The 71,122-nt window shown below is 50.0% G+C and overlaps 1 protein-coding gene across 3 annotated transcripts; it reads left to right on the plus strand.

The window, feature by feature from the left end:
• Positions 1 to 6,002: 6,002 nt before the first annotated feature.
• Positions 6,003 to 54,745, plus strand: Kcnj12 (potassium inwardly-rectifying channel, subfamily J, member 12). 3 transcript variants are annotated; one of them, NM_053981.2, is given in 2 exon segments: positions 6,003 to 6,278; positions 50,648 to 52,632. In NM_053981.2, a coding segment is annotated over 1 exon segment (1,284 nt). In that variant the 5' UTR covers positions 6,003 to 6,278; positions 50,648 to 50,703; the 3' UTR covers positions 51,988 to 52,632.
• Positions 54,746 to 71,122: the final 16,377 nt, after the last annotated feature.

The raw sequence follows: 71,122 nt of genomic DNA on the forward strand, positions 1-71,122 counted from the left end.
GAAGTGAATGTAGGAGTCAAGATTCCCTCCCAGGACATAATCACCAACGATGTGTCCATGAATTCCTAGATTTTCAGTTCACTGATGCAGATGTGCTTGTCACTTTTCTTACCATAAACAGGACCCACAGCAGCCACAAATTAGCTTCCAGTCTCCTTTCTCAAGGAGGCAGAGTCATGTCAGGATGAACACAGAGCTCTCTGTCGGTCAGGCCCCTATAGACTTCCAACCTCCTTGAACCCCGCTGAGGAAGGAGGACCAGGGTCCAGCTGCAGGGTGGGGGGCTAGGGGCACATTGGGGCTGAGGCCTATGTCCTTGGAATGATGGCCCCATGTGGGGACCACCTGGAGAATAGCAAGAAGGAGGCAGTGCCCATGGGGTGCAGAGGGGCTGGATAATTGGCCAGATTAACCCGCAGGAGGCCTCCTCGGGAAGCTATTTTTAACTCTGAGAGACTGAAGCCACTTTCCTCCCTCCCTCCCTCCCTTTATTGCTCTTTATTTCTGTCCTCCTGGGGCCTGAAGGCCTGGAAGCTTGTCCCTTTAGGGGAAGAGAGAAAGGGAGAGAGGAGTCTCTATACTGTACCACTGTGACTTCTCTGGATCGGCAGGCAGGCAGACCTCTCACCACTCATTATGTGAGGCAGAGTAGGGGAAGGGAGGAGGGAGCGGGAGGGGCCCTTTGGAAGCCTCTACGCTCTTTTCAAATCCATGGCTTCCACAGTCTCTTGAGAATACGGAAACATTTCCTAAATTAAAGCAGGGTTTTGGCTCACAATCAAAAGTCCAAGGGTAGATCTGTGGGGCTCAAAAGACCTGTCTGGCGTCCAGTTCCTCTCAGTATCTCAACTCCTCTTTCCTCAAGGTGTACTTCAGGTGGTGCAAGGTCCACACAGCTCTCTGCTACCAGTGAGCACCCTGGGAAACACACATGCATATGCACACGCTAACACACGCGCGGGCACACACACACACACACACACACACACACACACACACACACACACACACGCACCTCACAAGCACCTCACATGCACATGAACCTTCTCTACCTATATAACAAAAGCCCTGGGGAAGGTTCTCTTTTGTTGGCTTTGATCACAAGCCCATCCCTCGGCCAACCACTGTAGTGCTCACTGCTGGCTTGGATCACTTCTTATCCATTGTCCCTGAGTGACTGAACCCCACAGGAAGCAGGTGGTGGGGTTATGAGATTATAAAGGGTCTTAGAGGAGGGTCTTAAATCAAGGCTGTACTTAGATGGTGATGTGTCTTACGAGTTTCTATAAGAGCCTTGGCACCCCTGCTTCTCAATGCCTATGAGTTTGGCTAGAGTGTGGTAGAAAGTCCTGGCCTTCAGCCTGGTCCCTAACTGCTGTGTCCTGGACATTACCAGCTGCTCCTCACAGCCACAGCTCTAGAGGAGCAGGACTAGGGCCTAGCTCTGCATAGGGAAGCAGTCAGCTGCTGGCTCTGCCAGCTGATCGATGTTTGCTTCCGGACAGGTGGGAGGGACCTCGAACACGCTGTCCTATTCTCAGCATGGTAATGGTTCCTGAAGTTTGTGCCTCAAATCAATGCCTTTGGCTCAGCCAGAAGTCCACGGTTACCTGGGCAGGGGAAGGGCATGTGTGTATGGGATGACATGTAAGATTCTCCCACAGCTCTCCTGGTGACAAAGTCCCTATCCTTCCTTGGCTTTTACCTGTCTAATTGGGGTGGGATCTACCTGCCTCTCACCTAGAGTAAAGGATGGTGGGCATTTAACTCTACCTGGCAGACACACAGCTGGCACTGGCCATTATGACCATGACCACTATATTTGTCAGCAGTGTATATCTTGGGACAAACAGCGCTGAAGAAAGAGGCCAGTTTAAGGTCACAGCTCTTGGGCCTGGGCTCTACTCTGTGGCTCATAGCCTGAGTGATAGGCCTCTTTCCTCTTGACTGATTGCCTAGGCTGTGGACAGGGCTCAGGCAGAATGCCCCCTGTGCCTCTTGACTTCCTGCCCATGGTTTCTACCACAAATGCTTATCCTGATGCCCATGGGCACAGTTCTTTCTGACTCCTTAGATGGGGTATTGATCAGAGTCAGGACGAGCATTGGAGTAGGAGGCTAGAATTGTTTCCCAGATGGTTACACACATGCACATGCACGCACACACACACATGGTCCCATGACCATGCAGATTATTTAAATGTGTCCATGAGCACTGGGCTGAATAGGAGAATGATGGAATTCTCCACCGTTCTCCTCATGCTTGCTCTGAAGACATGCCCTCATGCCCAGGTGCCTGCCCTGGTCTGCACACAAGGACCTGTCTCTGGTCTCATGGAACCGGTGACAATCATGGAGATGAACAAGAAGCCAGACTCCTGGGGGAAAGGCAAAGCAAGAAAGGGAAAGTAGGATGGCTTAGGGGTGGTCTTTCCCAGGGGAGTCTTGAGATGCACTGAAGGAAAAGCAATGAGAGAAACAACACTCCTGCCTGAAAGGGGAGTGGGTGGCTAGGGAAGGATTGAGTTGGTGGCAGGCCAGTATGTCTGGAAAGGAGACTGGAGCATGTGGAGGGCAGAGGCTAGGCCAAAATCTAGGAGAGGCAGAAGAAATCCTATCCTTGGAGAAGGTGTTCTTGAGGAGCACCAGGTGCTGCCAGGCCAACAAAGACTCCGAGGAAGGACCTTTTGGTTTTCACAGGAGCTGGTTGTCAGAACTGCTGCCAGCTGCTAGGCAGAGAGGCCGGCATTTCAGACTGCTACCTACGGAGACAGGATACTGAAGCCTTTAGGGAGTTTCTCTGAATGCCTTTGCTGTTCTTGCTGTCCTCATGACAAGGAAGGGTTTCCAAATAAGCTGATGGCTTCCTCTGGGTGCCCCAGTCTGGGACTGTATGGGTACACAGGCTTTTGGCTGAGAGAATGGACGGGGCCCCAGTTATAGCCTTGTCTAGGAGGATTCTCTCAGATGGAGGGACAGCCACACAGGTCCTATGGGAATGTATGCGTGTGGCAGGACAACTCATCTCTATGCCGTGCAAGGCAGGAATTGATTTTCTGTGGTTGTGGCCACCCCATACTTTACAGAGAAGAAAGTGGGACTTTAGTGAGAAATGTGTCCTTGGGCGCTGTGCTGGAAACAATTGTGCTGAGACTGGGCACGTCCTAAAACACCCCCCCTCAGCTCTGGAGAGAGGCAGGATGTCTTAATCCACCATGTCCTGTCCATACCTGGAGCCCTGCTTAGAGGGAGTACTCCTGTGTGGCTGTCCTCTGTCCTCTGTCACTGAAACTTGACCATGGGTGTGCTCTCCATGAGGAGGCCAAGACGATGAGCCTGGTAGAAGACTCATGATATCCTAGAAAGAGATGTGAGTTTTGATTAGGAAATGAAGTTGGTTCCTGCTTGTAAGCTGGAGGGCGGGATGGGAAGTCTAGAGTGCAGTGCTTGTGGGGGATTGGGCCATTTCTCTGGTGGTTTTGTTAGATGACCTTGGACAAGACAATTGTCCTATCTGTGAAGTGTGGCTGATAACAGGGTGGGGGAAGTCCCCCACCCCAGCTTTATACAGTCCTCTGAGGCCCTTGCCCAGATAAACAGCTGAGGGGGGCTGTATACTCGCCCATATGTAAATGTGCACGTGTATATATGTGCATGTGTGTATATGTGCCTATATGTAAATGTGCATGTGTGTATATGTATGTATATGTGCATGTGTGTATATGTACACGCATGTATATGTGCATGTGTGTATATGTGCATATGTGTATATGTGCCTATATGTAAATGTGCATGTGTGTATATGTATGCATATGTGTGTGTATGCTCCACCCTAAGACCCCCTTGAACTCATTACTGGAGATGTTTAAGATCCTAGACCCAATGGAGATCTATAGTGTTCTGTCCATTTTCTTGTCTACCAGCATGCTGTGAGCTCTTTGGAGTTTCTGGTGTAGCCCCTCAAGTGCAACTTGGATTTGCTCTTCCTGAGAGAATAAAGAAGCTTGTAGGCAGGGGAAATTTTCCCTTACTTCTGCCTTTGGCTTCTCTTCTCCGGACACCAGGACTGGGTAGGGTGGACCAGGGGTATCCCCGGTATTTTCCTCCTTGTTCATTCAGAAGATAGTAATCAGGACATCATGTGCCTGTCCAAGGCAGACCTGGGGAATGGGGACCTGGGAATGGAGTCCCTGGGGATACCCATTTTCTCTGTATTGTGGTCTTCAACAGTAACTAGACAGGAAGGCATGGCCAACTGAAGGACACACTTGGTTCTGAGACACCCCCTCTTCTACCATCGTGCGACTAGATAAGCAACTATCTCGATGGACCTCCATGTCTTTATCTGTAAAGTGGGTCCATGGATCATATGACCTCCCAGAGGATCATAATGGCAGTAGAGTAACTCTAGCTAAGTCCTTAGCACAGAGGACGGCATAGATCGCTCAAGCACCCAAGACCCACCAGCTACTCAGCTACTGTACATATACTCATCTCATTCAACCTTCACCATTCCCATAACTCACTGAGCCCCATAATGTCCCACAGGGAATCCAGAGACTGAGTGCTGATGTGGCTTGCACGGAGGGTTACTTGGTGGTAGAGGTCAGATAAGCATAACCCGAGGCAAGCGAGCTTTTTGGAGACTCTGGGGCCTGGATGAGGAGTTGGCTCCCTGGAGTTGGGCTGGTGGGTTCTGCAGTGCTCTGAAGAAGCTTCCAGAGCCTGGGCATCTGGGTGGCCAGAAAGCCATGCTTCTTGGCTAGGAGCCTGTATCTAGTGTCTCTGCTATTCAAATGCCTAATTATATTTCACATTATGGAGGAGCTGGAGACCAGGGCGCTGGGCAGTTTTATGAAGCTTGTGTTCTGCCTGTAGACCTGCCTTCTCAGCCAGATTCTTCAGTGTTAGGGTTGAGCTGGGGGTCAGCCCTATGATAAAATGGGATTTCCCTGAGGCCAGCTAGGCTAATCGGCTGCCAGGCTGAAAGGTCTAGGCTCTGCAGGAGGCAGAGACTCGAGGTCCAGACAATAGGCTCCAGGAGACTGGGAGAGGAGAGTACCAAGGGTGCCTTCCAGACAAGAGTGGGCAAGGGGAGGGGAGTCACATGGAATTAAATCAGCAGAGAAGCCAGAAGGAGGAGCACAGAAAAAGCAAGAGATAAAAGCTAAATGCAACACAAGATGGGAAGAAGCGATATGATATTAAAGAGGGTGGAGTGTGCCTGTGACCCCGTGCTTGGTGTGTAAGGGGAATGAATATGTGAGCTCAGAAGCAAGCCTGTGTGGATGTGTTGACTGATCCCATCCCGTATGTGCCTGTGTGACTGTGACTGCACCTGTGCACCTTAGCCACCGCGCTCCTCATCTCATGCATTTTGTGCAGGTGTTGCCTGAGCTTGCTCGGTATCCTGCCGTGTGCAGCCTGTCCAGATTCCCTCGTCTGCCTGTAGTCTGAGTATATATATGCTCGCCATGCACCTGTGTGTGCGCGTGTCCCCGGGAAGATGTGTGTGTGTGTGTGTGTGTGTGTGTGTGTGCCACGCGCGTGCGCGCGTATGTGTTCGCGCGCGCGCGCTCCAGTGCGCAAGTGGCTGGTGCGTGTGGGGGGCAGCTGGGGCCAAGAGGGGCCACCGGGCCAGGCCAGGGCGGTGGTGGGCGGGATCAGCGGCGCCGCGGCGCAGGGCGGGCGTGCTTTTGGCGGAGAGTTGGAGGAGTTACCGAGCTGGGCTACTGTGGCAGCGGGGCGCGGAGCTGGGTGCGCGCAGAAGCTTCTGCCTCCCGCCGCCTCCTCGCCCTCCATTCCTCGTTCCCTGTCTTCCCTGGGCCACGCCGCGACTGCGCTGCCACCGCCTCCCTGGGAACGGTCGCCGGGGGAGGGTGCCCTGTACGATCGAAGCCCGCTGGGAGGTGCAGGACACCCACACCCGGCTCTGGGGAGCGCGCCCGGCCCTGCCCGGGATCAGATAACTGCGGCGGGGGAGGGGGTGGGTCGGCGGTTCTTGTCGCGGGACTGAGCGACAGAAGCCAGCGGCAAGCCCGGAGCGAGAGCCGAGTGGCTGGGGGCGCCGTCTGGGCGTGCGCCCCCGACCCATGGCTGGCTGGTGGCACCCAGCGCCCGGGAGCGACGCGCCCCTCGGCGTGGAGCGCTCCCAGGGGCTGCGCTGAGGCGGCGGCGGCAACGGTGGCAATGCAGCCAGCGCAGCGGCGGCCGGGACCCGGAACGGCCGCGCGGAGCTTGGAGGACGCGGGACGCGCCGCGCCCCGGCCACTGACCGAGGTAAGAGCGCGGCCGCGGGCGCACGGCCCACCCGCCCGGCCCCTGTTCCCATCAGACAGCTTCCCGCCCCGGGTGAGCGAGGGGTGGTGCAGCAACAGGGAAGGTGAGGCAGAAAGGCTCCTTCCGTTCCTTTTTCTCCTTTCCCGTGGTGAACCACCAGATGAAATGCTGACAGAGAGCTTTTCTTCCCCTGCCATATTTCAGGCTACAGCCACCAGGGAAGTTTGCTCCGGGCTAACCTCTTTCCCAGTGTGTATGTGTGTGTTGCGAGGGCGGGGGGCGGCTCTTGGAAACTTTGAGGAGCTCTTGATCCCCCTCAGCCGGCTGGATTGAGGGGGCTCGTAAGGCAGCGGGCGGAGCCACTTTTGCGCGCAGCATTGGTCCTAGGCGTGACCTTACCCGAGAGACCTGTGATGAAGATGAGGTACAGAGTGAGTGCACAGGTTCAGCTAGCGACCTGAGAATGCTCCCTGCTAAGACCTGGGATCTTTGGAGTCATTTCTTTCCCACCGCCTGTGCTGTAATGGAGTAAAAATATTCTGGAGGTGGTTCTTAACCATCCATCTAGCCTGCAAGTCCAGGACACCTTTTGCTTCTTAGATTTGGTCTTGAGAAACCCAAAGGGGCTCAGGGCAGAGGGTCTCTCCTAGGCGCACAAGTCTATTCTGGTGTCCTGTGAGGAACCGTGAGACGGCTGGGACGGAGAGCTTCTGAAGAGCCTTTGGGGAAAGCGGGAGAGCCGAGGCCGTAGACTCGTAGACTCGGCCCCTGCCTTAATTTGTGCACATGTCCTGTGAATACCTTAGAGCTCACAGGAAAGTGTCACTTCGGTGAAGGCCTCCAGTTCTAGGAGGTTCTGCCACCCTACTGCATAGACCTAGTGGGATTGGGGCGGCCCTTCTGGCCATCCCCAGAGTGTGACGTTGTCTTTGGCCCTTTCTAGTTTCTTCCTTACTACCTGTACCCAAGCCTGAAGCTGGCAGTAAAGATCTAGGGACTTTCTGGCCTTGGCATCCACCTCCTGAGCACTGGTTAGAGGCTTCAGCTCTCTGGATGGCCTCGGTGCCCACTTGCCGCTGAGATCAGTTGCCTCCTCCTCCAAGGTGGGAACCCACAAGGCTTAGGCTTCCAGCCTTCAAACGCTCTGAGAGATAAGCGAAATCCCGCCCTGGCTGCTGTCCCACCTCACTAGACTCCAGCCTGGCACTACACCGGGTGGCTGATTTGGGACCCCTCACCAAAATCTACCCATGAACAGGAGAAGTGCAGGGAGGGGAGGCAGATTGGAATACCAGGCTCCTCCTTGAAAATTCCTTCCTCTGTATTCCCAGGAGAGCCCCTTCAGGGCCTGTAGGGGAACCCCAAAGAGACTTCTCAGCGAAATCATCCGCTGTGCTCAAGGGGTCCCTCCAATTAGTCAGGAGACACAAGGGTCTCTATCATAATAGGTGACCTGGATAGGTTGAGCCACTTGTGAGAATAAATGTACAGTTGTGGGCATGTGGCCCACCAGACCGGCCTCAGCTGGGAACAGGGAGAGGCTTAGGCAACCTTAGGGACAAGGTAGGTAGTTCTGGTGTGCTAGACAACAGAGCAGGACCTTCTTCTCCATTGAGCTACTGCTATATGCGTAAATGCAGTGTTGATACGGGACTGGCATTTGTGTACTTCAAGCCTTAACTGTTCTCTTTTGTCCTGGGCTGGGTGGGCACCATGGGGTAATGGATGAGTACTCTGTCACTGGGTTCTCCAGGTAAGGTCCTCTGTCGATGTGTGACTAGTGGAGGTAGGATTAGGAGTCTGTGCTGTGTTGGGAGAGGTATCTGCGGCAGGTGCTTCCAGAGCCATGCAACATGTTAGGTCAAAACAGAAGGCCTCCCCACTTTCCCCAAATCAGAAGCTTTCATACCAGGACTCCTGTGTTTCTCTCTGCTCTGCTCTAGGCAGGACCAGGCAGTACTGAATGGCCTTTTAGCTGTGAACTAACATGGCAGCAATAATGGTGACAACCCTGGCCACAGTGGCAACTCTAGGCTCTGCGACACTGGGGCCAGTACAGCCTGCAGACAGTTTCCTCTGGCTCAGCCAGGCCTCCGGTGCCTGGGGCCATAGTCGATATGACCAGTCATGGCACCCAAAGGCCTTGGCACAAAGCTATTGTGGAAGTGACTGCGTCATCACTGTCAGCAATCCCTGTGGTCCTTGCCAGCCCCCAGGCGGGGTCTGCTAGTATACTGTGAGGTTTGCTCAACACTCCCTGCTCCTGATTCCCACTCTGGACAAGACCCTTCCTGCAACAGATGTAGCTGGGCCTTGTGGCTGGGCCTTGTCCAGGGCTTTGCTGTGAGTGAAACATGGGCAAAGCTACCCCTCCCGTGTGGACTGTCTTTGGAGCCTTGCCAGGGACTGACACTGAAAAGAGGCAGACAAGGGGCAGCTCATGGGCAGCAGGAGTGGGGAGGCTGAGCCGATGTCTCGGGAGGGTTGCTGGGAAGCAGAGGGTAAGGGGCAGACAGCAGGGAAAATAGTAGATAAAGCAAGAATGAGGGAGCTGTCTGGGACTGGGCTTCAGGCTTCAGAGGAGCTGTGGTGACGAAGGGGCTTTTCCAGAGGAACTGGCCCCAGGAAGGAGTTGAGGGCCCAGAGCTGGGCCAGCTAATTTAATTTGTTAATGGCTTGCCAGTGCAGAAGCTTGAATTGTCTCCTTTATATGGATGGGAATGGAGGCCAGGAGGTGTTGGAACTTCTGTGTAGCCTGTGTGCTTCTGACTGAGAGCCTAGGGCCCGCCCAGGGACAGGCTGCACCTTTCTGCCACTCACAGATACATTTACTGAGGGCAGTCTCTATCCCCAGGCAGTTCCCACTAAGCCCTAGGGCCTGCCTGCCTACCTCCCTATCTCCCAGGAAGTTGCTTCCTTGGGACCTGATGAAGACCTGGCATGGAGGTAGTGTTCCACAAATGCTCCCTGAGGCTTCAGTGGCAGCCGTCTTGTGATGTGGCCAGAGCTGTAGTGGGTGTGAGCTCCAGAGTGTCCAGCATACAGAAACAGTAAAAGACTGTTCAGAAAGTCCCCGTGTAGGGAAGATTTGGTTTGAGGGCAAATGGGGGATGTTGGTGGAGCAAGAAACGCACAGGTGCTTCTCCTGGCCTCAGTTTCTGGGACTGAAACCTGGAAGCTCTGGGATACCCAGAATGGAGAAGGGAAAGAGAGCCTTTAAACAGGCCTATAAGGGTATTGTAGGCTCAGCAAAACTGGGAGTCTTCAGAGGGGACCCCATGAAGGAGAACTGTGGACTTTTGGTGCCAAGCCTTGGGAATCACAGTGCAGTCCAGTCTTCCTTTGGCTGCAAGGCAAACTGTTTAGAGAGAAGTGGGTTTCCATGGAGGTGGCCTCAGATGCTGACCTCCTACTCTGGGCTGTCCTGGGTGCCCATTCTCACCCACAGAGATGTCCTAAAGCTCACCTTTTCCTACTTGACTGCTGAGGTGACAACTATAGAGGTGGTATGGGGCTGTGGGGACCTCAGAGATCCTGGCCCTGCACCCTCCGTAGCCTTCAGGCCTAGTGTATCAAACACGGCTCCACGAGCCAGCCAGCAGGCACAGGGATGCCTTTCTCAGCTGCCCCAGGGGCAGCTTTGTTCTTGCTGGGTATCAACTGCTTCTTGATGGTGGATGTGGCCTTGTGGGTCTGGCTTGGAAGCTCCCTAATATCCCCTCCAAGCTGAAGGGTCCCCTCTATTCCTCACCTGTGGCCCAGTCTCTTGGAAGAACTCGGCCTTGGGGATGGCTAGAGGACAAACAGTAAAAGGTATGGAGTGACAGGCCATTGCTGCTCAGGCACCTACTGTGTGCTTGACCTGCTCTGGGTGGCAGCGCTCCCGTGGTTTCAGTCTGGCCTTCCTCACTGTGTGTTCTTGCTTCTGCTTCTCTCCCTGACCTCCTTGTTCTGCTTTCAACATGGCGGGCCTGTGCTCCAGCAGGACCTATGCCTGTATCATTCCCTTATCTGGACCACTTCTTCCCAGGTCTGTCTATGACCCTTTCCTTTCCACCTTCCTGTGCTGCCCAAATGCCACTTCTTCCCTGTAGCCCCTCCCCACAACCCCTCACACCATACCCCTTGCCCTCCATATCACGGCTTTCTTGACGTAGAACCTAGTGCCATCTGCTCCTGCTTCGATTTTCTTCATTGTCTTGGGCTATAAACCCATAGCTGTGCCCCTTGGGCCTGTGACAATAGGCGTCAGACAGCGGGTGCTCTGTACGTACAGCGGGTGGGTGTGTGCTTTCAGCCGTGTGCCTCCTGACACACTATGTTTATCCTGTAGGGGCCACTGTGCACATCTGTAGGTGAGACTATGGAGTCTCTGGAAGAACCAGCCTAGTTCCTGTGTTGAGCCTGAGCTGGGAGCCGGGGCTATGCTCTGAAGCCTTACCCTGGCATCCTGTGGCTGAGCAGGAAGAGTCGAGTCTGGACCAGTCTGGCTGGAGTCAGCCTTTCTGTTCACACAGTCTCCTGTCTGAGCCTGGCTGCCCCCATCTTGGGACAGCCCCACCCCAGCTGCAGGGGGTTAGCACACAGAGGCCAGCCGAAGTGACTTTTGGCTCCTGGCCATTCTCCTAGGTGGTGGGTCTTGCCATCTGCCTGCCTTCTTATCCAGCCTGGCCTTGAGAGGTGGCGTGGGTACACCAACCCCCACTGGCCACTGGAGTTTGGGCTGTGCTTCTTACTTTCCCATTCCAGTCCTTTGAACACGACCTCCATGTTTTACACATATTTTAGTTCTTCACATTTGTACTCAACAACTTAGGCTTGTCCTGTTGGGAGGAAAACATGACATTTTCTTGTGGTCAGTGCGTGGCCTCCCTCTTCTCTCCTGGTAGTCTCCATGGCTTCTGGTGTCTGGATAGAAGGGGTTTGGGGTCCTATCTTCTGAGAGTCACCTGGAGACAGGGAGGGACCAAGTCAAGGTTGGACTGGAGCCTTGGACAATTCTCCTCTCTGGTAGGGGTGACGTGGCATCCCCATTATGGGAGTGGGTCCCCTGAGGCCAGAGGAGGGTCTCATAGCCCTTTAGAAGTGAGTTTGGTATCTCTGCCCTCTGGCCTCTTTTTAGCTGTGTGGAGACTTGGCGGTGGGGTGGGGGTGGGGTGAATGGAAGCTGGGGTGCTGGGCTATGTGGGCCAGTAAGTCTGAGAGGGCAGTGGAGACGGCTAGAGAAGGTATGGGGCCCAGGCCAGAGGCATGCCCTCACCCCTGCCTACCTCCTCCTCCTTCCAGCTGCAGCTCAGGCCCCCCGAAGCTGGCTGCTCCAGCCCTGCAATTCTTCAGCACTTAAAGCAAAAATAAATCACCGCCAGCAGCTGGCGTTCTGGGTGGCGGCAGCCGCACCACCCCCCTGCCCCGACCTCTGCCTCTGGGCTTCTGGTTCCAGGCCAAGGCCAGCCTTCCACTCAGGCCTGGGAGAGGATGTGGAAGCCTGTGGGGGCTTGGCATGGCCTGGTGAGGTCACATGGAAGGCAGAAGCATTGTTGGCCCCTGAGGCTCTAGAGTCTCTAGTAGGAGGGGGAGGTTCCATTTCAACTTGGTAGAAATGGACCTGGGAGGGCTGGGGCAAGTTCAGGGTGACCTGGTCACCTGGAGGTCACTCCTTCTCATTTCCCAGCTCTGGGCTTCTTTTCCTTCTCTCCCATCCTTTCCCTTCTCAGAGAATCCTAGAGGTCTTGACTTGTCAAGTGCTATGACGCAGGCCCCGAGGATGTCAAATTTTAGCATCGTTTATACGTTCAACAAATAGCTTTGGGCGCGCGCACGTGCAAGGCCCTGTGCCGAGAGGCTGGGGCCGTAGATGTACACAAGCCCTCCCTTGTGGGGGACCCCCATGGGGCTGATATCTCTCAGGGTTGGGAAGATAAAATAGACAAGCAGAGGAGGAGTCATGGACTTGGTCATATTCCTTTGTTAATTATTGCAGTCTTTAATTATGGGAGTGTTGCATGGTACAATTAAATAGTAAGAGTAGAAAATGAATCCCTTCTCAGCTCTGCCTTCTCTCACTCCCCCCAAAATTCTTCGTGCTCTCTGGGTGACTGTCTTCCTCAGTGCTTGTGTAAGTGTAGCTGTTCTCTCCGTTCCTCTCCCCTTCCCCCACCCATGCATCCCTTGGTTCCCTGCTTCAGGATCCTGGCCATGTGGTGCCCAGTGCCCACTGAGCCCAGGGCTCCATTCCTGTCTCCAAGATGAGGGCTGAGTCACCGAGTCTGTGGATCCCGGTTGTGGAGCCTTTGAACTTGCAAAGCCATTGAGTTCACACATCATGGGTTCTTTGTGAAGTTTTACCAGTCTGAGGCAGGGAACCTGGGATTGCAGAATTGGAGCAGCTTAACCCCAAGAGAGGTTCTAGGTCCTTTCTGAGACCCCATGGGGTTTAGACCCTCTGGATTCCCATAATTCAGGTTCAAAGGATGTGCGGTGCCTGGGGGGATGTGTGCTTTAATTCCCCCAATAGCTCAGCGCTCTTTTAGTCATTTAACCCCCTAGCTTCCATGTGGTCTAAGGCCTAGCTAACCCCCTCCCTCCCTCCTTCCTTGGATCTGAAGGGGGAAGTGCCCACTCCTTTTTCTTATTTTTCTTAAAGTGGGGAGGTCCCGGCTTTGCTGTCTGCCTTTTTCTTGACCTTCTAGAGTAAGGGCCACTGGATCCTTTATGGTCTTCAGACAGGGTTAGTCCTCTGCCTGGGGTGGGACACCGCTACTGGGAACCCTGCTTCTGGTTTGTCCACCACTTGCTTGGGCCTCTCCTATTCCTGAATCCTAGTTTGATGTGAAGGAAGACCCTTTTTAGAAATTGTATGATGCCCTGATTCCAGGAGAAGCCCTAATGATTGCGAACGTTCTTATATGCCAAGCCTCAGTCTTCCCTCTTATGAAATGGGCACCAACGCTTCCTTTCTCTCAAGAGATCATTGTTTCCTGTCCTTTGTACTTGGCTCTGTGGTTGGGGCAGGGCAGGGTGGCTTCCTCTCCTCTGTCACCCCTCCGTTGTGCGGCAGGAGGTTTGGCCATGCCAACACCTCACCTGCTGGGTCTCAAGCTGTCGGTAACACCTGTTTGGTCAAAGCAGCCAGGATTTTCCCTGGGCCCTAGGAAACCTGAGGACCACTGGGTGAGTCCCCAGGAGCCAATGTGGCAATCCCACAGTGGCCCAGGCCCCTAGCCCGCAAGACCGAACATATCCACCATCCCCTCTTTCTGCTTTGCTAAGTGTGAGCTGGACTGGGCACGGCCAGCTCAGCCATAACCAGTTGGGTTACTGAACTTAACCTTGTAGCAAACGCTCAGACCCACACTACCGGGCTCTGTCCTCTCCTGACCCAGATGCCTCCTGCTGGACCAAAACACTCTAAATAGGTAGAGGTTGATATGGAATAGACTTAGGGGACAGGGGAGTGATGGCGATTGGGAGTTCTGGGGGCCTTTACATGAACCTATGCTCTAGAGTCTGCCTCTATAAAATGGGAGCCTTAGAGCAATGAGCAACTGTGCCCACATATCTGCTCTTCCGCTGCATCAGGGATGAGGCCCAGGAAAAGGCAGAAGTGAATAGTAGGGAGCACAAGCCCTGAACTGGTTCAGGTGGTGCTGTGTTGGGGGTTGAAATAATATTGCTGAGCCTCTTATCTAGAATGATGAACTCCAACCTGCACTGAATTTCAGAAGTGTTTTTCAGGTTTTGGAATATGTGCGATAAGATATCTTGGAGAGGGGATCCACGCCTACACATGAAATCCAAGTGCGTTTTTTTCAACTATAACTTATATACAGAGTCTGAGTATGAATAGATTCTTTTTAATAATTTTGTGCAAGCTAAGCTTTTGTGATATGAATTTTTTTTGTTATTAGAACTCTTTCTCTCTCCCTCTCTTTCTCTCTTTCTCTTTCCTTAACTAGGGATGGAACCTAGGGCCTCATGCATGGTAGAAAGTCCTCTTGCCACTGATCTATATAACTCCAGCACCAGAAAAATAAAATCTTAAAACACAAAAAACCAGGTCAACAAAATGGATTGGCCCACGAGGCACTTACCATGTAAGCTCAATGCTAAGAACCCATTTAAAGATGGAAGGACAAAAGTGGTGACTGAAATTTGTCCTTTGACCTCTACATGTGTGTCACGATACACGCATGTGAGTGCACACCACAGCCACCGCCACCACCATTTAAAAAGAAAGAAAAGATGGACTTTTGGGCAGTATCCTTTGGAAGCACATGGCGTGAGGGTTCTGTTTTGTTTTTTGCTAGTTCCCATGTGTGAGCCTTTGGCAGATGGCTGTCATTCTGTCCAGTCTCCCTTTGGGAGCACAGAGACAGGAGTGGTCCTCTCTTTCTGGAGTGGTTTTGAGCAATCTGAATTCATACATAGCCTGGGCACATGAAAGGGTATGGGTGATGTTACTTTCTTTTTTTAATTTTTTTTTCCGGAGCTGCGGACTGAACCCAGGGCCTTGTGCTTGCTAGGCAAGCGCTCTACCACTGAGCTAAATCCCCAACCCCTCTTTTTTTAATTTTTAATTTTATGTGCATTGGTGTTTTGCCTGTTGTGTGTATCAGATCTTCTGGAACTGGAGCCACAGAGAGTTGTGGGGTGCTGGGAATTGAACCTGGGTCCTTTGGAATAGCAGCCAGTGCTCTTAACTGCTGAGCCATCTCTCCAGCCCTGAAATATTACTGTGGCAAGATGGTTTTGAGATTTGCCTGGTATTTCAGGCAAGAGCCTGAATTCATGCTTAGTTAGCTTCCTAGTTCTGATGTATTAAGTTCTTAGGTCTCCATCCAACCCTCGCTGTCACTGAGCCTGGGTCCTCTAAACAGGTTCTGGGAATGACTCCGCTAGGTTGGAGGGAATATTTCTTTGTGATTTTGAGAGCCCACCTGGTGTCACACCAGTGCAGAGCCACCTCAGCAGAGCTTGAGCATACCACAGCCACCTGATGCCCCATTTGATAGCTCAGCTTTTGGCAGCAAGGGCTTTCACTTCCCTTGGTTTAGACGTCACTCAGGATGGTACCTTCCTGTGGCTCATGCTCAGAGTTAGCTCCTTTGGGGAGGGTGTTCTCAAATCTTCATCCTACCCCACTGGTTGGTCAAAAAGCCAGGTGGTTAGCTCCTCCCACTTCCACCATGTCTCTTTTCTCATTCTCTGGGTCTTCACAGCTGACGCAAAGGACAGGGAGCTGCTACTCCTTTGCAGATTCCAAAACCAAGGTGCAGTGAGGCTGTGCGGCGACCAGCCTGCCTCCTCCTCTGTTCTGTGTGCCCAGTGCCCAAGATTGATGTCCGTAACACCTGGCTTTCTCTAACTGCCACTGGACTCGTGGCCCAAGCTATCTCCTTGCCCACCACCAGGCATATCCCTGTGGAGACGTGCTGAATTGATGACGCCAGTGTCCTTCCTTGGTCCTTCCTCACACTCCAGGCTATTATCGGGATTTTGGGGGGGTTATCATGCACATGGTGCCAGTGTTTCTTGAGAAGTGGTGTGACGTCTCCCTGAGATTTGGCATCTAAAGATAACCATGAAATGACAGTTACCAGATCTGCTGGTGCTGGGCACTGCGCTCAATGCTTGCAGATGTTATCTCATTTAATGCTCAGTATCCCAGACAGGCTAGGGATGAGGCTGGGGAGGCAGATGGCCAATCCAGCTGTCAGTTAACATCCAAAAGCCATGAAGAGAAGTCTGAAGAATGCTGTGGGCTGGTGAGAGGTGCCTGACCCGAGATCTTCTCCCAAGATATTAGACATCCTGCTTGGCTGGGAGTAGTGATGCTGGCCATAAGCACCATAAGCTGTATTGGCCTAGATTTAAGTGGGGGCTGTCCCCTTTCTGTGTGACTTGAGGCTAGCGGTGTCATTTCTCTACACCTCAATTCTGTACTCTAAAAAATAGGGCAAAATCTCCCTTTCACACTGATAGTTCCAGAGAAGCGCTTGGCCACACCTTATAGCTGTTTTAATAAGATTCTAGATGGTAGAGGACCATTTCATAGGTAGAGAAACTAAGGCTTCAAAGAGAGGACACACTGTTGGGGATCATACGCAGCCTGTGTGATCTGAGGCTTCTCATCCCTCTGTGGTTTCAACTTCTGAATGTGGGCTGGTTCTGTCAGCTTCGTCCTTGCTCTGGATCAGGTTGGGGGACAGACAGACCATTTCTTGGGCCCTTCAGGGCTGGGATCCTGGGGCAGGCCATGGTTGAGGTCAAGGCCTTATGTAAGTTTCTCAGAGTGCCTCCTGTAACTACTTTCACACGGCTGACAGCGACTTCTCCAAATGCTCCTCATCCTGGGAACGATTTGGCCTTAACAGCTGTGCTCCTAGACTCAGTGGCTATGGAAGATGGGCACGGCAGGCGTTTCAAGAATTTGTTTACAGATATATGATGCCCTGGAATGCCATGCCTGCTTATGGACAGGGTTTCTACAACCCTCCCACCTGGGGTCACTTTTACCCGAGACATTTTTATGTGACCCTGGGTATAGAGGTATACCAGATGGCTAAGCAGTTATTAGTAGTAAATCATGAAGAGATTTCATCATTTAATAAAGATTAAGGAAAATTTGCATGCTAATGAGATGAACATGCTTATTTTTACAAAAATAATGAAATCCTAGCTGAATGTTGGAGACTCTAGGTCACAGAGATATACAACATTTTTCAGAGTTGATAGATATTTTGATTTTATAAATGTCAGTGTTGAGAATGGCTTCTTGCATAAATACAGGGTACAAAATGGCATGAGTGTGTTTAGGGTCATTTCAGGGATGGTTGAAAATTCTGCTCTGATCTCAAGCCAAAATTCATTTTAACTTTTTAAAATACAAAATTCAATGTTTTAAATTTGTAACAGGGTCTCACTGTGCAGCCCTGGCCTGGAACTCCTACTAGACCAGGTTAGCCTTCAAATCACAGAAATCCATCTGTTTCTACCTCCTGAGCACAGGGATTAAAGGTGTGCACTACCATGTCTGGCAGCAATTTTTTTTAAAAAAAAGGTTTACTTATTTTTATTTCACATGTTTGAGTGTTTTGCCTGCATGTGTCTCTGTATACCATATGTGTAGCTGATATCCTTCCGAGGTCAGAACAGGGCAGTAGATCCCTCGGAACTGAAGTTGCAGACAGTTGTAAGCCACCATTTTGGGGCTGGAAACTGAACCCCTGCTCTGTATAAAAATAGCAAGTTCTCTTTAAGTGCCAGGCCATCTCTACAGCCCTGCCTGGTGACAACTTTCAAAATCAAAGAGAGTATAATCTGTATTAGTTACCTTTCTGCTGCTATGACAGAATTCTGTGACTGAAAGCAGCTTTAAGGAAAAGTTCATTTTAGCTTCCATTTGTAGAGGGCTAGAGTCCACAATGGTGGGGAAGGCACATCATGGCACACAGCAGGAAGCTGTGTGAGAGAGAACCAGAAGCAGGGTGAAACCGTAAAGCCCACAAGCTCACCTCAATAGAATATGTTTTCCTGCAAGGCTCTGCCTACTCAAAGTTCCATAACCTCGCCAAACAGAGCCATCAGCTGGGAGCCTCACATTCGAACGTGAGTTGCTGGAGGCATTTCTCATTCAAACTACCATCCCAAGATATAATAATTATATGCTGAGAAATATAGTAAGAAGATATTTAAAGCCTTTGTTTTCTCCTGTTTCTGTAAGAGCAGAACACTGTGCGTGCATTAGAGACACGGATGTTCATAACATACATGTGTTTTGTTGGTGCTGTGTGGCTTGGTGTTGTGTCAGCATGAGCTGTTCAGAACCAAGACTGCATGAATACCTGGGAGTCACAACACACTGACTTGGAATTGAGTTCTGATCATTGCATGTTCAGAATACTTACCATTGCCATTTTTTGGGACCCTACCTTGAGTTACCATATGGGATCACAATGTATAGTTTAAGAATCTGGTACTTAGGAGACAACTGAGTTGTTGGTCATCCATCCATCCATCCATCCATCCATCCATCCATCCATCCATCCGTCTACCTACCCTAACTCCCTACTCAGATACATACATGCATACATGCACATACATACATATACCCACCTGACCTCCATCCATCCACCCATCCATCTATCTGTACCCACTCTCTCCCCCACACATACATATATACAAATTTACACATCTGATCCCAACCCATCCATCCACCTACTCACCCCCTCCTTATATACATGCCTACATGCACATATGAACATACATACATACACACCTACATATACACACTTGACCCCTACCCATCCACCCATCCATCTATCCATCCACAGATTCATTCATCCCTCCATTGGCTTTAAGGATCCCAGGTCCTTCCCTAACCATATACACAATACATACATACATACATACATACATACATACATACATACATACATAAAATATACATACATACAAACATGCACACCTGACCACCATCCATCCATCCATCCATCCATCCATCCATCCATCCATCCATCCACAGATCCATTCACCCCTCCATTTGGTTTTAAGGATCCCAGGTCCTGTGGAGAAGCAGCCATTTTCACAGATTTCTATGACCCAGTGAAAGCCTCCGAGAGGGTAGTGCTGAACACAGAAGGCTCGAAGGTGAATACCTTGGATCCTGGCTTCACAAGGGCTGTGGTAGCACCTGTGTTCCTAGGAGAGGGCCTAGCTCTGGAGGGCTCTTAGAGTACTGCTGAGAGCCAAAGAAATTATTAGTTGACTGCTACTCAAGACCCCCGTGACTTCAGGAGAACAAGAGCCAAAGGATACAAAGCCCCTATGTACAGTTGCAGTCTCCTGTGGGACCGCCGTCCAGCCACACAGACACTTCTGCACCTGCCAGGACCCATCCTGAGCCCTCATCTCCCCAGCCCATTATTGAACCTGTTGACCATTTCTTTTTTTTTTTTTTTTTTTTTTGGTTCTTTTTTTCAGAGCTGGGGACCGAACCCAGGGCCTTGCGTTTGCTAGGCAAGCGCTCTACCACTGAGCTAAATCCCCAACCCCCCGTTGACCATTTCTAATCTCGCCCCTGATACCTGCGCCCCCTCCAGATCCTGGGCCCAAGCCTTCCCGGTAAAGCCTCAGACTTTGTGGATGGTTTGGTTTTCTGAGAATATCAAAGGAGAGCTCGCTGGTCAAGGCTACAGCTGCTCATTTGATCTTCTCAGCCCTTTCCTATAGATGGATTCTCACTCTTTTGTCCACAGGACCTTATCCTCTCTGGCTTTCTAAATCTACTGCTATATCCAGGGTTCTCTTTTGCCACTGGACTCTCTCTAGACTGCTTAGGAATGAATCTTTCCAGGGGTGACCATTGAGAGTCTATCACCTAGGACACTGGGTGACAAACAGTTCTGCTCTACAGAACTTGTGTGTCCAGGGGACAATGACTAGGGCCTCCATGGGAGTGGAGATCATTAAATCAGGGAAGGAGCTGAAGGGTGTCAGAGAGAAGAGGGTGTGGCAGACTGATTGATGTTGACCCAGTTAAGGCAAAGCAAGGACAGAGCAGGAGAGCCATTCTCTGTAGGGCTACAGACTGGGTCATCATCTTTGCCTGTGTGTCAGCATGTGTGCACTGGGTAGTGCCAGATCATCTGGCCTGGGCTCTACAGGGAAGTCTTGTCTGGCTGCTGTAATGGCATGCCAAGGAGATGACAGACAGACCAATGCCCCACAGGGCTTTTCTCTCTAGGCTCCACCTTCAGCTGCAGCTGCTTTGGGGGAGTACAGCTTAGCTGGTCCCTACCCTCTTTCAGCTTGTTAGGCATGAGAGCTGACAGGAGCCTCCTCCCCCAGGACACTGCAATAGCCTGGATCTGGAGGGACTCCAAGCCACCTGTCTCTCATCAGCCTCGGGGTGCTGATGTGTGAGGTGGGAGGATGGTCACAGAGCCACGCTGTCCTCACAACCCAGTAGCCTCAAACAGGGGATCCTAGATCAGCGAGCTCAGAAGGGGGGGCCTTAGCTAGGCAGTGCAGACGGGAACAGATTCCTCATGGGGCAGGCATTAAGCAGTGCACATAGCTGTAGATGAAGCTAGGTGGAGGGCTTGATGGTGGGGTGTCTGAACTTAGAAGCTTGGGAGGGTGGGGTCCTGTATGCACAGACAGCTACAGAAGGAGGAGGAGGCAGTGTGGACAGTGCTTATAAATCCAAGGCACAAGGGTCCCAGTGGAACACCATCCCCTGGATGTTTGACCCTATGTAACGTCTACCCCCACAGGTAGCACACTACCTAGATAGAACTGTTCCTTTGGGACCAGGCCTCTAACCCCAAGTCCATGAGTCTCTGTTGTCTCTTGTATCTTCTTTGCAAGCCCTCACCTCTTCTCCCCCACCTCCAGGCTTTCCCACTCACCCTACCTCTACCCCAGCTGTATCCTGGTCTTCTGGGCTCAGAAGCCTACAGAGCAGAAACTTGAACTGTCTAGAACATTGGTTCTCAACCTGTGGATTGTGACCCCCTTTGTGGGGTCGGGTAAAAGACCCTTTTGCAAGAGGCCTAAGGTCACAGGACTGAGAGTGGTGGTGGTGGATACATTTAATCCCAGCACTTGGGAGGCAGAGGCAGGTAGACCTCTGAGTTCAAGGCTAGACTGGTTTACAGAGAGAGTTCAGGATAGCCAAGGCTACACAGACAAACCCTGTCTTGAAAAACAAAACAAAACAAAACAAAAAAAGGAAAACAAACAAAAAAGGACACATATTTTACGTTATGATTTATAAAAGTAGCCAAATTCCAGCTATGAAGTAGCAACAAAAAATAATTTTATGGTTGGGGGTGACCACAACATGAGGAACTGTATTAAAGGGTCGCAGCCTTAGGAAGGCTGAGAACCATGGCTCTAGAAGTTCCTGTGTGCTGACGTTACACCTACATCACACAACCCTACAAGATACCAGGGCTCCATTCCTATGCCTATGAGGCCACAGCTCCCAGAGGCTCGGAGGATTTTTCTGAGGCCTCGGGTGTGCTCTTTAGCCAGGATCGAAGGGTCCAATCCTCAGAGCCCAGGTTCAGGGCTCACAGATTGTTCCCATGGTTCCCAGGCCTAGCCTTGCTTAACTCTGTCCATCCTTGGCATCTCCCTGAATGTTTCATATGACCTCTCCTGGGACTCAGGCTCTTCCTGAGGGCACCTTGTATTGCATGGGTCTTAGCCTTAGTGGCTTCCTTCTTTGTTCAACTTCTTCCCTTTGCTCCCATGTCCTTGTTATGGACCCAGCACTGCCTGCTGGTCATTAATCTAACTCAAGTACTATAGTGCCTATTGGGGGTGATGGGATCTGGTGGGCAAAGGCTGGAGGGGCTCTACCTTGTTGTTTCACAACTGACTGCTGGGTATTGTTCTGCTCAGGGCACTGGGCCTGAATCTCCAAGTTCTTCAGTTCTCACTTCACAGATTGAGGCCACCGTGGCCAGGGGTGTACAGTTTACATTCTGGGTCTGTCTCTACTCTCTTTGAGCGACCAGGCCTTAGTCAGAGATGGTTCTCTTGGGGCTTCACTTAAACCTATGATCCCTGAAATGTGGTTTCCTTAAGCTCAGAGTCATCCTTGGTGTGAGCACTGCTAACGACTTGTGATGGCTTTTGCTGTTCTGTTTATTGTGTTGGGGTAGAGAAAGGACTGAGGTCCAGGCCATTAATCTACTCCAGATCTCCAGTATCTAGGCTGGTTCCCTATAACCTGGTTTCCTTGCCTGTAAATGTCTGTAAAAGTTCAATATCTGCCTCACACTGCTTACTCTTTCCTTCTTTCTTTTCGTCCTTCCTTCCTTCCTTCTTTCCTTCCCTTCCTGCCTTGCCTTCCCTTCTCTCTCTCTCTTTCTCTCTCTCTTTCTCTCTCTTTCTTTCTTTCTGGTTTTTGAGATAGGGTTGCTTTGTGTAGCCCTGGCTGTCCTGGAACTCACTCTGTAGACCAGGCTGGCCTCAAACTCTGAGAGATCCATCTGTCTGCATCGTGAGTGCTAGGAAAGGCACGTGCCTGGCTCATATTGCTCTTTTCAGGCTTCAGTTTGTTTGGTATCTGGGGGCAAGGCTCTGGATTATTGTTTTGCAAACCTTCAGGGAGGCCCTGGTGTGCCTTCACTTTGTTGGTGGCTAAGAAGTCCACAAAGGAGTCCACACCAGAAGCTTGGCTGGAAGCTAAGGGTGGGAAAAGTGAAGACAGTAGGCAGGCTGTGGGCGTTCTGGGAAGGATGGCCCTGCAAGGGCGAGAGGCATGTGCTACAGGAGCATGTGTTGTCAAGGGCGAACTCTCAGAAAATGCCCATCTGTTTCTCCAGAAACTTTTTACACCCTGTTAAGCCTACAGCAAAGTATGTAGGCAGAAATGATGGCAGTTGGCATAAAGATGGTGACATTTCTCTATGCCAGGCTCAACACTAACCTCCTTATGAACCTGGTGGTCCTCACTACAATCATGCCCAATTGTGGCTTGTTACACGTGGGGAAACAGAGGCCGGAGAGGTACAGTGGCCTGCTGGAGATCTTACTATGGCCAAGCAATAGAGCTTGGAGTAAAAGTTGTGAGCTAGACAGAGAGGAAAAGAGCATTTGGGTTTAGTGTAGATTGGGGAGTGGTTGGAACCTCTCCATGAGGTAGGTAGAGCCATCTCCAGAGGCTTTCTGCCCTCTCTCGCTGTGTGGACAGGAACAGCTAGGTTGTGGGCCTAAGTAGCCAGTCCCAGATGTCCATTGCTGTACCTGGGCCTCTGCCAGGTCTGGCTTGTAGCTACTCCAGAACCCTGAGAGTAGATAGGAGCTGAGGTCATTCAGAGGTGCCCAGTGCAGTGATGGGGACTGCAAGACTCAGACTCCTTCTCTGTAAGAGCCCTGAGAGAAATCATCAGCAGACAGGAAGACAGGCTCAGAGAGGGGTAGTGGGGACCTAAGATTATACCCAAGGAATTCCAGGGTTGATTTTCCAAGTGCGCTGCATGCTCTGCCTCCTGCTCTGTGACCAGTGTGCATGATGGTCAGTCCTCATGGCTACCTCAGCCGGTTCTCAAAGACAGAGTTAGTGCCTCACAGACAAGGTGATGGTGGCCCTGTGAGAGTGGCCTGCCATTCCCATGCGTCTCCAGAGAGGCCATCAGGGTGCTCTAAGGAGCATATAGGGGTCCTCAGACCACCCACTAAGCTAACCCTGATGTGTAGAACCTGTGCTAGCCTGAGTAAAGGCCCCCCCTTTTGAGAATGGTAACGGTGATTACTGTCTGGAGTTGCTGCTCTCATTTGTGGGTCCCTCATTCTTGTCCTGTCTTATTAGCTGTCCTGTCACAGCTAGCCAAGCTGGCCTCCAGAACTGGTGGATGGGCTATACAGAGGCACGGGGAGGGCACCCTCCATGGGTGTGGCTCAGGCAGCAGTGGTGCTGACCACTTTGAACTGTTCTCACTTCCCCTGGCACAACTCCCAGGACTGCAATCAGATGCTTTGGGGACTTTAGCCATGGAGTTCAGGAGGTGGGGTTACCCAGGGCCTGAATGGGAGCATCCTGTCCATCCAAGTCACATGTCTACTTCTTCTCCTACCTGCCTGACCCCAAACCAAATCTCTAGTTCTTGGAGCCTCAGTTTCCTGGTCTTTAAAGTGTTCTAATGGCACCAACTTCTCAGGACGACCCAGAACCGAGCTAGAGAGGCTGAATGACCTTAATGACACTGTCTCTAAAGCCACATGCTCTGACTCTTACAGGCTGTCTAGCTCTGAGCAAGCCTTTGGCATCTCTGAATAGCAGTTTCCTCCTCCATCAAGGGAGGGTAGCTTCAGACTCTCCCCTGCAGGCTGCACTCTGCACACAGGGTAGCAGTCTTGGGGAATTTCTATTACTGTGCTGAAGATTGCAGCCACAGGCTCTTGAGCAGTGGCCGCCTCAGAAACCCCACTTCCTCAGACTCGAGAGGAGGCATTTCCCGGCTGTCACTGCCAGACTGGAGGTTATAGCTGCCACTGTCTGGTGGGAGTGGCTCAGCGGAGGTCTCATCCTGAGCACTCTTATCTGATGGAGCATAAACAGCCTACAAGGTTCTCAAGCAAAGCTTGGAAAGTGTCTGCTTCCCTCCCAGCCTCCTCACCCAGCAGAGAGGCAGCTGAGGCTAGAAGCTGGGGGCAGACAGGAGATGGACGCTCTCGTGAATAAATCACCACATGATCTGGACTAATGCACTGGCTGTGGGCAGCATGTGCAATTAGTGCGTTAATTGTCAGACTGGTGACTTTTGTACAGCATGGCCCAGCATGCCTGTGTTTACAGAGTGCCAAGTGCCTTCTGGGGCTCAGTAACTCTGAGAGCATGTCCCCCTCACCTCCAGGAGCATTACCCTAGGGCACTTATCCCCTGTTGGCTGTCCCTAAGTGGGCTTTCCAAGCCTCTGAAAGAGCTCTATACCTAGGGACTCAGTAAGGTCCACTTGGCCTGGGGCTGCTAGGATGAACCCCCACCCCCAATTCCCTTTTTTCCATGCAGCCTCTTTGTGCTCCGTGCTTGGATTTTTTTTCCCCTTTTTTCTTTTGAACCAAAGCTGTCCCAGACTAGCTAGATACTGCCCGTTGCCAAGGTGACCAGGCCATCTTTCCCACCCTGCAGCACTGCTTGGGTTGGGTGTGTGCACCCGCCCTACTGCCTAGCCCTGAACAAGATGTATGTGTTCATGCCAGTGTACACACAAGAGCAGACACAGTCCTGGTGTACACGGCACCACCAGTGTGAACAGATCTACTCTCTGGGAAGGCTCATGAGCATGCACATAAACACACACACACACACACACACACACACACACACACACACAGATTGCATGTGTGATGACAGCTGCACACAGATATGTTGACCTCTGAGGCAAGAGCTGTTGGCCAGATGTGCCAAGTGTTTCCCAGGTTCCATCCTATAGCCTCTGTAGCACCACAACTACCACAGCATGCACAGCTGTGAGGTGACTACATCAGTTTGTGGCAGCCTATAGTACATGTTATTAGGCCAGATCACAGCCCTTGGCACATATGGTACCCTGGAGGTCCTCCTAGGGTCTCCCTAGGCATAGCGTCTGGTGCCCCCTTGGGGCCACCGACTATGCTGCTCAAATTCCCTGTATGTTTCTCAACCATCTTCTGAATAAGTTTCCCACTTCAAGCCCTTGGCCTGATCTTGGGGAATGTTCTAGAAGAACATGCACCATGCACCAGGCCATGGGACAGTGAAGATGCCACGTAGATCAGTGGTAGTGTATGCTGTCTGCTGTGCATTCAAAGCTGCCCTAGGCACAGAGCGATGCCATTAATGCTCCAGCTGCTGTGGTTGAGAGGCTGTATGCTTAGGTCTGTTTTAAAGACATGAATATTGGCTGGAGAGATGGCTCAGCCATTAAAGAGCACTGACCACTCTTCCAGAGGTCCTGAGTTCAAATCCCAGCAACCACATGGTGGCTCACAACCGTCTGTAATGTGATCTGATGCCTTCTCCTGGCTTGCACCATATATGCGCGTAGAAGCCTCAGGTATAAATTTAAAAAAAGAAAAAAAGATCTGAACACTGAGGCAAAGGTGCCTTCGAGGTGAAAGTGAGCAGCCTACAATAGGCTGCAACCAGGGGCAGATGTACAAAGACCCCACCACCACCACTCCCCCCCCCCCAGCTGAGCATTGTCCCTGGACAGTGCATCGGGCAGGACAGCAAGAACAGCCTTATTCATGTGAGGGCCTCACAGCCCAGGTATGAACTGATCAGCCTGCGTAGAGCCAGGTGCCTCTCTCTGAATGGAGATTTTCCTCCCCAACCCCCACAGTGACTGTTGAAGCTGGTGAGAGGCCCAGGCAGCAGGTACAGAGCAAAGCTCTCATCTTCCTGAGCCAAGCAGGAGAGTTTCCCTGGGCTTTCAGGACAGAGACCTACTGGTGAAGCCCTTGCTCCCTGCAGACTGACCACTTTCTTGAACCCTAGGCTTTGGGGCTGGGGCAGCAGGAGGGGAACACCAGGTCCTGAGGCACTCACTCAGGCACTTGGCAGCTCCTGCCTCCAAGTGGCATCAGCTACCTAAGCCCTGGCTGAGCAATACACAATCCGAGAGGGCTTCCTGTAGAAGTGGTACTAAGCCAAGCCTGTGGCGAGGATTTCTGCCGGTGACTGTGGGTCTCTGTACTTGCCACTCTTGAGCCCCGAATTCCTACCCTTGTTATGCTAAGGCTGGCTGTGGGCATGGTGCTTGCCCTCCTAAGCCTCGGGTTCTGTAAAAGGGTGGCAGCATGTGTCGCACTGTGATACACTCGGAAAGGATGGCAGCATAGTCAGTCGGTGGCCCCAAGGGGGCACTAGACCCTAGGCCCAGGGAGACCCTAGGAGGACCTCTAGGGTGTCATAGGTGTTGAGGGCCGTGATCTGGCGTAATAGCATGTGCTGTGTAGTCACCTCACAGCTGTGCATGCAGGCAGCTGTGGTCTTGAAGGGCTAAAGAAAGCTTAGTGTTAAGAGGTTGGTGGCAAGTAGGTGTGGAGTCAACACAGCCTGAGGGGACCCACTTTTCACCTTTGAAGAGTGGGGTTCCCAAGTCTCATCTTTAACTGGCGTCATCTAGAGCAGTACCATGAGGCACTAGACAAAGTAATGCCTGAGGGGCCAGTGCTCTGGATGCTCCTTCCTTGCCTTCTGCGAACCTCCTTACTTTCATGTTCTTTCCTGGGCCCCCAGCCTGGGCAGGACTTTGGGGGTGCAGATGAGTAAGCTAAACTCCAATTGTGGATTTGATCTGGGAGACTGAAGGTGGTTCATGTGTCCAAAGGCAAGGCACCTCCCAATGGGCCCCTAACTTCCTGCCCCACCCTCACTCCTTCTCGTACTGTGCGCTGCGAAACCCATGCTGGTCTCAGAGCCTTTGTTTGCTTAGCATCTGCCTGGAGCCTCACTTCTTGCCTCATAAGTCTGGCTCTCTGCACTGTGCATGGCCATATAGCTCCTTCGTTAGCCGTGTCTTGTGCACTGGTGGCCTTATCTTATTCTGGAATCAATCTCTCTCTCCCCTCCCTTCCCACCTCCCTCTCTCCCCCTTCCCCTCTCTAAGAACCATCAAGAGGACAGAGCCTTTCACTATTCATAATACACCATGCATAGGTCCAGTGCTCATAAACAAGGTTTCAGGGTCAACAGGGAAAGGGATGAACCAACAAGGGATAGAGAGGGGTCCTAGGCTGTCCTGTGGGCTCACAGATTGGCTTTGGTCCCTACCCTGCCTTTAGCCGTGCGCATTTGCCATCCACTTATTCAGCAGGATGCTTTTGTTACAAAGGCTGCTGGGAGCACTGAGCTCCTGACTGAGATGGTATCTACTGATGTGGATAGGATCCTGCGACTGCCTGCTGCCGTCTAGGCCAGCAGCGCTGGGGCAGGGGAGGACCTCTGGGAAGGGCTACTCAGTCCACCACAGCCAGAGACACACTTTGCTGTCCTTTGGCCCCGGGCTGAGAAGCAGAGCAGTAGAGTGATCCTGACAGGAAGTGGTTAGATGAATTCGTTACCCTTCTTGATGCTATGACAAGTGCCCGTCAAAGGCAGCTTAAGGAGGGAGGGCTCGTTCTGACTCACAACTGGAAAATACAGTCCATCATGGTGGGGACCCTGGCAGGAATGTGAGTCAAGTGGTCACGTGGGATCCTCAGTCAGGTAGCAGAGAGAGGGATGCAGGTCCACAGCTCGCTTTCCCCTTTTACTTAGCCAAGGACTCCAGCGGGTGGAGTGGCGCTGCCTATATTCAGCGTGGGGCTTCCTTCTTCAGTTAAATGTTTCTAGAAACATCCCCATAGACACACCCAGAGGTGTGTTTCCATGGTGATTCTAAAACCAGCAACGCTGACAAGATTAACCACCACACCAGGTAGCCTTTTTTGTGTGTGGAAGGATTAAAGTGGGGGGGGGTGGAACTTTGGTGTTGGGCAAGTTTAAACTGGTCCGCTGGGAAATTTCTCGTTTCTCTTGGAAGTGCTGGCTATCAGTGGGGAAGGGTCCTAGCAATTCTATAAGTGGGTGAGGGTGTTCTAGGGACGGGGCAGATATGTCTGAAAATTATTCAATTGGAGAGCTGAAGATGAGAGCACCTGTAAAAATGGACAGACAGGTGGACAGCCAGACAGGTGGACAGCCAGACAGGTGGACAGCCAGACAAGTGGACAGACAGGCCTATTCTCCAAGGCTGAACCGAGGTCATGGAAAGAATGACATGAAAAGAACCCTGCTGCTTTCTTAAATGCAACATCCAAGTGCGTTATTGCCACAGGACTGAATTGACTTCCAACAGGCCTTACACTGGGGCTCCTCGGGGGAGTCAGGCTCAGGTCTCCTCCGAGGAGGCCCTGGTCTGGTAGGGTAGCCTTAGAAAGCAAGGCTGGCCTGGTCCTAGTGACAGAGGGGAGTCCAGGAGATGGGGAATTGAAGGTGGGCATTGAAGGAGTGTAGGAGTTAGAGAGACTAGAGAAGGCACAGAACCTAGCACACATCGAGGGAACAGTAGGAAGAAACCATTCCAAGGGTCCCTCAGGATGAGGAGTCATTGCCTTGGTATATGAAGAAGGGGAAGCCGGCAAGCTCCATGTCACTGAACAAGACCCTCCCTGAGCCACCTTGCTAACCTCTGTGGTCTCAGCTTCTCTCTTATCTCTTCAGCACACTTAGCTTTAGCACGCTACCCTTCAGATTCCTGGGACACACCACACCACTGCCCAGCCTCAGGGCCTCTGCTGGCTTGTCCTGTTCTGGATGTCTCTGTGCTTGTTTTTTCTGTCAACGCTGCTTGGCCACTCACCAGGAACTTTCTGGTGTACTAGACAGGAGCAAGGCCCAGGGTACAAGGTCTGACAGACATGCAGGGTGCTTTGGAATGGAAACTTTGGCAGACTGAAAGGAGGAGGCGTCTCTGAGCTTGAAGGATTCACTGAGCTCTGACTAGCAGAAAAGGACATTGTGCTGGGAAGGGCCTCTTGGAGACTGTGTCGTGTGACTCATGAGACACTGCAAGTCCTGTGAGCCTTACTGGTGTCTGTGCCCTAACTCCGTGCACTCCATTGAATACACGAATCCTTTCTTTTCAAAGAATATTTAGTATTCGTTCTTTAAAAAATTTATACATATTTATGATATATTTTGATTTTATTCACTCACCATCACTACCTCCCTCTCAACTTTTCTTCTTCTTCTTCTTCTTCTTCTTCTTCTTCTTCTTCTTCTTCTTCTTCTTCTTCTTCTTCTTCTTCTTCTTCTTCTTCTTCTTCTTCTTCTTCTTCTTCTTCTTCTTCTTCTCCTCCTCCTCCTCCTCCTCCTCCTCCTCCTCCTCCTTCTCCTTCTCCTCCTCCTCCTCCTCCCCTTCCCCTTCCCCTTCTCCTCCTCCTCCTCCTCTTCCTCCTCTTCCTCCTCCTCCTCTTCCTCCTCCTCCTCCTCTTCCTCCTCCTCCTCCTCTTCCTCCTCCTCTTCCTCTTCCTCCTCCTCCTCCTCTTCCTCCTCCTCCTTCTTCTTCTTCTTCTTCTTCTTCTTCTTCTTCTTCTTCTTCTTCTTCTTCTTCTTCTTCTCCTTCTCCTTCTCCTTCTCCTTCTTCTTCTTCATCATCGTCGTCGTCATCATCATCATCATCATCATCATTAACCCGATAGCCCAGTGAGTGCTGCTCACATGCACATTAGAGATGAATAGCCTACTAGCAGATATGTCTTTAGGAAGTGACCCTCCCTCAGCAGCAGTATGAGAAAGCCATGTCATATCCCCCTCAGCAGCAGTATGAGAAAGCCATGCCATGTCTCAAAGACATTTTAAGGCTCTCCTCTCCACCTCTCCATTCTTGGCTCTTCCAATTCCTCTTGGACGAGGTTTCCTGACCTTGGATGGGGAGGCTCATGCACACATCCCGTCTGCAGCTGAGCACTCACACTTACTTACTGTCTTAGGTACTTTTCTGTTGCTGGGAAGAGATACTATGACCAAGGTAAATCAGAGAAGAAAGACTTTACTGGACTTACCGCTTCAGAGGGTGATGCTATAGTCATTAAGGCAGGGAGTATGGCAGTGGATAGGCAGGCGTGACTTTGGGGCAGTAGATGAGAGCTTTATCTTGAGATAAAATGAGGAGGCAGAGAGACGGGGAGAGGGAGATAGAGAGAAGAGAGGAGAGAGGGAGAGAAGAGAGGAGAGAGGGAGAGAAGGAGAGGAAGAGGGGGAGACAGGAGAGAGAGAAGGAGAGAGTGGAGAGAGGGAAAGAAAGAGGGAGGCAGAGGGGGAAAGAGAGAGGAAAAGGGGGGAGAGGGAAGGAGAGAAAGGGGGAAGAGGGAGAAGAGGAAGGGGGAGGAAGAGAGCACCGGCTAGTGGGAATCATTTGAAACCTCTTTCAACAAGGCCACACCTCCTAATCCTTCCCAAAGAGTTCTATCAACTGAGACCAAGTATCCAAACACATAAGCCTATAAAGGCCTTTCTAATTCAAACCATAGCATTCTCCTCCTTGGCCTCCACAGGCTTTTGACCACATCATAATGCAACAGGCATTTAGTCCACCTTCAAAAGTCCCCATAGCCTATCACAGTCTCAAGACAGCATAGAAGCACCAAGTCTGAAGTGTCCTCTGCTTCTTAAGGCGATCTTAAGGTTAATTGTAACCCCTGTAAAATAAGAAAGCAAATTACATACTTACAGCATGCAATAGCACAGAATTTACACTACCATTCTGACAGGGAGTGGGAGGGCATAGTGAGGAAATACTGGACTATTTAATAGTTCCAGCCTTCTGGGAACAGAATTGTCTACTTATATAGGGTATCTCTGCTTAAACTTAAATCGTATCTATTTTAATTAGCTTGCAAACCCACGGGTTTCTGTAAGGCTGCATCTTCAGTTTTGACTAACCCATGCCCTATCCCTCTTGTCTGCCAACCCCACTAACCTTTAGCCTGGAGAATTGTCCCCTCTGTGATTTCTTGCCACCTATGTTTATTCCCTTCAGGTGTGTTGGATGGGCAGAGGGTTTTCCTCTGGGCAGTCCCTGTGTGCTGACTCACTAAGTGCCCATTGAAACCCCACCAGACAGGCAGTGTTAGGGTTTTTCACTTGAGTCGTGAGATCGTGTTTCCAGATAGCTTTTTCCTTTCTTCAGTCCCTTATCCCCCACCTGTATATCTGAACCTATCTACCCCCAGTATCCCCACTCTGTACTTTCCTTTTGCCTGTATTTTACAATTTCTGCTCCCTTAATGTGTAGCATTAAGCCCCAGACTTGTTTCTGGTCTTTTGTTTTGTTTTTGTTTTTGTTGTTGTTTTTGTTTTTTGTTTTGCCTTCACATTAACCTCAAGTTAATGTTAAATGTATAGAACAAAAAGATTTGAAACCAGGGTCAACGTGAGAGAGAGGGCATGTGGTATTTGTCTTTCTGGGTCTGATGAACTCCCTAGTATAAATTTTCAAGTACCACTCATTTGCCTGCACATTTCATTATTTTTCTTGATTCTTGAGAATTTCATACATGCATACAATGAAATATGATCATAGCCATCTCTGTTCCTCTCCAACTCCCTCTCTATCTCTCAGAAACCTCCCCTCAACTTCATGTCTTTTTTTTGATATATAATTTACAAAGTCTGTTTAGCGCTGCTCATATGTACATGGGTGTAAGGAATATGGGAGGCCAACCAGGAGCCACGTCCTCAAAAAGGGGTGATTCTCTCTCCTTCCGCTGTTACCCACTGCCAGTGGCTCCTCAGTCTAGGATGGGGCCGAGGTCATTTCCTCCGTCTGTGCCAGCGTTTTGGCTTGGTTGTATGCAGGTAACCACAGTCTCTGTGAATTCACATGCCATGTTCCCTGAAGCTTGCTCTATGGGGATGACATAGATGTCCTGTTTAGGGCTGAACACTGTCTTTTATTCTTGCCACTGTGCCTGTTGCTCACTGCATAATGAAGCTTCTCTGACCAAGACTGAGAGCAGCCCCGGTCTATGGGTAGAAACAGAAATAGAAATTTGACAGCATGGCCATTTAGCAGAATAACAATATCAGGTTCTCCCCCAGGGTGTGTGATGTCCTGAGCTATGGACTTTTGATCAGGGTTTCGGTTCCAGGCATGAAATCCCCTCCCGTGGAGCAGGCCACAGATCCTGTCAGAGAGCGGTTAGTTACTCCGAGACAGCTGTGCCATTCATGCGCCAGTAGGCACATCTTGCTGAAAAGGTTGGTATTGCATCAAACAGGGTCCAGTGCTGGGTAAGACCATTGCTATCCTTCCCCCTCCCATACCTGCATAACACCTTGTAGCCCCATGAAAGCTGGCCATCAGGGAGGAACTTTCAGTTTAAAATTGGTTTCTGTTGGTGACTTTTTTGGGCTATTCTATTGGGGTCTATTATTTACCACCCTTCTAACGCCCCAAAGACTAGGTGGTAGAGAAAGAAGGTTAGAGAGGAAAGTGGGACATAGACATCTTTAGATGACTTCCTGCTGATTTGGGGTATCGGGTTACCTGGGGCAAGTCTGATCTTTGTCACCAGGATATCCCCAACCAACACTACTGCAAAACAAACCAGCAACAGCACAGGCAGCAGCAGGGACCAGCAGCAGGAGGAGTGGCCGTCGCCACAGGCTGTCTGGGGTTCTTACATTTATGCCCTCTCAAGAGTCCCCAGAATTTCAAAGAAAAAACTATCAGCAGCTGGCCAAAATCACGCCCCTCCTAGAGCACGAGACAATCATAGTTATCGACTGTGGACAAATCTGAAGCAGCCCCGTATCCCACAAACTGGAGCTAAAACAAAAAAAACACATTCACATAACATAACTGGGTTTTTAAGGAAACCAGAAACTCCCACTACAGGTTTCTCTATGTGCTTCTGTGGAAGGGTGTGGTTTCTTCAGCAACAGGGTCTTACAGTGTAGTTATGGAGGTAACCAAGAGCCCCAGCAATAGCATGTGGGTTTGTTGGTTTTGAGATAAGGTCTCCCTTGGGCTAGCCTGGAACTCACTGTGTAGACCAGGTTGGCCTCACTCATCTGCTTGCCCGCCTTTGCTGAGATTAAAGGTGTGCCCCACGGTCCCAGCCAGCTTGTGTTGTTTTGAAGACCCGCGGGGCCTCGCTGACAGACACCTCTTAGGAAGGGGTCCTATGCTTCACAGATTTCTACCGCGCACGGCAATTCCGTTTGAACTCTGTTTTTTTTTTTTTTAAAGTTGTTTTGAAGTTAGCTTACTAACTAGTAGGTTTTCATGAGGCTATTTCATGCATCATTAGTTAGGGTTATCCCTCCCTCTCCTCCGTCTTCCACCCCCGTCCTGACTTAACCCTTCAACCCCCAGCAGTACCCTCTTTCATTTCACAGGTGTTCTACTGCCCCTCTGATTATATTGATTTTTAGTTGAGTTGTGGGACAGTAGGGTTCCATGTGGTTCTTCATGCATCTTCCTCTCTGCTCCTGGTTTCCCCTACCCTCCCATGCCCTCCCCCCCAAGCCTTTCAGCCTCTGCCCGACACCTCTTTGCTTTCCTCCCCCTATAATCTCCCACCCCCTTCCTTAATGTGCCCCATCCAAGGGCCACATCCCAGTTTCCGGGAGTCCACTTGTGCTTCAGGTTAAGCACAGAACAGAAAGATTTAAGATCCACACACGAGAGAAGTTACCTCATCCAGTATACTTTCTCACAGCTTCATCCACTTACCTGAAAATATCATGGTTTCGACTTTCTTGACAACTAAGTAATGTTCTGTGGTGTATGCGTGACACGTTTTTCTTATTCTGTTGATGGACTGGATTCCATTTCCTAGCTGTCGTGAACAGAGCAGCAGTGACTGTGGACCTGCAAGCATCTCTGAGGTAGGATAGAGAGGCCTCTGGGTGTGCGCCTAGGGAGCAGAGGTGGGTCTTGTGGTAGTTTTACTTCCTGTTTTCCGAGACACCTCCAGAACGATTCCCTAAGCGTTTGCACTAGCCTCCTCTGGTTGGGTAGTGAAAACCAACAGTGGAAAGGGTTCTCCTCTCACCACACCCATGCTAGCGTTCATTGTCATCTATCTCCCTGATGATGGCCGTTCTGCTATGAGATGGAATCTTAGAGTGGTTTTAATTCGCCTTTTCCCACTGGCTAGCTGAGTGCATTTCTTTCTTTCTTTCTTTTTTTTTTGAAAAAAAATTGTTCAATTCCTTGGTCCTTTTGGGGCAGGGGTGAGTTGTTGTTTTAAGAAAGAGTCTCTCTTTGCAGTCTTGCCTGTCCTGGAACTACCAGCAGACCAGGCTGACCTCAAACTCACAGAAGTCCTCCTTCCTCTGCCACCCAGACCACCACACCTGGCTAGCCTATTTTTCTCTTTGGGTTGTTTCTTTTCTTTTTTAAAGATTTATTGGGGTTGGGGATTTAGCTCAGTGGTAGAGCACTTGCCTAGCAAGCTCAAGGCCCTGGGTTCGGTCCCCAGCTCTGGAAAAAAAAGAAAAAAAAAACCCAACCAAACAAAGATTTATTTATTTATTTATTATATATAAGTACACTGTAGCTGTCTTCAGACACAGCAGAAGAGGGTATCAGATCTCATTTCAGATGGTTGTGAGCCACCATGTGGTTTCTGGGATTTGAACTCAGGACCTCTGGAAGAGCAGTCAGTGCTCCTAACTGCTAAGCCTTCTCACCAGCCCAAGGTTGTTTCTTTTCTTGGTGTTTAATTTTTTTTTTAGTTCTTTGTCTATTCTAGACACAAATTCTCTGCCCCTAGAGAGGCAGGCAAGTCTCTTTGAGGCTGGCCTGTTCTACATAGGGAGCCAGGGATACATAGACAGATTGTGTCTCAAAAAACAAAACAAAATCAAATGTATAGCTGGAAAACATCTTCATCCTGTGGGTTCCTACTTTGCTCAGCTGGCAGTTTCTTTCTTGCTACAGAAGGCTTTTAGCCTTGAGAGATCCAGTTTGCTGATTGCTGGTCTCAGTGTCTGTGCAGAAAGTCTCACCTGTAGGTAAAGAGCCTTTCCCGATTTCCCCTCTGGCTGTTTCAGGTTGTCAGCTCTTACTCCGAGGGTTTCGATGTGTTTGAAGTGGAGTTTTGTTCAGGGTAGAAGACGAGGATCAAGCTCACGTTTTACAAATTGGATATCCTGCTGTCCCAGCACAATCTACTGATGATGTCTTTTCTCCAATGTGCATTTATTGATCATGTCTTTTCTCCAATGTGCAATTTTTTTGTATCTTTGTCAAAAATGAGGTGGTAGCTGTGAGCACTTATGTCTGGGTTCCTAATTCGAATCTGTTGGTCTCCATGTTTGTGTGCCAGGACCACGACATTTTCGTTAGTATGGCTCTGCAGTGTAATTTGGTCAGATACTGTGACACCTCCCTCAGTACTCTGCTTTCCTTTGACCATCCTTGGGTTTGTTTGTTTGTTTTTCTGCTATGCAAGCTTTTGAGTTGTGTCTTTATGTCTGTGAAGAATGGCATGGGAATTTCTATTCGGGTCACAATGAATCTGTAGGTTGCTTTTGGTGTGGTGGTCATTTTCACACTGTTTCTTCCAGCCTATAAGCATGGAAGGTCTCTCTTCTCGCATCTTTCTGAATTTATTCCCTCGGTACTTTTATCGTAGAGTTCTTTCCCGCCCATCGGCATGTAGGATCTTCTCATGTTGACTCTGTCCTGCTCCTTTGCTGAGCGGATTTATTAGCTCTCAGAGGGTTGTTTTTTTTAATGGAACCTGTAGGGTCTCTCATGCATATAATACATCTGCGAATGGGGGTACTTTCACTTCTTTTCTGTTTGTATATTTTACGTCCTTCTCTTGTTGCTGTAGCTGAGGCTTCCAGCGCTATACTGAACAACGGCGGCCATCTTGTCTTGCTCCTGGTCTTAGTAGGAGTGCTTTGCTTTTTCTCCATTTAGTGCGATGTTGGCGTGTGCTTATCACGTGTCCTTCCTTATATTAAGCTGTGCTTCTTCTACCTCCAGCCCCTCTGTGGCTTTTTTGTCATGAAGGAATGTCGGGTTTTTTCTAAAGTTGTTTTGCTTTGGTTTTTATGTCTATTGAGATAATCCTGTGATTTCTGTCATTCGATCCGTTTATGCGATGAATCACGTTTTTGTTCTGTGTCGTTTTGTATGTTGAGCTATTCCTGCATTCCTGGGATAAACCCAACTTGGACATGGTACTGTTTTAAAGATTAAAAACAATTATTTTATGTGTGTGGATATTTTGCTTGGATGTATATTTGTGCACCACATTTGTGCCCAGTGCCCACCCACAGAGTCCTAGAGAGGGCACTGGATCTCCTGTGGTTATTCCTGTGGGATCTCCATGTGGGCACTGGGAATTAAACCCCAGTCCTCTGGAAGAGCAGCCCATGTTCTAGTTAGAGAGCCATCTCTGCAGCCCAGCAACGATTTTTTATGTGATTTTGAACTTGGTTTATGAGTATTGTATTCAGGACCCTTGCAGCTTTGTTCACTAGGGAGATCTTTCTGTAATTTTCATTTTGTCTTTATCTAGTTTTGGCATCAGGGTAATCCTGGCTTCATAAGAAGAGTTTGGAAGCCTCCTTTCCTATTGTATGAAGTCATTTGAGCAGCATTGCTATTAGGTCTCATTTGGGGTTCTGGTAGGGTTCTGCACTGACTCCATCTGTCTCTGGGCTTCTTTTAGTTGAAAGACTTTTATTTCTGCTTCATCACATTGCTGGTTATAGATCCGTTTAGATTATTTACTTCATCTTGGTTTAATTTTGGTATGTCAGATGCATCTAGAAACTAACCCATTTTAAAAAGTTTTCCAATTCGGCAGAGTATACATTTTCAAGTGCATCTTCCTGATTCTCGTAATTTCATTGACGCGTGTTGTAATCTTTACTGTTATTAATTTTGATTTTTTTTACTTCTGTTGGTTAACTTGGCTAAGCATGTGTCGATTTGTCTATTTTCTCAAAGAACCAGCTGTTGTTTTATTAGCTCTTTTTAAAAATGTATCCTTATTATTTATTTACGAGTATGTGTCTGTGCCCATGTCTGTGCGGTTACCCATGGAGGCCAATAAAGGGGTTCAGATCTTCTTGGGGTGGAGGTACACGCAGTCAGCTGTCCCATGTGGGTGCTGGGATCTGAACTGCAGTCTTCTGAAGGTCCTAAACCACAGCTGTTAATTTAGCCTTCGATTTGCTAATTCTTTGTTTTGTTTTTGTTTCTAGTTTATGAATTTCCGTTCTGGCTTTGTTAATTTCTTCTCATCTAGTGTTGGGGTTTGGCTTACTCTTGCTTCCCCAAGGCCTTAAGATGGAACGTTAATGTATTTGAAATCTTTCCGATTTTTGATGTAGGCGCACATTGCTATCTAAAAAGCTCTCCTCCTAAGACCGACCTCCTAAGACCCTCCTGGAGATTTTGATACACTGGGCTTTCGTTTTCCTTCCTTTCTAGGAATCCATGATTTCCTTCTCGGTTTCTCCAGCGACCCGTACACCATTCACTGGTGTGTCATTCAGCTTCCACAAGTTCATGTGCTTTCCGTGGTTACCATTGCTGCTGACACTAACTTTAACCCACTTCGGTCAGGTTTAGGATACAGATGTCATTTCAGTTTTCCTGGATTGGGGACTCGCTTTGTGAGACAATAGGTGGTCAGTTTTAGATAAGATACCATGGGCTATTGAGAAGAACATATACTTTTAATTGCTTGGATGGAATGTTACATCCATATCTGTTGGGTCCATTTGATCTATGATGTTGTTTAATGTCAGTGTTCCTCCACTTAGATGACCTTAGTTGACGGAAGTGGGGTCATCACAGTTACCCACAGCCACCGTAGTGGGTTTGCTTATGGCTTTATATTTGTTTCATGAAACCAAATGCACCTGTATTTGTTTGTGTGTGTGTGTGTGTGTGTGTGTGTGTGTGTGTGTTGTAACTGAAATGTCTTCTTGATGGGTAGTTAGTTCCCTGGTAACTGTGAAGTGTTCCTCTTTATCTCCTCCAACTATGTTGGTTTGAAGACTGTTGGTCAGATATTAGGATGGTCGGGCCTCCTTATTCCTAGTTCCCTTTGGAATTCCTTTTCCCACCCTTTTATCCTGAGGTTCTATCTTTGGTGATGAGGTATGTTTCCTAGAGGCAGAAAAGAGATGGGTCACATTTTCTAATCCAGTCTGCTAGTCTGTGTCTTTTTCAGGGAGGGAGGATTTAAAAAAAATTTTTTATTTTATATATATGTGAACACAATGTCACTGTTTTGGGATACACCAGCAGAAGAGGGCGTCAGACCCCATTACAGATGGTTGTGAGCCACCATTTGTTGCTGGGAATTGAACTCAGGACCTCTGGAAGAACAGTCAGTGCTGGGCCTCCTCTCCAGCTCCAAGGGAGGGTGCTTTGAGAAATGGTTTCTCGGTACACAGCGTTGGCTGTCCTGGAACTTACTCTGTGGACCAGGCTGGCTTCAAACTCAGGGATCTTCTGGCCTTTGCCTCCTGAGTGATGGGATTAAAGGCATCCTCCATCACCACCGCCTGTGTCTTTTTATTGGGGAATTGAGTCCATGACTACTGAGAGTTATAATTGAAAGGATTAATTCCTGTCCTTTTGTGGTGTTTTCTTAGATCTTTGATCAAATGTCCTGGCTCTGTTTATTTATTCTCTGTGGCCTCTTGGACATGTTTTCCTTCTCTTCAGACTAAAGTTTTCCTTCCAGTGGCCTTGGCAGTACCGACTTAGAAAAAAATAAATCCCTTAAATCTGGCTTTATCATGGAAAGTTTTAATTTCTTAATTTTAACAAGTACATCTCCTGGTTATAATTTATTGTACAGATTGGCAGTTGGGGTCTTTCAAAGCATCTAATACACCTTTCAAGGCTCCTCTGCTCTTACTGTTTTCCATAATAATAAGGTATTATCCCGATGGGCCTGCGTTCGTGAGTGACCCATCTCTCACACAGCGTTCAATACCTTTCATTCATCTTTATTTCTAGTGTGTTGGTCATAATATGTTGTGCGGAGTTTCTTGTCCCACCCCATCCCTTTGTCATTCAGAACGCTTCTGGGAACCTGGCTGGCACCTCTTTCTCTCTACTTGGGAGATTTTCTTCTTTGACTTTATTGAAAATATTTTCTATGCCCTTAACGCAGTATTCTTCTCCTATGCCCATACTTGGAAGATTTGATCTTCCCAGGGTGTCCCAGAGGCTTCTCGTGTTCTGTTTGTGTTTTACTTTTTTATCACCGACCTTTACTGGCTGGTTCAGTCCTTCCTCTTCTCTCGAAGCCTCAGCGCTCTGTTTCCCATGATCCAGTTTGCTACTGAGGCTTTCTCCTAAGCTTTTAATTTGGCTCATTGAGTTTTCATTTCCGACATAATTTCAGTTTGGTTTTCTCCTTCAGCAATTCTATCTCTCTATTGAATTCGATTTTCATATCTTGGATTGACTTCCTTATTTCATCCAGCCCTCTGCATCTATTCTCTTGGAACACATTCATGCCATCTTTGGGTTGGTTGAATATAATTATAATTATTTTTAAAAATTCTTTGTCTGGAAGTTCTTTCAGCGATTTCTTATTCAGAGCTCTTACTATGGGTTTAGTGATCTTTGAGAAAGGTGTCTCTGTTTTCTCGCGTTGTTTGAGCTCTGTACTGGGCCTTGCCCATCCATCTGGCAGTTTGTTGGTTCTGTTCCTTTTTTTCTCTTGTATTTTGTATGAATTCAAATCTCCCCCTTTTCTTTCTGTGGTGGCATTTGCAATGTTCAGGAGAGGACAATGTCATAGTTGGGTTGAGGAGCCATTTCTCTCTGTGGGTCTGGTGTTTAGGGCCAGAGAGTCTGTCACCAGTCTTCCTCTGTGGGTCAGATCTTGTCCCGTGTCAGCTCAGGCCTCCTTCTTGGGTCTGCAGCTTTTGCTGAGCTGCAGAATTCCCTATGTATCTGTGGACCTTATCCTCAGTCCAGTCTGGTCCCCTCCCGGGCCTGCACCATCCTGTGAACAGGATGGCACACCTGGAACTTCCTGGAAGTTCTTCTTTACAGCTGAGTAATATTCCATTGTGTTCACACCATATTTTCCTTATTATTCATCAGTTAATGGATAGTTATCATTTGCTTTTTGTCTTATTTGAAAGCTTTGTTAAGCAGCACCATAAAAGGTTTTAAAGATTTATTTATAATTATTTTAGTGTGTGTCTTCGTGCGTGCATGCGTGCTTGTGTGCATGTGTTCGAGTGTGTGTGTGTGTGTGTGTGTGTGTGTGTGTGTGTGTGTGTGTGAGTGTGGTATGTTGAATCCCCTGGAGCTTGAGATACAGGCAGTTGTGACCCACCCAACATGGGTGATGGGAATTGACCTTGAATCCTCTGCAAGAACAGTCAGAACTCTTAACTGCTGAACCACCTCTCCAGATCTGATGAACATTGGGGGGTGGGCATTTGGAGGCAGGGTTTCTCTGTGTAGCCCTGGCTGTCCTAGAACACAATCTGTAGACTAGCCTGGCCTTGAACTGAAATATCTGCCTTCCTCTGCCCACCCCTCCCCCTCTGGTGGCTGGCATTAAAGGCATGTGCCAGCCAATAAACATTTTTATGTTGGCCAATTCTTCAGTCTTCTCGTTGGTCTGGCTGGCTTCTTCTTCTCTCTCTAAAGTCCTTGCTCCTCTATTCCTGTACTAGGTACTCAGGAAATGTCTGAGACTTAGATTAGTTGAAGTTTAAAAAGAGACACCAAGTAAGTTAGACTTTGGCAGGCCTTTGTCCCTTGGGCCCCTCTCTTGGGGTTCATACCCATCCGGCCATCTGATCCTCCTTCCTGTGGTAGGGGTTGGCCTGTGACCTCCAGGGGCCTGTGAGCTTTCTGGGCGGTGTTGTGTGGAGCAACTGGGCAGGAGGTTTTCCTGTAGGCAATCCCCACGGGCTGACTCACTGAGAGCCCGTACCAGCCCCAGGAGACAGGTGCTATTATTAGCCTTGATCCGGAGGTATGAAAACTGAGTTCAGAGAAGTGATGTGCTTTGCCCAGGGCTACACAGGAAGGGGCAGAAACCCGGTCCGTGTGGCTGAAACTGTTAAATGTTCAGGTTCTGTCATGGCTCTTGAGATCTGCCTATCTCTTGGGACGGAGCCCAAGCTTGTCAGTATGGCATGCGGGCTTCTCTGGCCTCCTCTCTTTCATCTGTTGGTGTAACCTTGGAACGGAGCCTGCTTCCCTTTGGAACTCTCAGTACGCATTCACCTTCCCTGCAATTAGGATTGCAACTGTGTGCTCCTTCAGACTTTCTCGGCCCGGGTTCTGTGATGTGCTGGGCCAGAAAGCCCCTGGGTCTGTTGGCAGGCACAGGGAAGTGCAGAGGTGGAAGAGCTTGCCAAGGTCCAGAGTGAGTAGCAGAGCTGGATTCTGGATTCCGCTTCCAGATCTGGGACCTCTGAGGCTCACAGGCGGGCATCCCTGGCATGCCCACCCTTGCTGTTGTTTAGCCGTCTTGGTCTGGAGGGTCCCTATGCCCGTGCACTTCTCCCAGGCTAAATGACATTCATCGGGGATACTCCCGAGTTCCCCGCCATAGGGCAGAACCCCATTCCCCCCACCCCCACCCCGGACTCTGGTGTAGCTCTAATCTAGCTGCTTGGCCTTCTCCCTTGCTGGTAAGCCATCCAGTGAAATCAGAGGTCTGTCCTGTCTTCCTTAAGAAACTGGTTCTGAGCAGGCATTGATCAGGCCCAGAAGAGGTGGAATAGTAGCAGAAGCATGAGAGAGGAGCAGAGACCCGCCTCCCTGGGACACACGGCAAGCTGGAATAGAACCGGAGACCCACAGAACTCAGATACTGACCAGGTGCACCTTACCCTGAGATGAGGTCTTGTAATTGTTGCTATCCTGGCAGAGGGTACTCAGAAGTCCCTGTCCTTTGATGCTCCCAGGGGCCTGGAGCCAAGGACACCCTGTCCCCCTCACCCCCAAAGGATGTTCTCAAGATAAAAATATCCTAGAAACATTCCCTGGCATCTGGTACCCGTTGTCTACCCTGGTGGGGCCACAACAGAGCTCTAGCCCTGGCTTCCACCTCAGGCTCACAGGGTGCTGCTCAGTCCTCTTGGCCAGCCATCACAGCCAGCCCCTGGGGTCAAGGTGTCTTACTCATCTCCGGGCTTCCTCAATCAGAGCTTGAGGGACACTCTCTGGGGCTCAGATGCCCTGGCAATAGGGAACAAGGGGGCCGAGTCTACACTGGGGAGATGCTGGCTATCTTCCAAGGGCTATCCAGACAGGTCCCTGGAGCCTCCTTTCTGTTCTCAGCTGTCCAGGTGGGGACACATCTGGGCATCATGTCCGAACCAACCCTCTTCAACACTGGCGAGAACCCTTACTTGCTGTGCGGCCACTAGTGAGCGCTAAGATTCTGCTTATCCTGGGACCCTTGCTGAGGTGTGTGGAGTCTGAAGCTAGGGAAGGGCCTCTCTAGATCACCATTTGCTGATCGTGCTGCCTTCTACTCCTTGCTGGGCCAGGCCCTATTCCCCGCCCTGTGCCTGGCTCTCACTTCCTTGTGGCATGCTCAGTTTCATGGGAATATTGGCTGGAGATGGCAGTGTCACCCGAGCCTCAGGAAGTACCTGCCTGCTCCAGAGCCTTGACTTCCAGGCTTAGCATGTCAAGAGGCCCGGGCCAGTTGAGCCTTGCCCTCACTGACTGGCAACTGTTTTGGGCCCAACCCTCAAATCCAGAGAGCCTTGCTCTGTGCTCCCGCCTTCTAGGCTGGGATGGTGACTACTCTTGGGAACACATTCCTGGTGAACCAAAGGGCCAGTTTTTTGGTTAGTTGCTTTAGCTGCTGCAGGGTAGGGTGAGGTAGGGGCCCTGGACAATGCATCCACAAATCTGAGGCCACCGCCCCCTGGTTCGGTGACTTTGAGCAAGTCACTTCTTTGTCACATGCCTCAGTTTCCTTATATAAAGAGGAACAGCCATGAGAGCTGGAGGTGTGAGTCTGGGGCAAGCCCCAGTAGGGAGTTAGCTTGAGAGAACCTGGGACCAGCCAGGTGACTAACAGGAAGTGGGGAGAGCAAACTATTCACAGCTCTCACCCCTGACTCTTCTCCTGAACCTTCTTTAGTTTCTAGGTGTCCTGTGGTAGTGATGTCCTCTGTATGGAGTTCTGATGTGGGTAACTGGGATATGACCTAACCCCATAGTCTTAATTTCCTGGTATGTCCAGGGGGAGCAACCATCCTCCAAGACTGGGCTGTGATGAGTCAAGCACATAGATCCAAGCACAGTTTGGACTCACCGTTCACAGGCAGGGTGTCCCTGCCACAGACATTCCCAGTTGTGTGACATTTGTCCCAGCCTCCTGAGTCTTGGTTTCTTAGGGTAGAAGGACGGAGAGGCAAACAGTGGGTGTTAGGCATCAGTGAAGATGATAATGGGGGATGGGAGCAGGGATGATGATGGGGCTTATAGACAGGGGAAGGGACTCCCCCAGGGCCACATGGCTTGTGAGTAGAAGATCCCCGATTAGAATATAACCCTGTACTCCAAACCTACCATTGTCGCTTGCCCCAGAGGCTTAGAATGTGGGGGGTGACTCACCAACCATTTCTTCAGTCTCAGCCAGAAAAGCCAGTGTGACAAAGCAGACTTGGGCGTCCCCATGAACTCTGCCTGGAAGGTGGAGAAGGTGACAACATCTCAAGGTCCTGGCCTCAGAAGCTCTCAGAGACCTTCATATTGTCTTCCCCACAAGTCCACTAGGCAGAGAGACTGGCAGGTGAGGACCCCTTTGACAAACAGAAAACCGATTCTGGACACTGTAGGATGTGTGCGCTCCAGCAAGCTCCCGTCTACCCTTTTGAAATGGTTCCTGTGCTCCAATTCACTTTCCTATCTGTTCATCTATGCTACTCACCCAACCCCACCCCCCACCCCCACTCATTCATTCACTCGCTCACACACCAACCATGGAAATACCACCTATCACACTATCTATCTACAACTGTCTGGGGTGGTACTGGGGAAAGCCTGGTGGGAGTAGCTTGAACACAGGCATAGCACCCCAAGCCTCTTCATGATCCTGGACACATTGCTGCTTCTCTGAAAAGGGAAGGGTAGTCATTCTGGGGGAAGGGTAGACATCCTGTATGCCCATGAGGATCCTGTAAGATGATGTGTGTGAGGTGCCTACCCTGTGCCTGGTGTGCACCATAGCTCTCTCCACCATCAGGGGAGATTTTCTTGCTCTGCCCTGGTCCAGTGGTGGTTTCCTGGCTTGAGCTGCCATGATGGGATGGGGATGAGAGTTATGACTTCTGAACCATCTGAGGAGAGCAGCGGCAGCATCCACAGTAACTCTGTTCAGCTCGCTGTAGGCCTAGGAGCAACTGGAGGCCCCATCCCTCCCAGATGGTATGGAGTGCTAACAGCAGCTGCTTGGTTATTCGTAAAGACAGCAGCTGCAGCTTGGCATTAAAGACAGCTCCAGGTGTGGTTGAGGTCCTGATGTATACTTGTAGAGCTTACCATCCACGAATGCATGCTTGATGGTGCCTCCTCTCACTCCTTGCTGGTCTCTTCTCCTCATTTGGTATCCAGTGGCCCCAGACACCCTGTCTATCTGCCATCCATCCTCTCGCCCCCACCTCCCACACTCACCTGACTTCTACCCCTCACCCCATCGACCCTCCCCACCTCATCCCACCCACACACCCATCTGTCCATTCATCTGACCACCAGAACACCCGTCTATCTAGTCATCTGCTCTAATTTGTTAGCGGCCCATCCCTTCCATTCATTACTCATTCCCTTCACCCATTCATCTGCTCAACCAGCCATCCACCCACCAAACCACCCAGTATCTGGTCATTCCTCTCCAGACACCCACACATTTGTCAGCCCAGTTTATCCATCCATCTGCTTGACCACCCACCTGTGCATATATCTGTCCCCTCATTCATGGCTCTATCCCTCCTCATCCTTCCAGTCTGAGCTCTTGCCTTTGCCTTTGCATCCATCCAAGAACATTTCTCGGGTTCTCTGTATCAGGGCCCCCACCAGCCTCTCTGGCCTCAGAGGTCGACTGGAGGTGGCACTAGGATGACAGCAATTTTAGGAACGTACAGGCAGCTTCTGGCCCCTATGGGTAGAAACCAGGACATGAGAATCCAGGTCTTCATAGAATGAATAGGAGAGGAAGGAGAACCCTGGGGAAGAGGTTCTGTACTTCTTCTTGCTGGAGTGACCATCCCAGGGGGAACGGAAATGGGGCTCACAGAGGCTTTGCAGAAGAGAGACACTAGAGGATCCGTGAGGAGAGCCCAAGAGACAAGTTACCAGCGCAGGTAGCTACATGGGAGGCAAGCTGAGGAAATCTCAGAGAGGAGTGAGCACTGAGGCGAGACAGAGAAGGAACGGATAGAGAAAGGGTGGGAGAGGACATTATTGATAGGGTTACTTCTGGGGGCTGGCAGGTGATGGAGCTAGACCAGGCTGTGGATCTGACTGGTTGAGGACTCCCAGCTGAGGATCCAGCCAAGGTGGCACATGGACCATGCACTTCTCATGCCCGGGCTGGGGAATGGAGCTATTTACTCATGTACTCTTGGGGGTTTTGGGTCCCAACCTGATCCGTGTCTGGGCAGAATGTGATCTAATGACCGGAGAGCTTTTTAGGCGAAGAGACATTGATGTGGCTGCTAGAATCAGGGCAAGGACTCTGGAGCGGCGAGGGCTGGGGGAAGGGAGAGCAGCACTCACCTACCCAGTACAGAGCGGCCGTTATTTCCCTCAAGCTTAGAACAGACTTGAAGCAGGAGTCCAACGTATGCAGTGATCTTGAACGTTTGCAGAGGATTGGGGGCAAAGGTTGTCTGAGGATTTGACCAGGAAATTTGGCTTGGAAAAATAGCCAGGGAATCACCTTCTCAGATCTCAAGAAGGAAATGTCAGCTGCTTCTTATCCCTTGGACAGCCATACTGAGCGCTTACCAACCACACCAGCCTCCTTACTGGTCTACGTGCCCTTAGCTCTGGCTAGGCCATCTCTGTAAGTCCCCCTTTCTGTTGCCTGCTACCACAGATTTACCTTTTGGGCAGGGCCTGGCACAAGGGAGAACTTTGGGCCTCTTGCTTGCCTGGTCTCACATTTTCTTTATGATAGATGAGGCAGGGAGCCATCTTGGAGCCTCTCATGCTAAGACAGTTAGATAGTGACTGCAGTAGCTGCTGCTGGGAGCAGTGGGAGAAAGCTCTGTGGTTGATGATTGAAAATGGCCACAGGAACAGGCGGAAGGAAGAGGCCCCAACATACCATGTGTGTGCCTTCCCCGCACATGTGTCCTCCAAGGGGTCTTGATGTAGGAGCTTGATTAGGCATACCCTGTCCCTTAAAATTCAGCTGCTGTCTGCCAACTTGGGGACAGTTTGTATTGTATATTTTATTACCAAATGGGATTGTGGGGTCTGGAGAGCTGGCGCTGGAATATGGTGTCACTGGCCTGACCTCAGGACCTGAGGTAATAGATGTTGCTTTCATCTCGGCTCTCCAGAGCAGAAACTCCACTCCCTAGTGTCTGTGTGGCCCTTGACAAGTGACTCAATCTCCCTGAGCTTCAGTTTCCTCCCTGGAAAGGGGGTTAACCGTCATGGTCATTACAGGGATTAGATGAATGAGCATGGAAGACTTTCAGAAGAGCACCTGTCGGGTAGCAGCACTTGATGAATTTTGACCCTTAGGCTCCTCCGTCCTGAAGGAGCCTAAGGGAGAGGGCTCACCTGGCGTTCCTCTTCCAGGGCCCACGTCTTTGCAGTCAGCATCTTGCTGACATTTAGAAATATGGGCCCAAGCCTTGTCCCAGTTCCTCCCGGATATTAGCGAAACCTGAGGTGCCCAGAGCCTTGGAGACTGGCATGGGATGTGTCGCTCCATCCGGAGGTACCTCCCAATGACTCCCAGGCTCCACCCTAGGTTAGGTGGCAGCTCTTTTTGCTCAAAGCTCCAGTCCTGGCCCCAGCTAGTGCTCCAAGCTTCCTGGATGCTGAGAGGCTGTGCCTGCAGATGCCAGGACGAGAAGCTGGTCTTGAACCTGTAGGTCCAGGACAGGTTGTGTCCTCTTTGGCTTTGTTTTGAGTGCCATCCAGTTGTGACTCCTCTTGTCTAGTTCAGGTACTGTACTCCTCTGAGTCTCCCCATTCCCTCCTGGCCATGCCCAGAACTCTCACTGGCCAGCCTGGGCCTTGCTAACGTGGTTCTCGCTGTTGACCTGAGCATTGCTTTTCTCGTTCAGCCTCAGTTTCCCCACCTATGAAAAGGGGGTGCTGGACTCGTTCCTGTTCTTCCCTAGTCTCTGCACAGCCCACTGGGCAACAGCCTGACGGCCTGCATGTCCCCGGCTGAGACTCTGCCCTCTGGTTCTTAGAGATCTTTAGCACCTTCTTCTACAAGCCTTTGTGTGTGGGGTCTCCTTCTGACGCTTGGTCTGTCTGTGATGCTAGTTTCTGCTTCCGGATCTTCCTTTTTGGTCTGTCTTCATCAAGCCCCAAGTGAGGGGCTTCTACACTCTAGGGTTCTGTCTGCTTCTCATGCTCGTGTATACTTTCTTGGTGTTTGGGGACAAGGGAATCCATTCAGGATCAGTTTCTGGCACAAGGTATGGAACAGGCATAAACTTTAGGTTGATTTTCTCTGTGGCGTGGGTGGAATATCAACAGAAGTGGGAGTTCTCAGGTTTCTGACGATGCCTAGGTGGTTCTAGGAACGGCTGCAGCATAGGGCTTGGCCAGAAGCAAGGCCGCTTTCCTGGAGCAGGGTTCTAGACTGGAATCCCCAGTCTTTGATTCTTGTGATTCTGTTCCCTGCAGGCCAGCTGCTGCTCATAGCTGGAGCCAGAGCCACCATGACCCGCTGGACGTCCCTCAAGGCCTCTAGGCCACACAAGCCTGGCTCCTGGGATCTGGCAGCCTCCCCCCGGCGTCTGAGTACCCCAACCTTGGCCACCTTCCCCTGGAAGTCTCAGGAACCCGGGGCTGAGATGTCTTCCCAGAATAGTCCCCGGGTTCCCCAGCCCCGCCAACCCTCTGCCTCCTGGCCTAGACAGAAACAGCATCCACCATTACAGCCCCGAGCCTCAGCTACAAAGGCCCATGGTGAGGTGGTCAACTGAAACAGCTGTAGGGGAGGATGTCAGAGTGAGGACAGGTGGCCCTGTAGGGCCTGAGGTTACATGATAGAATATCTTGCATTAGACATGAGATTTGGATCTCATTTCTCCTGGTGGAGCCCGTATGTCTTGGTTGGGAGTACTTTTCTTTACCCTTTAGAAACCCTCCATGGCTGTTAGAGGATGACTTGAGGCTCTTGGCTGTGTTTTGCCCCATGCCTAACAAATTCTTTCTGTGGTCCTCAAGTTTCATGGCTGTGTCTATGTCTGGCAGGCTTCAGGGCTCAGTAGCACTGTGGCTCATGACATAGACCCTGGGAGTCCTTCCTGAGCTGTCTGGTCTATGGGTCCCCACCCACGCCTCTGTGTTGGTGGCAGAATCTGCAGGCCATGTCCTTCTGAGCCTCTACTATAGATGTGGCCAAGGATTGTACTGTCCAGATTTGGTTGAATTCCAGCATTGCTATCTCTGCTTACAGGCTTGGGCAAGTGTCTTCCTATTCCGAGCTCTGAAAAATAGGGCAGAGCCACCCTCAAGGGTCCAAGGGCAGGATGATTTGATAGCATACAGCCTGCCCCAAGTACTCAGCTACCCTGGAATCTTCTTCTGGGATCTCTGTCTTCCTATTGGCATCAGGTGATTGAGAGCTTTGAGGCTTTATTGGGCTCTAAATTGAAATGTAATTGGGTAGGACTTGAGGTGTATGGCATCCCTGTGATGGAGAGATACAGTGTGTTCAGCTCATCTGTGTTCTGCTACGTCAGTGGACACTCACTTTCAGCTTGGCTCAGCTGAGCCAGGCTACAGTCTACAGGGCCAGGCATGCTGTGATCCTTGGCTTAGCTTAGCACCGGTCCTTGTGGAGCAATGGGGAGTGTGCAAAGCCTGGGCCCAGGAAATGGGTTTGTTCTAGCCATCACACCATTCTTCAGGTCTCCTCTGGGAGGACTGTGTGCTAGGCTGGCCTGGAGTTATGGTATTCTCTGTAGGAGGCCAAAGGTGGTCATGGAAACAAGTGATATTTGTGAGGGCTGTGGTCCTGGGGTCCACCGAAGAGATGGGGAAAGGTGTCTATTCTGAAGTTAAGGCAACCTTAAGAGATTCAATCTGGGTGTCTACTCTAGGGCTACCTTTTATACTATATGACCCCATGATAGAAAAGATAGGGGTGTTGCCTACGGGTGCTTAATGGGTGCTCTGGGCTTCTAGAAGCTGAGCAGAGTGAGCATGAAATATCAGACATAATGAGGCCTGGGGCTTGGCAGACCTGTTTAGACCTGGGGTAAGGCAGTGGGTGACATCAATGGCCTGTTGTGAGGGAGCTGGCCAGTGTCACAGCTGTTATGATTGCTGCTGTTGCTATTCCACAGGAGGATCTGCTGGAGTGCGCTGTGTGGGGGTCGGGGCCATGTGTGCATTACTTCTGGGGCACGAGGAGACCTTGTCATGACATCATGAGAGCAGAGTCTGATATACAGCAACATGGCTGTGGGAGGGGTGTAGGGGGAACATGGGGGAGGATAGGGAGCCTGTGTGTGAGAGAGGGGGGGATGGATCGTTTTTGTGTGTGTGTGTGTGTGTGTGTGTGTGTGTGTGTGTGTGTGTAAGGGAGCAGGTGTGGGAGGTGAGGGAGTGTGAGGGGTGTGTGTGTAGACAGCAGGTATAGGGTGGGAAAGTATGAGGGGGTGTGGAGGGGAGAGCATGTGTGGTGTCAGGGAGTGTGTTTGGCTGGGCAACAAAGCCATGGGACTGCCTGGACAGATTTTGCCGCACCCGGGATCAGCTGGTTGTGAGTAGAGGAAGGATGGGGTTTGACTTGGTGCCTTTCAGGCTTCTGGTGCCTGTCATGGGGGACTGGGAGGAAGGCAGATGAAGTGAGGTTAATGAGACAGCCCCTGCCTTGGTCCCGGCTAGAGGTGACCAGGATTTGGACTACGAGGGTAAGAAAAATATAAATGTATAGTGAAAGCAATACATTTATATTGGATGGTATAGGATCAAGAAGAGATGAGAGGAAGCCAAGGTTTCTGGCTGGAGCTTCTGGGAGCCCAGGGAGACTGTTTTCCAAGCTGTGAAGGTGGATTGAGGAGCAGGCTTCAAGTGGGAGGGAAGACGGGGGATCTGTGGTGACTAAACAGAGGCTGTGTCTGTCAGTTACTGTCATGGCCCTGGATGCCTGCCCAGACAGACCTACTGTCCTCTCTTTTGCAGAAGTGCCCCCGCCTGGAGTCAGCCTGGGGGCAGGCCAGGGTCCACCAGACCCCGGGATGACCGCAGCCAGTCGGGCCAACCCCTACAGCATCGTATCATCAGAGGAGGACGGGCTGCACCTGGTTACCATGTCAGGCGCCAACGGTTTTGGCAATGGCAAGGTGCATACACGGCGCCGGTGCCGCAACCGCTTTGTCAAGAAGAACGGTCAGTGCAACATTGAATTCGCCAACATGGATGAGAAGTCACAGCGCTACCTGGCTGACATGTTTACCACATGTGTGGATATCCGCTGGCGCTACATGCTGCTCATCTTCTCTCTGGCCTTTCTTGCCTCCTGGTTGCTGTTCGGCATCATCTTCTGGGTCATTGCGGTCGCCCACGGAGACCTGGAGCCGGCTGAGGGCCGCGGCCGTACACCCTGTGTGCTACAGGTCCATGGCTTTATGGCAGCCTTTCTCTTCTCCATTGAGACGCAGACCACCATTGGCTACGGGCTACGATGCGTGACTGAAGAGTGCCCAGTGGCTGTCTTCATGGTGGTGGCTCAGTCCATTGTGGGCTGCATCATTGACTCCTTCATGATCGGCGCCATCATGGCCAAGATGGCGCGGCCCAAGAAGCGAGCACAGACTCTGCTTTTCAGCCACAATGCCGTGGTGGCTCTGCGTGACGGCAAGCTCTGCCTCATGTGGCGCGTGGGCAACCTGCGCAAGAGCCACATCGTAGAGGCCCACGTGCGAGCCCAGCTCATCAAGCCCAGGGTCACAGAAGAGGGTGAGTACATCCCACTGGACCAGATTGACATTGACGTTGGCTTTGACAAGGGCCTGGATCGTATCTTCCTAGTATCGCCCATCACCATCTTGCACGAGATTGATGAGGCCAGCCCACTGTTTGGCATTAGCCGTCAGGACCTCGAGACGGACGACTTTGAGATCGTGGTCATCCTGGAAGGCATGGTAGAGGCCACAGCCATGACCACCCAGGCTCGCAGTTCCTACCTGGCCAACGAGATCCTCTGGGGTCATCGCTTTGAGCCAGTGCTCTTCGAAGAGAAGAACCAGTACAAGATTGACTACTCACACTTCCACAAGACCTATGAGGTGCCATCTACACCCCGCTGCAGCGCCAAGGACCTGGTGGAGAACAAGTTCCTTCTGCCCAGTGCCAACTCTTTCTGCTATGAGAATGAGCTAGCCTTCCTGAGCCGAGATGAGGAGGATGAGGTGGCTACAGACCGGGATGGCCGCAGCCCTCAGCCTGAGCATGACTTTGACAGGCTGCAGGCCAGCAGTGGTGCCCTTGAGCGGCCCTACAGACGGGAGTCAGAGATTTGAGTGCCCTTGGCTTAGATGCAGCACCACCCTGACCACGATAGGTTCCATGTCCCTTGGGGACCTGTGTTTGAGCAGAGCAGGCCGAATGCCTTGGGTCACAGACTCAGTAGCATCTTAGTCTTTTTCATGTTTTCTTGCAATAGCTTGGGAAAGTTGGCAGGAGGGTGGATGGCCAGAATGACCAGCTCATGGCCTTGGAGGCTGATGTATACACACGGGCAAGGAAGTGATTTCTTGGGGTAGGGTTGTACAGGAGTTGGGGACTCTGCTGGAGGCCTCGGGAGCAGGTCCTAGCCATGGTGGGAGAAGGCTGTGTATGTACACTTCATTGGTTTTTAATTTGGGCAAGACTGTTTACAAACAAAAACAAAAACAAAAAAAACCCACAAAACACAAGAAAACACTAACAGGTGGTTCAATTTTTAAAATTCATGGTGTAGGGACAGCTGGAATATTCTACTCAGCGCTGCGAAGCAATCAGTTGTATGGAGACCCCTGAAGGTTCTCAGAGGTCGGGTTTCTCCCTCACGTGGGCCAGGGCCCTGCAAGTTGTCATTCTTAAGGATGGATCAGGCAGTTTGTGACCATGTTACGATCCTAATAAAGTATCTGGGTGTCTCTGGGGGTGGGGCCCACTAGGGTGAATCTGGCTTGCTCTTCTGTTTGATGTTGTACCTCAGCTGCCTCAGGGCTGGGTTTAGACCCCCACCCCCACCCCCGACTTCGTGCTCCTGCTGTGCTTCACTCCCTGTCTGCCCCAGGTCTCCATCCCTTGCAGTAAGGGGCATAGGAAACACCAGAGTGGGTGCTTCTTAGAAAAGGACACTCAGGAAATTAGCATGGGGTCTGGGTCCCACGTTCCCAGGAAGTGGGTCAGCCCCGCCCCGCTGCTGGACTCACAGCTTGAGTCGTGCCTTAGAGACTCTGGTTGTCTGGCTTCCGTCACTTCTGCTCCTCTCAGACTTGTTTAATCTTTCCCTACTCCCCCTAACTCCACTCCTGAAGTTCCCACAGGCCCCTCTGAGGTGGCCGAGGCTGCTCTCTCACAACCATGTCTCTGCCTACCTTTGGGGCAGAATGAGGAAGCCCTGCTGGCCCCAGCCAGTCATCTCCTACTGGGAGGCAGAGTCTAGGAGTGGAGAGAAACAACCCCTAGCCCCCATCCTGCACCAGCCCCCTGCCCCATAGAGACTACCAGAGAAATGTCATAAAACAAAGACTTCCTGTTTAGCTTTTAGGAACCTGTAGTGGAACTTTTCCTTCCTGAAGCCCAAGCCATGGAGTCTTCCCATAGTGCCCAGTTAGGGACACCTGAGGTGGGCTTGCTCCCAGGCATCTAGTGTAAGATTCCAGGCTAATTCCTAACCTAGGAGATTCCCCTAGGACCTGCTGCAGAGGCATGAGCTCCATTGTGTTCTTGGCCAGACCTCTGTCCCCAAATCTCACTGACTTTTCTAGCCTTGGCCCTGGGGCCTAAGGGTGCATTCAGCCTGGGAGTGTTGTCTGTCACTCACCTCTCTGTCAGGGATAGGAGGGCCAGAGGGTGGGTCTTGGCCACTGGGTGCCACTGTAGGAGCCGGGGCCCCTGTTGTTCTTTCTGCATAGGTAGACCTGTAGTCAGAACAGGGTCTAGGGGCTCCTGGTCCTCCAAGGCCTGCTCCCAGCTCATCTCAGTGGCCTGAAGCATTCAGAATTCTAGCCAGCCCATCCTCCTCCAGGCCCAGACCTGCCAGAATGGTCCAGTCCCTGGGCCCTGCTGGAGAGCAGCTCAAGCCGCCTTTCATCTCTGGCAAAGGCAGGCAGATGCTGTATTTTCAAATTCTTCTGCCCTCTTTTTTCCTCTTTCCCTGTATTTATTTATTGCTCGTGCTAAAGACCAAACTAGCCCCCCTCTTTAGTGCACCTGATGGGGGAGGCCACTGAGAGGGGAGCCATGCGCCTGTGCCTGTGCCAAGCAGGAAGGCTTGGCCCCTGGGGAGTGCATGAGAAGGAAAACCAGGGTGTGTGTGTGTGTGTGTGCACGCATGTCCAGACGTGCTCACATGATTGTCTTCCTGTGTGTGATGCTTGGTATACAGGTGTATGGTATACACAGGTGTTTGTGTACAGGTCGTCTATGTCCGCCCACGGGCATGTGTGTGCTTGTTTTTTTATTCAGGAAAGGTGGGTTTAGTGCTCACCAACCTGAACTGGTCAGGCTGGATGCTGGCCACAGACATGATCACAGTCCGACTTGAGTCCCTGCCCTGCCCTAGTTATGCAGGCTGTACGCAGTGTGCCTCAGTCTGAGGAGTCTGATGGTAAGTAAGCCTTTGCAGCAGATCCTGCTGGAGGCCTTGGATGCATCTGTGTGTGTGTGAACATGTGTGAGTGTGTGGAGGTCCCAGGGTGTGTGTATGTGAATGTCAGTGACGTGGGTGCTGTGTGCAGCATTGAGAGAGAGAGAGAGAGAGAGAGAGAGAGAGAGAGAGAGAGAGAGAGAGAGAGAGAGAGCGCTGCACAGGATGAAGCAGCTGCCTGAGCCCATCTGGTGCTGTGCACCTGGCCCTTGTCCAGCCGAGGGCCTGGGGGCAGAAGAACACACCATAGGGAGGCCCTTGTCTGGGTGTCCGCCCTGTGTGAGGTCATAGAATGTTAAATCTATTTTAAACGGTGAAACTGGAGAATTTTCATGTTATTTTCAATACATAGTGGTATCTAAAGATGTAGGCAACGAGACTAGATCACATTAAATGCATTTTGATCTCTTTGAATGCTACTGTGTTGAGGTGTGTGTCTCACTGCCCTCTGCTTGCCTCCCCCACGTGCCGAGCAGTCGCATGTCACATTTCCCGGTGTGGGGATGGGGTGGGGCTGCAGCTGGACCATACATAGTGCTCCCTGGGGCTTGTCTTCAGGGCTGGAGTTGGACATGGAGGTAGCATTGCTGAGAACACAGAGCATGACCTCCTTTCAGACCCCAGGACAGTCTTTCAGTCTTCTCCATGAACACTCCCCGCCACTCCTCACACTGCCTAGGTGCCTCATTCTTTTGGATCCTTCTGCCCTGCCCTCTTTCCTTCCACCCAGGAGCACGGAGCATCATCCATTTCTACAGGGATGGCCAGGGCACTCTCAGAGCTCCTTTGGACACAGGAAGCCTGGCCTTGAGATGGGCAACCTTGTTTTCTCTACAAGGAGGGAGAGGAGGGCTGGGGGTTAAAAGAAGCGCCCCTCACCCCAGGGCAAACTGATGACACAATGAGGCAGGGTGGGCTTGGAGCTGAGACTAGAACACAGACAAAGGCTGTTGGTAGGATCCGTATCAGTTTGTTTTCTGGAAATTGCTTCTCTTGTGCCAAAGACCCAGACTCCGGGATCTCCATGACTAAAACCTGTGCAGAGGGAACACCTTCCTTTGTCCAGATGGCTTCAATGAGTGGATAGATCTCCAATCCTCTTCTTCACCACAGGACCCAGGTGTCCTGCGTTCTGCAGACCTACATGATTCCAGATGTGCAGAGAAGGGGAGGTATGGTTTTCAGCCCCTGAGATAGTGGTCTATGGGGATTCCAGATGTCTTTCCCTATAGCAGTTCCATAGGAGCAAGGGTGGGGTGAGGTGGACAGGACTCTGGAGCTGCTGGCTTGGTCTGGTAAGGCCCAGAGCCCTGGAGTTCTGCTGGGATTCTTCCACCAAGATCTAAGCCAGTTGGGGCCAGAATGTCATGACTATTCTTTGTATACAAGCCTCCCTCACAGTATTGACCAGCAGGTCTAAGCTCTGCCTGTGGGTTGGTCCTGGCTGCTACACACTGCTTGCATTTGGGTCCCCTTGAGCTTATAGTTTCCTGGTGTTCCTTCTCCCAGCTGTGCTGATGCCCTAAAGGGCCTTAGGTCAGATTGCAGGCCATTTGACTGCCAGGGGACTCAGTGAGACTGCTAATGGTCAGCTTGCAGAGATCTTGAAAGAGTAGGAGGGGAAAAGAACTTAGCGTTAAGTGCTTTGATTTATGCTGAGGCTCTGGGCCCTGTGCTCAGTATACTTGAGGGCAGCAGATACAGCAGCTGTACCTGAATGGTGTGGTCAAGGGGCAACTCACTTTCCTATCTTCTCAGGAGCAAAATGGATCAGCATGGGATTTGTATTAAGACAGGATGAACTGTGGTAGCTGGCACTTGGTCATGATTGGGGACAGAGTGCCCACTAAATTGAAGTGTATTGCCTGGAAGTCTGTGTTAACACTAACTATGCCCTGGCAGGTCAATCAGAAGGCATCATTTTTCTGTGTTAGACGGAGTATTTCAAGAGGACTAGAACTTGAAAAGGGTCATTGGAGGGCAGTTATTTGAGATGGGATCTAGCTAAGCCATTTTCATGTTGGGTCAATCAACCAAGACACTCCACACTTGACTGACTGGTGGCAAGGGCAGTAGGCAAAGTCTTTGTCATCTGAGGTACAGCCTTGTGAGCTCTCTGCCCTAGAATCATCCTGTTTACCGTGGTGGAGACCCCTGGGACTTGAGAGAACTGTGCATGGGTGTTTTCTTAGCATGAGAAGACATATTAGAGTCTTCCACTTATTTCCTAGCAACAAGGGCAATACCCTATTCCACTGCAATACACCATCCAGCCCAATATGGTCTCCTCCCAGCTTCCTGCCCCCACTGAGTGTAAATCTCAATTGGTCCTTGCTACCCTGTCCTTGTTCATGTCCCCTTCCGCCCCTTCTCCTGCCTATCTGCCCCAGGCTTCCCACCTCTCTTTAGGTTTTCAGATGGACCTTTGCATGAACAGCTTCCTTTTCTAATTTCTTTTTAAAGCATTTCAAAATTACATAATTAATTAATTGTGTGTGTGTGTGTGTGTGTGTGTGTGTGTGTGTGTGTGTGTGTGTATGTAGGTCAAAGGACAACTTGAAAGTCCATTTTCTCTTTTCATCAGGACAGTTCAAGTTGTCAGGGTTGGTGGTCATCCCTTGGCTGGCCCCCTTCTCTCATCTTGGCAAATGAATGAAGTTCCTTCTATTCCTGAGCAGATCCGATGGGCAGCTGGGTCTCCCTCTCCAGCCACACTAGCTTTACCTGTGTTATTGGGGGAGACTGGAACTCCCCTCCTTTGGGTTTTCTTAGCCTAGAAACTGACTCAGGAGGAATCTTGAGGATGATTTTTTAGCATTTGGGAGAATAGTAGTAGGGCAGGCAAGCTGTAAATTCCAGAAGTTTCCAGAAGGGAGATGGAGGAGGTCAAGGCAAAAAGCCATGCTGTGTGAGTTAGCTTGAGGGTAGCATGCTCAGCAGCGGGCAGAGGTCAGCCAGCAGCACAGTGGATAAACAAATGCATGCTGGGAAAGAAATTGGCGAAGAGCTTCCAAGAGAAAGAGCCCAGCTCCAGAGAGAGCCCAGAGTGTGGGGAAAAAGCACACCCAGGTTTTGGCCATTATCTGAAAGAAAAGAGATAGAAAAGAAGGAAGAATAAAAGTGACACTTTTCTGAATAACTCTAAAAGGTGAGCAGGTTCCACAGCACTTCAGGATAGAAGCGCTCCAAGAGTTTGTTCTAAGGGAGGGGCTTCGGGAGGGACGAGTACATGATCTCATTAAGGGGGTAATTAGTTGTTCCCTTAGGTGTCTTCAGGTGAATCGGATTTCCTGGGGTGGGGCTGGGTGGACTCCTGCCCAGGGGATAGACAAGCCCATCTGGATTGACTCCCAAGGGAGAAGACTATAGTATATAATGTTTGGAGAAGCTTACATTGCCAGGTCTCTACCCTAGGCCGGAGGTAGAGCTTACGTTCTATCATTTTGATTGGGAGGAAGTAGTTTTGCCTTAATGGGCCTCAACAAAATATAAATGGGTTTTTTATATGGTAGTTTAAATCCTAAAAGGTGGCAGAGCTGATGGCTTTCTTTCTAGAGCTACTGGGGAAGTGGGACATGGATCCTAGAGTAGAGACCAGGAAGTGGGGTTCATCCTCAATGGCTTCTGAGGCTGTTAATCCCTATAATACCTGGACTTGTTCATTGTCTGCCCCAGGGCTATTAAGCTGGTCAGGGTGGGGATTCTTTGTCTCTTGGTCTCCTTGAGTCTCTAGGGCCAGAAGTGGGTACCTCTATGTGTATGTGGATGGATGGGGCATGAGACCTGCAGGCTTCCCATCTACAGAGAGGCCTGTGCAGCCCCTCTTGTGACCCAAGCTAGACAAAACCTAGCCATCAGCCACCTAGAGAAGGGAAGGGCCCAGGTCAGAGGTGGTTGAAATTTGGAGGCAGGATCAGAGGGTGGAGTTGGCATGGAGTGGGCGGGCATTGTGCTAGGTGGAATTTGGGCTTAGGAAGCCCCAAGCTCTTTCTTGACCTACTCCCCACCTTAGAAAATGCAGAAGGGGCTGGTTCTAGGCTGTCGAGAACTCAGAAGCCCAGGTTGTGGCTCTGTCACTCCAGGTGTTGTTCTCTTCATATAAGGAGAGAAGCGCCCTGACCATCCTTTCTCTGACCACCTTCTCCCTGTTTGTAAGCTGCAACTCTCTCGGGAAACCAGCCAGGCTCAGCCCTTGCTGTCCAGAGATTTCCACTCATGAGATTGAGGAGACAGAGGCAGAGTTAGAGTCCTGGTCCAGGTCCCCTAGAAGTGAGGATTCAGATGAGTGGAGTTCAGTCCTAGGAAGGGCAGGAGCAGCATAGCATAGCGGGAAAGCACTAGGAGAGCAGTGCGTGTCAGCAGCAGCCAGCAGCAGTCCAGCTCCTCCCTAGAGTATAAAGACCACCAAGAGCAGTCCCACTTCCAAAGGCACTGGGGTTTGTAATTTTCAGGGGCAGCCTTTGACTATAGCTACCTCAAGAGTTTCTGATCATGGTGGTTCCACTTAAGGTGAGCTTCCTGAGAAGAGTAACTGGGGGCAGGTGCTCCTTTGAGAAGGGGACATGACCAGCGCACAGCGCAGAGTACTGTGGTCCAAGGTTAGGGTGTTGAGGCACAAACTGGAAGGCCTAGCACTAGAGGAGCCAAGGTAGGCCTCTTCAGGGAAGTGACACTTCCTCTGAGGTCTGAGCTGATGTTTACAAGATGTGTGGGAAGGGGACTTCTCGGACAAACTCTGCACAAGCAAAACCTATCGGAGAGAGTAAAAGGAAGCAAGATGGTGTGGGCTGGGTTCGGACAGATCACAAAGAGCCCAGAGGGCCCCTCCAAAGGACCCCATGGATACCACACAAGACTCCAAACATCCCACTCAGGTTCCTGAGGGCGCTACATGAACCTCTGTCGGTATGATGTAGGATGCAGGATGCCATGAGGCTCCTGACAGGCCTAGCCTTCATCCCCATCGGTCTCTCTCAGCCCTCCATGTATCACAGCTGCTTTGCCTTCTCTAGAATGTCACCGTCCTTGACAGGATCTCATGTTCTCCTGAGTTTTGCTGGGCCTCAGCACTCTGAAGAGCAAGCTGCCTTTACCTAGAAGGAGCCCACTAAGATACAAAAGAACCGCAGGAGACAAGAGTTCTTGCTCCTAGCTGGATGGGAGGTGAGTATCCGAGATGGGGGCAGGGGGGTGAGAGCCTTGGAGAACCAGGAGGCTTTGTGAAGCTGACTCTGGAGGTCCAGGGAAGCAGGCTGCACCGTAAACGCTGGACCTAGCTTCGGAGCTCACTGCTGAATGCTTTAAAAATGTCCTGGGCCCTTATGTCATTTTTTTTTTTTTTTTGGAAATAACACTTTGAAGGACATTACGTCAAAAAGTGTGACCAGGCTTCCAAGGGAAACCCATGTTATTGGAACACGCCCTCAGCATCTGATGAATCTGTTTATAGTGAGCTGTGTTTCTTGCTAACAGCTGGCCAGCAGGGTCTGCCACACCAGCCTCTGCTTTCCTTAGTGGCGAACACAACCTCTCTCCTGATACATCCCAAGAAGGCCCAGGGCATCCATGGGCTTTCTGCTCTGTGGTATACTGTAGGTACCACTGCCGTCAGTCCCCAGGTCTGGCGCCCCAACTCAGTGAATGAGTTCTCTGCCTCAATCTTCTTCTCTGTGAAACGGAGCTATGACCAACACACGGCAAGTGAGGACCTCAGGAGTGACCTGCCTTGACCCAGAGACACTGCTGGTAACAGGACTTCGTTAAGCACAAGCTCCCATGTCCCTGGCAGGGTGGCTTCGGGCTGGTGCCTAATGAGTTTGAGGTGCAGAGAGAAGGCAAACTGAGCTGAACTACTCAGAGTCATCGACAAGGACTAAAGTCAGAGGTAGTAGACAAGGGCTGGGGCTGGGATTTGAAATAGCCCAGTCCATGGGTCCTGAGAGGATGAGGATTAGTCTTGTCTGAATGATGGTGTCTGGACATTTTAAGATGTCCAAAGATGGCACAGCCACCTTGGAAGTTGGTCTGACAGCCCTCCCCCCTCCTTCCTTCCCTTCCCCCTTCTCCCTATCTCCTTTCTTTTTCCTCTCCTCCTTTCCCTTACCCATCTGATGTGGAACCCGAGGCCTGCACATATTAAACACAAGCCCTACCACTAAGCCACATCCACATCTGGCTCGACCTATCCTCCCTCTCTCCTTTCCTTCTTCCTGCCTCTTTCTATATCTTCTGTTTCTTTATTTGCTTACAGTTGACTAGTTTGACTAATGGATTAAAAAAATCCATTTAAAAATCAACACTCTTACACATATGAACTTGTTTTTCCTCAAAAAATAATCCGATGTTAAAGTTTTTTTGTTTCAATGTTATAATGAAAATCTTTACAAATTAAATGTCAGTCTGGATGTGGCGCCATCAGTCAGGAGTGAGAAGTCAAACAGGGACTGGCCACAGTGTGAGTTCAAAGACTGTGTTACAGTATCTTGTCTCTCAGGGAAGAGTTCTTTGTTTTTTTGTTCTTTTAATCCATCATGCTCAAACAAATGCCCTTGCCCAAGGACAATTCTAAGTTGGCTGCAATTTCTCCACAACTGATTATATTTACAAACAACCATCCACGAGCATATATCCTCAAGATAAAGATAACACGGAGAATTTATAAATGGAGACACACGACACAAGTATTGAAAGCTCACTGAGCCACATCCTGCGTCCAATTTATTTTTAAATTTCAACCGAGCTCTCACTGGTGTGAGTTATTTGATGCCTGCTAATGTGGGTCTGTGGGATTTCTTAGCGCATCTTGGCGTGGAGTCAGGAGAACTGTAGCGGTGTGTTTTACTATGGGGCACACCTCAGCCTGATGACCTTTGTTGGGGTTTTGATGCCATTTTGAGCTTAGCTAGGAGGTGGCTGTCTTCAGGTTCAAAAGGTTTTGCACTGATGTGGACTCAGACGTCACGTAGGGTACACTTCAAGCAGAATGCTTTGCACATATAGATTTAATATGTAAATAGCTTTGCTCACATATATATATATATAATATTTAATACGTAGATAATATATATGACACCTTGATGAGTCTCTCAGGCTGGCCTTCAATCTCTGGAGTCTCACTGACGTCAGAGGCTCTACACTTAGACTTCTGCAGCACTCCGTGGATCTAAGCCATGCTCCCACCCGAAGACCACAGCTCTCCGACAGCAGCAGCTGTTCTGCAGCCAGCATCGCATCCCTGCAGAGGCTCCTCTGAGCAGTATCCAGGTCCTGCCAGTCTTGACAGGTGAGGCCCACAGCTGTGTCCTCAAATGATACTGACCCCATTTCCAGCTTCAGGGACACTCAGGATCCTCCCATGGCTCTCTCAGCGACTCAGGATGACAGTGGCCACAACGGAACCTTCTGCTTGCTCAGCAGAGGATGAATGTGGCGAAAGTGCCCGAGATCTGGCAGTTTCTTAATAAACTCAGACGTAGGCTGTCTTCTCAGATCAACTCAGCCGGGGACTTTTGAGAGAAACGGCAGTGTGCACACACGCAGGCTTGAGTGAGTGTTTACAGCAGCTTTATTTTGACTGGTTTTGGAGGCAAGGTGAGCCTAATGAGTGAACCCTGGGCATATGAACATGATCCCTACCCATCCTTGACCTAAGGCAACATCTCTGGCTCTAGAAACCAAACACACAAACAACAGATTTACCAGAGAAAATCCATTTGAGTAATTTTGTAGAGCTAGGGATGAAACCTGACGGATGCTTGCTTTTTAGATAGATAATGACGAATCATCTAAAATGACAGAACTTGAACTGCAGGTGTGGGTAAGTGGGTTCCGGAACAGTCGTTCCCTGGAGTGTGTGTGTGTGTGTGTGTGTGTGTGAAGGCAGTGGAGGCAGAGGGATATTTCTACAGGTTCATAAGAGCCCCCAGACTCAGACTTTGGTACTAAGGATGCTTCTCTCCTCTGGTGCGAGGAAGGACCTTGTATCCTTCATGTTAAAGGACTCTGTGGCCTGTGAGTTTAAGGACAGGCGAGGCACAGTATCGTCCTCCACAATTACAGCTTTTCAATCTTTTCTGCTTGGAGAATCAGTGTGTCAGGTTGATGAATGTATTTTTACATTAACATGTCCTTAACTCCTTCCTGGCTAACCAGCCCTTGGCCCATTCCATGATGGAATCTTATGAGTAACAAGAAAAAAATGGGTGCGATAGGATGCTCTCGGAGCAGTGAAGTGGAACGAGAAAAGACCTAGTGTGTGTGTTGCCGTATTCCATTATACGACCATCATTCTGAAGACTACACAGCCAAAGGCCCAGAGCACGCACTGAGGGAATGGGCTGGAGTATGTAGGACTGGGTTTGTGTGCAGGAGGAGGCACGGAGATGGGCAGAAAGTGCTATCTATGTCTCTATGTGCTTCGAAGCTCACAACACTGAGTATTTGTACATGGCATCTGATTTTTTTTAAAAGGGGGAGAGGAAAAAAGTAACCAACAGAATTTGTGCAGAGAGATACCTGTGCATGAGTTTCAGACAGTGGAGCAGTGTGCAGGTGGAACAGGTATACAGACATAGCAGGTGTGAAAGTGGAGCAGGTGCGAAGGTAGAGCAGGTGTGAAGGTGGAGCAGGTGTGCAGACAGAGCAGGTGTGCAGGTGGAGCAGGTGTGAAGGTGGAGCAGGTGTGAAGGTGGAGCAGGTGTGAAGGTGGAGCAGGTGTGAAGGTGGAGCAGGTGTGAAGGTGGAGCAGGTGTACAGACAGAACAGGTGTGAAGGTAGAGCAAGTGTGAAGGTGGAGCAGGTGTGAAGGTAGAGCAAGTGTGAAGGTGGAGCAGGTGTGAAGGTGGAGCAGGTGTGAAGGTGGAGCAGGTGTGAAGGTAGAGCAAGTGTGAAGGTGGAGCAGGTGTGAAGGTGGAGCAGGTGTACAGACAGAACAGGTGTGAAGGCAGAGACTGAGACAAAGGTTGTTAAAGAACTCATTAAGATGCTGGGTGTGGTGGCTGTAACCTGTGATATCAACACTTAGAAGGCTGAGGCAGGGTAATTTTGCTGTGAGTTTCAGATTATCTGGGCCAAATAATGAGTTCCTGTATAAAAGAAAAAAAAGAAATAAAAATGCACAGTGGGGTTCAGTGAAGAGGTTGATGAGGGAGCAATGAGCAGAGTGTGTCAGGGTCTGCTGTTTGTTGGCAGTGGGCACTGAAGAATTTGGGGGAGATGGTCTAGGCTCAATGTCTGTCTCAGATGTCTGGAGCCTTCACCCCATCCCCACCTTTCAGATACATTTACCAGAAGTGTGAAAACTTTACAGTGTCTGGAGACTGGGTAGGACGGTGTTGTGGTTATAGGGACGGTTATCGATTAGACTGAGACAGAGAGAGATCGCCAGAAAGGACAGGTAGACAGGCATCTTTGAGAGAGTAAAACCCATGTCCTGATGGTTTTCTCAGTGTCCTTGGATTTATGTTGCCTGACTTTCCTCTTCAGAGCTGTAGTGTGTTCCTCGTAGGGCTCCCTGGATCAAACACCCACCTTTACCATTCCTTTCACTGGTGCCTGTCCCAGAGTAGACCCTGGAGAGCAGTGGGCAGGCATCCTCTGGACTCTCCAGGGTTAGACACAGCACCCCCTCAGGTGGCCTGCTTGCAAGCCCAGTCAGCAGAGCTTCTGAAGCTTGCATGTACTTGCCTGGAGTGAGAAGTAGGTGTGACAGTGTCACACCATGTGAGGACTTACAAGGGCTCCGAACCCACCAGTGATGTCTTGTGTGTTCCCATGAAAATGATGAGCAAAGTGATCCCCCTCCCCCTTTGCAGTTATTTCTCTTAAAGATGGTTGATTTTTAAGTATTGAACTTTGCCAGGGGGGAGAAACTGACATTCTTACCGCAGCATCTGTGGAAATGCCCTTGGCTGAAATGACACAGATGGATGGAGGGCTCTACATTGTGTCACTACAATGTGTAGGGAGATGAACCAGTGAGGGGCTAGACACCTGCCATTTACAAGAAGCATTTAGAATAGAAGCTCTTAGATCCCGAGCCTCCCCCTACTTGAATCACTGTCCTGGGCAAGTCACACCATGCAGGTGGCACGCGTGGGCCTGGCTGGAGGAGGCACTAACTGCACATCTGTCTGTTGCACGTTCACCCTAAGTGAGACTTACATAGGGTAGCAGCATCTCAGCAGGAAGGGCTGGAAAAGTCAGGGCTGGAGGTTGACTGCACTTTATCATTCAAGGATAACAGATGACATCAGTTCTAGAAGAGCACAGGGGAACGGGTCCTAAAGCTGTGCAGTACTGTTCTCTGTCTGTCTGTCTGTCTGTCTGTCTGTCTGCTGTCTGTCTTCTCTCTCTGTCTGTTTCTCTGTCTGTCTGCTTCTCTCTCTGTCTGTTTCTCTGTCTGTCTGTCTGCTTCTTCCTCCCTCCCTCCCTTCCTCCCTCCCTCCCTCCTTCCCTCCCTCCCTGGCCCCCTCCCCCTGTTCCTTTGCTTTTCCACTTGTGCATCTGTGTGTTTATTTCTCTGGATGTTTATTTGTCTGTGTTTTCCAGTTTGAAAGCTTCCTATCCACAGCAGGGAAAATCCTGGAGCCTGCTGGGATCACACATCAAATAAAAATCATCGGAAGAGGGGTTGGGGATTTAGCTCAGTGGTAGAGCGCTTGCCTAGCAAGCGCAAGGCCCTGGGTTCGGTCCCCAGCTCCGAAAAAAAAAATCATCGGAAGTCTGGAGTTGTGGAGTTGACTTATGCTTGGATGGTGGTGCACAGTGTTCTCAGTCTTCACAGAGCATTCTCTGTGAGGCCTCTCAAACAAAGCCCTCTGTTTAAAAAAAAAATGACATGGTGGGGACACTCATTCCCAAGGGTCATCAGTATTGAAACTCTGCTGTGAATCTAAAATTGTGGGCGACATGTTACAATCCTGATGACCTTCAATGATGTCTTCTATGGTGAGGATTTTTGGATCGTTGGCTAGGCACACACATCAGCTTCTCACACTCTGCTTGTTTTGCTTTTGCTTGTTTTGCTTTTAAGGGGAATTCTACCCACCAGAGGTACAGTTGATGGGCAGGAGAGATGGCCCAGTTAGTGAAGTGTTGATACGCAAGCATGAAGACCTGAGTTTGGATCCCCAGAACCCACATAAAACCTTGGCATAGTGTCAGGCACCTGAGAGCCCAGTGCTGGCGAGTTGGAGACAGGATCCCTGGGGTTTGCAAGCAGCTTAGCTGAATTAGTGAGCCTCAGGTGCACTAACAGACCTTGTCTCTAAAGAGGTGGAGATCAGTTGAGGAAGAATTCCAATAGTGACCTCTGGCCTAGTGTATGTGCACATTCAACACCCCCCCCCCACATACCCTAAATAAATAAATAAATAAATATTCTTTTATTAGCAACCAGTAGAGGGCAGAAACCTCTTGTTGGAATGTGTTGCTCAGACTACTGACAAGTCACATTCTGATGTCTTTAGTTCTCGGCGTCTGGACCAATAGACATCCCTAAAGAGAGCAGTGAAGTCTCCTGACTTAATCAGCATGCAGATGTTCAAGAAGCTTTTCTGCAGTGAGGTAGCAAAGGACACAGAACAGTCAGTCAAATTACAGTGGAAAAAAATACAAAACAAAACAAAAAAACCTAACGTTAAGTTATTTCTGGAGAAGGACCCAATAAAAATGGAATATTCTAGCAGGACTGCCAATTTTAAGTTTGCTTTTTAAATTTAAGTTTGCAATTTTAAAGTTTCCTCCTTTATCTGCATCACTAACTGGTGTAGAGTTCACAAGAATACACTTACTGACCAAAGAGAAGGGTGTGTTGGAATGCAAGAAATAAAAATGTCTCAACTAAGGGGTTGGGGATTTAGCTCAGTGGTAGAGCGCTTGCCTAGCAAGCGCAAGGCCCTGGGTTCAGTCCCCAGCTCCGGAAAAAAAAAAAAAAATGTCTCAACTAGTCACAACCGTTGGCAATGCCGCCACCAACAGGGTTCTTCAACTACTGGCGTCAGCCCTTTAGTAGCCAATGTGGAAATTGGATTTGTCACTTCAGACTGTGTACATACATGTAGATATACATATACAATTATATGTATGTGTAATATACCATCTTAGTTATATATAAGGTGTATAACGCCAGCTTAGTTTTTAAGAACCTAAATTAGCCAGGTGATGGAGGTGGCAGTGGCTGGCAGCTATGGTGGCACACTCCTTTAATCCCAGCACTTGGGAGGCAGAGGCAGGCAGACCTCTGAGTTCAAGGCCAGCCTGGTCTACAGCTCAAGTTCTAGGACAGCCAGGACTACATAGAGAAACCCTGTTTCAAAAAACAAAAGACAAGGGGAACACTAAGCACACACTGCGGTGAGAGAAGAGGCAGTCCTTTGTTTGGCGTGCTGAAGCACTGCTGAAGGCACAGAGCTCAGGCACAAATGAACGAACCGAAGCACTTGTGACAAATGGATAGCACGGTTCCTCGAGGTAAACACAATGGTGATGACAGTAATACAAAGTCTCGATGCTAGTGTTACCCTTATCCATCCATGGATAGATGGCTGCCTTTGTACAGCTACGGAAGAGTTTAGTATTTGTGGGAGACCATATGGGCTGCAAACCCTAAAATATTTAATATCTCACTGTTTATAGAAAACATTTACATAGCCTTTGATATGAGCTCCGAGAGGCAGCCGGCTTCGTCTGTTTTGTATGCTGACGCGTTCTGACTAATGTGGAAGGCACTTACCAAGCCTATATGTAATTAATGAGTAGCCATCCATGGCTGGATGGCTGGATGGAGTGGGTGGGTGGATGGAGGGCCAGATGCATGCATGAATGGATGATTGATGTGTGGGATTGGGACTGACCAGGTCCCTTAGACTGTGAGTTTGGCAGCAGCCTTCATTCTTGTGGAGTTTATCCAAAAGTCTCATCCTCCTACTAAGACACAGGCTCAGCGGGAGAGGCAGGTGGAAGAAGAAAGTCTCGGGGTTCAAATGATGGTGGCTGAGAGTCTACTGAGGAGCAGGAGATGCGGAAACCCGAGAGTGTGTGAGGAGCAGGAGGGATCGCTGCTTAGAGGATCAAAGTAAGAAAAGTAAGAAGGACAGAGGTTGAAGTCACAGAGTTGGCTGCTAGACTGCGGTTTCCCAAAACATCTATACACAGTGCTGTGCCTGAACTGTGCCAGGACTCCTGGGACTCTGTTTTCTGTTCGCCTCATCCAAATGACTAACTAGATAACAAAGGACTCTTGCATCTAGCTTCTCCTGGGCGGGCCCATCAGAGATAGAGATATAGGCTGTCTTCCAAGTTCATGACCTGCTGTTATCTCAGAATGTTAACTCAGTACTTGGAGTATCTAAAGAGGTGGTTAAGGTGAAGTGAGATCAGACAAGGAAGTCAGGACACAGGCATGGAGGGATGACCGAGTAAAGATGGAGGATACCACAGATGCTCTCTGTGAGCTAGGTCAATGCCGTTTCCTAGAGATCCAGCCAGGGTTGCCGGAGGGATGTTAATCACGTTCTTACCACTTTCAGGGTAGAGGGGAAAATGTTCCCACTGGGAGAAACACCACTTTATATCAAAATTCCCTGTTTATAATGGATCTACGAGTTACCAGCTATGGCCCACAGATGAACCTCAGAGCATCCCTCTCAGCATAGCTGACCTTGAGCCATCTTCTAGGGCATGGGGGTGGGAAGGGCCAGCACAGATGTGCTAAGTCCCATGTTCTCAAAGAAGCTGACCTGGGAGAAGGGGGTAGAGAGTTGACTCTATTTGCAAAAACAAACAAACAAACAAACCAGAAACTGTGCTACCTTTTCTTGATGGTGACTTTCTCAGGGACACCATATTGGCGCTTGAGCATTAAACAGGCCTCATCATCAGAATCAAGTAAGACTGGAGCAGAGATGTTGCGGTCAGCTGCAAAACGGCCACCAAGTATACAGGCTCTCCTCCCTGTGGGTGTCCGTCATGGACGAAGGACTTTGCAGATGTGACCAAATGCTACTGGTCTTCAGATGGGGGTGACTAAGTGAGTTCCTGGGTCAGCTAACTACAATCAAAGGTGTTTTTCTAAAATGGAGGCAGAGGAAGTTTTACTACTGACAGAGAAGGAGGTGAGAAAAGTACTACAGCCTCAAACCAAGGAAAGAAAGCATCCATCAGCAACACAGAAAACAAGGCCTGGAATCTGAACAGACCCCTCCTGAGAGATGTGGTTCTAACACGCTGGTTTCAGCCAGCAGACTGGAGAGTTAGCCTCTGGTACTTCAAGACATTTCTCGAGCGCAGGCATGTGTGAGTGCATGCATGCGTGTATGTCTTAGTTAGGGATTTACTGCTGTGAACAGACATCACGACCAAGGCAACTCTTATAAGGACAACATTCAATTGGCACTGGCCTACAGGTTCAGAGGTTCAGTCCATTATCATCAGGGTGGGAGCATGGCAGCATCCAGGCAGGCATGGTGCAGGAGGAGCTGAGAGTTCTACATCTTCATCTGAAGGCTGCTAGAAGACTGGCTTCCGGACAGCTAGGAAGAGAGTCTTAAAACTCACACCCACAGTGACATACCTATTCCCACAAGGGTACACCTACTCCAGCAAGGCCACACCTCCTAATAGTGCCACTCCCTGGCTCCTGTGTGTGTGTGTGTGTGTGTGTGTGTGTGTGTGTGTGTGTGTGTGTGTGTGTGTGTGTTTAAAATAAAAAGATTGTAAACTAGGTATGGGTGACTCCTGCTTATAATCTTAGCACTTGGGAGGCTGAGACTGGGACAAGAGGATTGTTATGAGTTCAAGGATAACCTGGGCTATCTAGTAAGTTTCAGGCTAACCTGGGCCTCAGAGTAAATCTCAATCTCACTTTTTTTTAATTAACATACTTTCTTCATGCAACATGATGGATCTTCTGATGGCACTTTCACTTGGGCACTTTATGTGCTGTGACCATATCCTGCCTTCCTGCTCAGCCCACGTGGGAGAGAAGATACACCACATTTGCTTCTCTCCTTTACTCACTATGACTCTGTCCAGTCCAGACCTCTTTTCCTGAAAGTCCTTCCACTCTCCATGGATAAAAACCCCATCAAAATGCATACTGTATGCTCTCGTACCCACTTGCCTGTTGATGGGGACATTGTCTGATTTTATAACCTGGCTGTTGGGAAGACTGGCAATAAGTCACATCCCCGGAGTGTGCTGCCTTAGCTCCTCCTGGAATCCCAGTGTCACCTTTTCCCTAACCGCCCTGCACCTGGACTGTGACTATTCAAGGGTATCCTGATGATCAATGTACACACTTTTCTGTCTGCTATAGGAGCTTTAAAAATGTTACATGGTTACCCTCTACACCCACATTTTAAATATTGTCTCTCAGTTTCTTTCCACTGTAGTGGTGAATAGTTCTTCTGCTCTGTGGTTCCCAGCAGGTGATCGCACTTCTAGCCACCTGCCAGAATTCTGTGGACTCTCTAATGAAACACACACACACACACACACACACACACACACACACACACCACACATACACACACACTCACACACACCACACACACATACACACACACACCCCACACATACACACACACATCACATATACCACACACACATACACGCACATCACATATACTACACACACACCACATATACCACACACACACACTCACACACACCACACATACACACACACCCCACATATACCACACACACACACCACACATACACACACCACACACACATACATACACACACACCACACACACACCACACACATACACATACACACCACACACACATATCACACACACCACACACACACACACCACACACATACACATACACACCACACACACATACACACAAACACACACACACCACACACATACACATACATACCACACACACATACTACACACATATCCACACACATATCCACACACATATCCACACACATACACACACACACACACACACACACACACACACACACACACACCACGCACGTAAGCTTAATTTTAATGTGCCTTGACTAGCTCAATGGCTGAGCCCTTCCAAACCTCCCTGGGGCTAGCACACACTCCCCTCCAGCATTACTTAGTTAACACTTTCTAAGTCTATATTCTATCCTTGCTGCCGCAGACCCATGCTGGGAAGTTTTCCCTGGGGCCTGTTCCCTGACTCTTACATGTCAGCGGGCTCTTAATTCTGATTTCTCTGTTTCCCTGTCATGTGTAGTCCATCCTATGCCTTTCTCATGGCTGACTCCCTTCTTCCCCACTGCATTTCTTGACTGGGAATCCTAAAAGTCCTGCTTCTTTCACCCTGTCTAGCCACTGGGGACAGGGACCCTCAGCGTCTGGACACGTAGATTCCCATGTGATTTTGAGACCCGAATTAAGACAAAGCATTAGAACCAATCCCCAACATTCCACCTTTTATTTTGAGATAGGGTCTCAGTAAGTAGCCCAGGCTAGCCTTGAGCTCTCCACAGTTCAGGTTGATCTCAGAACCATAGACTCTTGCCTCAGTTTCTTAAGGAGCAGGGATTAAAAATCTGTACCACACTGGATGGTGGGGAACTCTTTTAATCCTAGCACTTGGGAAGCAGAAGCTGATGCATCTGTGAGTTTGAAGTCAGTCTGGTCTACACAGCAAGTTCTAGGCCAGCTAGAGCTACAGGGTGAGACCCTATCTCAAAAACAAAGCAAAACACAACAAATGAAGCACCTGGCCCTGTGTGACAGTTTATCCTGATTGCCATCTGAAATCAACTGAGGGTCTTGACTCTGGGCTTTCAG

The sequence above is a fragment of the Rattus norvegicus genome, chromosome 10, assembly GCF_021556685.1.
Source record: "Rattus norvegicus strain SHRSP/BbbUtx chromosome 10, alternate assembly SHRSP_T2T, whole genome shotgun sequence".
NCBI classification, from domain to species: domain Eukaryota; kingdom Metazoa; phylum Chordata; class Mammalia; order Rodentia; family Muridae; genus Rattus; species Rattus norvegicus.

Coding starts and splice junctions, on each gene's coding strand:
- Kcnj12 (XM_087569426.1), top strand. CDS start 48,172: ATGACCCGCTGGACGTCCCTCAAGGCCTCTAGGCCACACAAGCCTGGC. Junction 48,422..50,647: donor CTCAGCTACAAAGGCCCATG/GTGAGGTGGTCA, acceptor TCTCTTTTGCAG/AAGTGCCCCCGCCTGGAGTC.